The sequence below is a fragment of the Alosa pseudoharengus genome, unplaced genomic scaffold (assembly GCF_046254945.1).
Source record: "Alosa pseudoharengus isolate Yale_2024_CS ecotype anadromous, Long Island Sound unplaced genomic scaffold, YU_APseudo_1.1 YU_APseudo_1.1_scf_1, whole genome shotgun sequence".
Classification (NCBI taxonomy): Eukaryota; Metazoa; Chordata; class Actinopteri; order Clupeiformes; family Clupeidae; genus Alosa; species Alosa pseudoharengus.
Window position 1 is genome coordinate 13,017,751 of NW_027468564.1, and position 72,089 is coordinate 13,089,839.

At 39.9% G+C, this 72,089-nt stretch overlaps 1 protein-coding gene and 3 long non-coding RNA genes across 4 annotated transcripts; 3 read left to right on the top strand and 1 right to left on the bottom strand.

Moving 5' to 3' along the window:
- The first annotated feature begins 9,520 nt into the window (after positions 1–9,520).
- LOC143117052 (cytolytic toxin-alpha-like) lies at positions 9,521–29,873 on the top strand. The gene is made up of 6 exons (XM_076278515.1): positions 9,521–9,595; positions 9,837–10,031; positions 10,401–10,679; positions 20,244–20,256; positions 20,873–22,300; positions 29,830–29,873. The coding sequence occupies exons 1-6, from the start codon at positions 9,521–9,523 to the stop codon at positions 29,871–29,873; spliced, it is 2,034 nt and encodes a 677-aa protein (XP_076134630.1).
- Positions 29,874–38,221: 8,348 nt separating this feature from the next.
- LOC143137770 (uncharacterized) lies at positions 38,222–40,013 on the top strand. The gene is made up of 3 exons (XR_012990092.1): positions 38,222–38,519; positions 39,734–39,771; positions 39,977–40,013. It is a non-coding gene; the product is annotated as an uncharacterized LOC143137770 (long non-coding RNA).
- Positions 40,014–40,629: 616 nt separating this feature from the next.
- Positions 40,630–41,312, top strand: LOC143137765 (uncharacterized). Its single transcript, XR_012990091.1, has 3 exons — positions 40,630–40,695; positions 40,792–41,072; positions 41,236–41,312. It is a non-coding gene; the product is annotated as an uncharacterized LOC143137765 (long non-coding RNA).
- A 5,447-nt stretch (positions 41,313–46,759) lies between these two features.
- On the bottom strand, positions 46,760–48,761 carry LOC143137753 (uncharacterized). Its single transcript, XR_012990083.1, has 3 exons — positions 48,017–48,761; positions 47,824–47,915; positions 46,760–46,842 (listed from the first exon to the last, which is right to left on the bottom strand). It is a non-coding gene; the product is annotated as an uncharacterized LOC143137753 (long non-coding RNA).
- Positions 48,762–72,089: the final 23,328 nt, after the last annotated feature.

Below are 72,089 nucleotides of genomic sequence, written 5' to 3' on the forward strand. Positions count from 1 at the left end.
GTAGGAGTCATAGTTGATGACAAGTAACAGTTACAATGGCTAAACAGTTAAAAAGTTCAGTTGTTTAAAGGGTTAAATTGTTTAACAGTGAAATATTGTAGTGAAGACTTTTATTTTGAAACAGTTTTTGGCAGAGGAAGCAGTTGAAGCGGATGTGTAGTCTTAATAGGGCCAGTTTGTATGCTTAAAGCCTGAGACTGGCAGTTGAGATCCAGGTGGCCTGAACACCTGCCATAGGATTCAAATGGTTAAATTATTTGCTAGGTAGATGAGGTTTAATATAGTTGGAATGACAACTAGGTAGATGAGGTTTAATATAGTTGGAATGACTGAACTAGGTAGATGAGGTTTAATATAGTTGGAATGACTGAACGGTTAAATAGGTGGATAGTGTAAAATGTTAAATTATTAGCTAGGTAGATGAGGTTTAATATAGTTGGAATGACTGAACTAGGTAGATGAGGTTTAATATAGTTGGACTGACTGAACAGTCAAATAGGTGGATAGTGTAAAAGGTTAGCCTGAGAAACTGATCGGGTGCAGGTGGCCCGGCCACCTCGCCTAGGATTCTAATTGCTTAACGACAGTCTTAATAGAGCCATATTGTATGCTTAAAGCCTGAGACAGAGTATATAGTTTAAAAGTTAAATGTAGATAGTGTAATGGATGTTGATAGACAGAAAGTTGAATGGATGTTGATAGGCAGACTGTTTAATGGATGTTGATGGATAGTTTAATGGGTGGATGAGTGAATGGTTTGAAGAGCATGAATGGATAGAAAGTTGGATGAAATGTGTCTTATATCCTTGTAGAATGTAGAGACAGAGAGAGTTGGTCTAGTTCAGTAGAAAGCAGTTGATACAGGTGCAATCAGTTGAACTGATTCTTTGATGGGGCCTAGATGAGCAGCTGGAAGAAGATACAGGTGCAAATCAAGTTAATTAGTCCATTGTGATGTCATCAGCCCATGTTAAGTCTATGGGGAAATTTTGATTAGTTTTTAATTAATAGTTTAAAAAGTATAAAAGTTACAAAGATGAAAAATACAAAGCCCACATGTCATAAATAAGACCTACGCAACGCAGTTTGAATGAAGTTTCTACGTTAAACGGTTGAAGCTGCATTAACTGCGTTAGAAGAAGAAAAATAATAAGAACTAGAAAAGCATTTCCTGAAGGAAATACAGTGCATGAAAATGCAAAAAATATGATGTAAAATATCATACAGAGTAAAAACAAACTATATTGGTTGCTAGGTAGATGAGGTTTAATATAGTTGGAGTGACTGAACAGTTAAATAGGTGGATAGTTTATATGGTTAAATGATTTGCTTAGTAGATAAGGTTTAATATAGTTGGAATGATTGAACGGTTAAATAGGTGGATAATACTTAACTTAGTTAACTTAGCTAATGTTTTCATTTTTAGTAGTTATGCTAACTAGCATGTTAACAATGCTAACATGCTAACTATGTTAACCATGTGACTTAGCTAACCTAGCTAATCATTTTTAGCAGTTTTGCTAAAAATGTTAACTAGTATGCTAGCATGCTAACTATGCTAACCATGTGACTTAGCTAACTTAGCTAATCATTTTTAGTAGTTTTGCTAAAAATGCTAACTAGCATGCTAACTATGCTAACCATGTGACTTAGCTAACTTAGCTAATCATTTTTAGCAGTTTTGCTAAAATGCTAACTAGCATGCTAACATGCTAATTATGCTAACCACATGACTTAGCTAACTTAGCTAATCGTTTTTAGCAGTTTTGCTAAAAATGCTAACTAGCATGCTAACATGCTAGCATGCTAACTATGCTAACCATGCTAACTAGCTACAGTGGGTAAGAGTCATAGTTGATGACAAGTAACAGTTACAATGGCTGAACAGTTAAAAAGTTCAGTAGTTTAAAGGGTTAAATTGTTTAACAGTGAAATATTGTAGTGAGGACTTTTATTTTGAAACAGTTTATGGCAGAGGAAGCAGTTGGACAGGATGTGTAGTCTTAATAGGGCCAGTTTGTATGCTTAAAGCCTGAGACTGGCAGTTGATGCAGCTGGCCCGAACACCTGCCATGGGATTCTAATTGCTTAACGGCAGTCTTAATAGAGCCATATTGTATGCTTAAAGCCTGAGACAGAATATATAGTTTAAAAGTTAAATGTAGATAGTGTAATGGATGTTGATAGACAGAAAGTTGAATGGATGTTGATAGGCAGATTGTTTAATGGATGTTGATGGATAGTTTAATGGGTGGATGAGTGAATGGTTTGAAGAGGATGAATGGATAGAAAGTTGGAGGAAATGTGTCTTATATCCTTGTAGAATGGAGAGACAGAGAGAGTTGGTCTAGTTCAGTAGAAAGCAGTTGATACAGGTGCAATCAGTTGAACTGATTCTTTGATGGGGCCTAGATGAGCAGCTGGAAGATGATACCAGGTGCAAATCAAGTTAATTAGTCCATTGTGATGTCATCAGCCCATGTTAAGTCTATGGGGAAATTTTGAGTAGTTTTTAATTAATAGTTTAAAAAGTATAAAAGTTACAAAGATGAAAAATACAAAGCCCACATGTCATAAGTAAGACCTACGCAACGCAGTTTGAATGAAGTTTCTACGTTAAACGGTTGAAGCTGCATTAACTGCGTTAGAAGAAGAAAAATAATAAGAACTAGAAAAGCATTTCCTGAAGGAAATACAGTGCATGAAAATGCAAAAAATATGATGTAAAATATCATACAGAGTAAAAACAAACTATTGGTTGCTAGGTAGATGAGGTTTAATATAGTTGGAGTGACTGAACAGTTAAATAGGTGGATAGTTTATATGGTTAAATGATTTGCTTGGTAGATAAGGTTTAATATAGTTGGAATGATTGAACGGTTAAATAGGTGGATAATACTTAACTTAGTTAACTTAGCTAATGTTTTCATTTTTAGTAGTTATGCTAACTAGCATGTTAGCAATGCTAACATGCTAACTATGTTAACCATGTTACTTAGCTAACTTAGCTAATCATTTTTAACAGTTTTGCTAAAAATGCTAACTAACATGCTAACGTGTTAGCATGCTAACTATGCTAACCATGTGACTTAGCTAATCATTTTTAGCAGTTTTGCTAAAAAATGCTAACTAGCATGCTAACATGCTAGCATGCTAACTATGCTAACCACGTGACTTAGCTAACTTAGCTAATCATTTTTAGCAGTTTTGCTAAAAATGCTAACTAACATGTTAACTATGCTAACCATGTGACTTAGCTAACTTAGCTAATCATTTTTTAGTAGTTTTGTTAAAAATGCTAACTAGCATGCTAGCATGCTAACTATGCTAACCATGTGACTTAGCTAACTTAGCTAATCATTTTTAGTAGTTTTGTTAAAAATGCTAACTAGCATGCTAACATGCTAGCATGCTAACTATGCTAACCATGTGACTTAGCTAACTTAGCTAATCATTTTTAGCAGTTTTGCTAAAAATGCTAACTAGCATGCTAACTAGCATGCTAACATTCTAGCATGCTAGCTATGCTAACCAAGTTACTTAGCTAACTTAGCTAACTAGCTACAGTGGGTAGGAGTCATAGTTGATGACAAGTAACAGTTACAATGGCTGAACAGTTAAAAAGTTCAGTAGTTTAAAGGGTTAAATTGTTTAACAGTGAAGTATTGTAGTGAGGACTTTTATTTTGAAACAGTTTTTGGCAGAGGAAGCAGTTGAACAGGATGTGTAGTCTTAATAGGGCCAGTTTGTATGCTTAAAGCCTGAGAATGGCAGTTGATGCAGGTGGCCCGAACACCTGCCATAGGATTCTAATTGCTTAACGGCCGTATTGTGATGTCATAATCTAATGTTAAGTCAATGGGGAAATTTTGATAGTTTTTAATTAATAGTTTAAAAAGTATAAAAGTTACAAAGATGAAAAATACAAAGCCCACATGTCCTAATTAAGACCTACGCGGCAATGTTTGAATGAAGTTTCTACGTTAAACGGTTGAAGCTGCATTAACTGCGTTAGAAGAAGAAGAATAATCAGAAGAACTAGAAAAGCATTTCCTGAAGGAAATACAGTGCATGAAAATGCAAAAATATGATGAGTTCATATGGTTAAATTATTTGCTTGGTAGATAAGGTTTAATATAGTTGGAATGACTAAACAGTTAAATAGGTTGATAATTGAAATGGTTAAATTATTTAGGCAGATAGTTGACGATAACTAACAGTTGGAATGGCTCCAATGTTTGCTAGTAGTTATGCTAACTATGTTAAAGATAATAATGGTAACCAAGTAACTATGCTAACTAGCATGCTAACAATATTAAAATGTTAACTATGCTAACCATATGACTTAGCTAACCTAGCTAATAATTTTTATTAGTTATGATAACTATGCTAATTAACATGCTAACATGCTAATTATGTTAACCATGTGACTTAGCTAACTTCGCTTATCATTTTTAACAGTAATGCTAACTAGCATGCTAACATGCTAACATGCTAACCATGTGACTTAGCTAACTTAGCTAATCATTTTTAGCAGTTTTGCAAAAAATGCTAACTAGCATGCTAACATGTTAGCATGCTAACTATGCTAACCATGTGACTTAGCTAACTTAGCTAATCGTTTTTAACAGTTTTGCTAAAAATGCTAACTAGCATGCTAACTAGCATGCTAACATGCTAGCATGCTAACTATGTTAACCAAGTTACTTAGCTATCTTAGCTAACTAGCTACAGTGGGTAGGAGTCATAGTTGATGACAAGTAACAGTTACAATGGCTGAACAGATAAAAGTTCAGTAGTTTAAAGGGTTAAATTGTTTAACAGTGAAATATTGTAGTGAGGACTTTTATTTTGAAACAGTTTTTGGCAGAGGAAGCAGTTGAACAGGATGTGTAGTCTTAATAGGGCCAGTTTGTATGCTTAAAGCCTGAGACTGGCAGTTGATGCAGCTGGCCCGAACACCTGCCATAGGATTCTAATTGCTTAACGGCTCTATTGTGATGTCATCAGCCCATGTTAAGTCTATGGGGAAATTTTGAACAGTTTTTAATTAATAGTTTAAAAAGTATAAAAGTTACAAAGCTGAAAAATACAAAGCACCCATGTCCTAAGTAAGACCTACGTAACATAGTTTGAATGAAGTTTCTACGTTAAGCGGTTGAAGCTGCATTAATTGCGTTAGAAGAAGAAGAATAAGAAGCCTAGGAAGAACAGTACAGTGCATTTTCATGCACTGTAATAAGAAGAAGCCTAGGAAGAACAGTACAGTGCATTTTCATGCACTGTAATAAGAAGAAGCCTTGGAATAACAGTATAGTGCATTTTCATGCACTATAATAAGAAGCCTAGGAAGAACAGTATAGTGCATTTTCATGCACTATAATAAGAAGAAAAAGCCTTGGAATAACAGTACAGTGCATTTTCATGCACTGTAATAAGAAGAAGAAGAAGAAGAAGAAGCCTAGGAAGAACAGTACAGTGCATTTTCATGCACTGTAATAAGAAGCCTAGGAAGAACAGTATAGTGCATTTTCATGCACTATAATAAGAAGCCTAGGAAGAACAGTATAGTGCATTTTCATGCACTATAATAAGAAGCCTAGGAAGAACAGTATAGTGCATTTTCATGCACTATAACTAGAAAAGCATTTCCTGAAGGAAATACAGTGCATGAAAATGCAAAAAATATGATGTAAAATATCATACAGAGTAAAAACAAACTATACTGGTTGCTAAGTAGATGAGGTTTAATATAGTTGGAATGACTGAACAGTTAAATAGGTGGATAGTTTAAATGGTTAAATTATTTAGGTAGATAGTTGACGATAACTGACAGTTGGAATGGCTCTAATGTTTGCTAGTAGTTATGCTAACTATGTTATCAAAGATAATAATGTTAACCAAGTTACTATGCTAACTAGCATGCTAACAATATTAAAATGCTAATTATGTTAACCATGTGACTTAGCTAACCTAGCTAATAATTTTTAGTAGTTATGCTAACTATGCTAACTAGCATGTTAGCATGCTAACTATGCTAACCATTTTACTTAGCTAACTTAGCTAATCATTTTTAATAGTTTTGCTAAAAATGCTAACTAGCATGTTAGCATGCTAACTATGCTAACCATGTTACTTAGCTAACTTAGCTAATCAATTTTAGCAGTTTTGCTAAAAATGCTAACTAGCATGCTAACAAGCTAGTATGCTAACATGCTAACTATGCTAACCATGCTAACTAGCTACAGTGGGTAAGAGTCATAGTTGATGACAAGTAACAGTTACAATGGCTGAACAGTTAAAAAGTTCAATAGTTTAAAGGGTTAAATTGTTTAACAATGAAATATTGTAGTGAGGACTTTTATTTTGAAACAGTTTTTGGCAGAGGAAGCAGTTGGACAGGATGTGTAGTCTTAATAGGGCCAGTTTGTATGCTTAAAGCCTGAGACTGGCAGTTGAGATCCAGGTGGCCCGAACACCTGCCATAGGATTCTAATTGCTTAACGGTTCTATTGTGATGTCATCAGCCCATGTTAAGTCTATGGGGAAATTTTGAACAGTTTTTAATTAATAGTTTAAAAAGTATAAAAGTTACAAAGATGAAAAATACAAAGCCCACATGTCGTAAGTAAGACCTACGCAACGCAGTTTGAATGAAGTTTCTACGTTAAACGGTTGAAGCTGCATTAACTGCGTTAGAAGAAGAAGAAGAAGCCTAGGAAGAACAGTACAGTGCATTTTCATGCACTGTAATAATAAGAAGAAGAAGCCTAGGAAGAACAGTAGAGTGCATTTTCATGCACTCTAATAAGAAGACTTGGAAGAACAATATAGTGCATTTTCATGCACTATAATAATCGTAAGAACTAGAAAAGCATTTCCTGAAGGAAATACAGTGCATGAGTATGGAAGCCCGTTCCCGCCACTTGAAGAAAAGAAACTGCCAGATACGAAGTCAAAATTATGAGATTTAAAGTCATAATTATGAGATTTTAAGTCATAATTATGAGATACAAAGTCAAAATTTTGAGATTAAAAGTCATAATTATGAGATATAAAGTCGTAATTATGAGATTTAAAGTCATAATAATGAGATTTAAAGTCGTAATTATGAGATTTAAAGTCATAATTATGAGATTGAAAGTCATAATAATGAGAAATAAAGTCGTAATTTTGAGATTGAAAGTCGTAATTATGAGATTGAAAGTCATAATAATGAGATATAAAGTCGTAATTATGAGATTTAAAGTCATAATAATGAGATTTAAAGTCGTAATTATGAGATTTAAAGTCATAATTATGAGATTGAAAGTCATAATAATGAGAAATAAAGTCGTAATTTTGAGATTGAAAGTCGTAATTACGACTTTATAAATCTACCTGACCTCGCGAGTCGCATCACTTCCTTCCAGTTCGAAACGTTGGACCTCGTCGTCAGAATTGGACCTGCAAGTGGCATGTACACCGTCTCATCTCAGTCCCTCTCCTAATCCAGCAAGGTAAGCGAATTTGTAGAGCATAGTGTTGCTAGTGTGTAATACCTACAATTCATCTTTTCATCCAGTTCATGTTTTGCTGGAAAATGCACTGCGTGGCTATGTAGCAGCTAGTTGTAGTAGCGTTTGGGTGTAAGTTAGCAGCTAACGTTAACGTTAGTACTGGACTAGGCTTGATATTTGACTAGCTAACGTTAGACTATCTTCTATAATTCTAGTTTACTAGGCAAGTGAACTTTGATGGAGACCTCGGGCTCTCATAATATGCTGTCTGTTGGTCAGTGAATACTCAGTCAGTTCACAACATTTCACCAGAGTGCATTTAATCGTGTATTAGAAAATGTGCGTGAAGCTGACATGCATTTATTTGCTAACTGTTGGGACACTGCTAACGTTAGCAGTGTTTTAGGTTCGAGCCTCGAGCAACCGTTAGGCAACTTGACATGGCTTTAACATTGATATTGTTCTAACATTCCCTGTTGTCCTAATGCACATTACGGGAGCCTAATGAACGTTTATGAATAATTAATGTCATTAATACTATTTTAAATGTCAAGATATGCTCTAGACACGCTGTTATATGGCCAACGAAAGTTGTACAACAAGCTTAACTAGTGGGCTTCTTTTTAAACTGAACCGCGTGTTTCCTTCGCTTGCTATAAAGGCATGGCTTTATCGTTACAGTGGCAACCGGGTGATAAGCGGGTTAACGGCCTTCGAGGTGTGTCAAGTTATAGTGCTACGGAATTAATGGACTCCGCTACGTCGGGGAGTTATTTGCCCCTCGCCTTCGTCCATTAATTCCGTATAACAGGACACCTCGGTGGCCGTTATCCCTTAGATCTACCTGCTAGCTGCTTCTCACCATGACACGATTTTGAAAAATCGCATCGGTCAGTCATAGGCTACTCTGTAAACTCCGCTAGCAACTTTCCATGCATTCAGTGTAGTTAAGCAGTTTAGCTTAGTGTGCATGGAAAGTGCAATTCAGTCTAGCAGGAAATGAATGTACATTTAGTTTAGCATTATGTTTATGCATTACCTCCGTATGATCTACTCTGTGAGTGTTTAGTGAGTCTCAGAATATTAATAAACTGTCGTTCTGTGCACCTGAACATTCCATGTCTCCCTTGCTAGTAGGGCTGACAGTGATGGTATAGGAATGATGCATGTAATATAGCCCATTCAACTACTTGTTGTTTTGTTTTAACTTTTCCTAAAAGAATAAATGTGATAAGCCAGTTTTGGTCTCAGTCCCTTCACCGTCTGACTATAGTTATATATTACTAATATATTAATAAAGCTTAACCAACTTTATTATAAGGGTCCCCTATACTGATAGTTATATATTACTAATATATTAATTAAGCTTAACCAACTTTATTATAAGGGGCTCCACACTGATAGCTATATACTACTAATATATTAATTAAGCTTAGCCAACTTTATTGCAAGCGGTCCCGGCGCTGACAACAGTGGCAACATGTCAAGGTAGCTCCATGTTTTTTTCTTGAATTTCCCCTTGGGGATCAATAAAGTATCTATCTATCTATTGTAAGGGTCTTATGGAGAGTGGTTCATATTGGGATAGGCAGAAGCACAGTTTAATAACAATTAGTTAAATAATAATATGTCATTAACTTTTCTATTAACATATACAGTAGTTTGCAAATAAACATTAAACATTTAAATGATGTAAGATATAACTGTTAATTAGTAATCACATCTTAATGCAATATTAGTTAATAGATTTGCTAAAGCATTAACATACAGTTTTTATGCAAACAACTAATATTTAATTAATGATGAAAAACTATTAACTTGTACCAAATAGATATGTTAGTAACAATTAACAAAGGGTTAGGTAATTACTAGTTAGCTATTTATTATGGCACCTTATTATGGAGTGTTACCCAAAATGGATTATAGAATGTGCAGAGGGTAGTGCATTGTTGTTCTAAATGTATCACAATGTTGTTGGCCTTTCGTCCTTTCATTATATATTTGTGTTGGCCTGTCACAGGATGGATGGGCTGTGTGACTTCTTGAGGTTGCGGAATGTACCGGAGGAAACCATACAGCAACTGGAAAAGGATAAGGTAACTAGTCTGTTAAACGGCAAAGTTGCTCAATTTCAGTTTTGGGTAGTTAAAATACAATTGCCTTGTTTTGAAGAGATGCCAACCAAAACAACCTCACTGCAATTTGATTGATATGAATGCACAAAGAAATCGATTAAGTCATCAGACATAAACATTGCAAAAGAAAAGCAAAATGCTATGTTATCTATTGCTAAATAGTTGATTGGTTTAATGTGTGTTTTCTTTTTTGTTTTTGTAGATTGATCCCAATGTCCTACTTGTCATGACAGATGCCCAGTTAACTACGTATCTACCATCCTATGGGGACCGACTGGCTGTCCTTGGATATTGCAGACGGAAGGGAAATTGTCCTGTTGCCCGCAAATCTAAACTTTTTGAGCGACTGAAAGCCAAGATATCAAGAAGTGGGGATCGTGAACATTTGTCTGAGAAGGTACCAAGTCAAAATGCTCAGAAGAGTGAAAGGAAAATAGAATTGGGATGGCTGAATTTCCGTAAAGAGCAGTTTTTTCAAGTTAGGGCCAAAAAAGGAGGGGGTACAAGAAAAATATGTGTGTTCAAGGATTGTAGGAAAGATGAGTTGATTGAAAAAGCCATAAACTTGTTTTTTCCTGATCAAAAAAATTCAGAGGGAAATGTTACAGATTTTCACATTGATCTTACAGATTTTCAAGAGCACCCATTAGATAACCAGACTACAGTTGGAGAACTGTACGAAAAAACAAAGCTGCCCATTTTACGGTTTTATTTAACCACAAAGAAGAAGGCTAGTTGCCTTGATAACAGTGGCACGCTTACACAGGAAGGGGAAGACATGCAGAATACAGCCTCCTCCAATCCCCCTAGGCCTAGTACACTTCTAGGTGAAGGTGAAGAGACAAACCCCAGCGATGTCATATATGTTAGAAGCAGCAATGTCCTGTCCGACACAAACAGTGATCGTGTCCCCTTAGATTACTCCACTATTGACATGTCAGATTTGCCTAGTGTGAGTGAACTTGATGCAGCCATTGCTGTAGATGTCTTAGAGGATAGTGGCACAGTTACCTTCTTCCAAGGACACCTACATGATGTGGACAGTGTCAGTCTTGATGATACCTTACAAATCTCTCCTCAAGCAATAAGTTCACCTATTCCAATCCTAGATATCACCAATGTGCCTATTATTCAGAGTGAAAGAATGAAGAAAATCCTTGTTGTTCATCGTGGGCAGATCCTGAGAGAACTCATTTCACATTTTTGTGATGAGAGTATCATGCTAGATGACGTTTACATCCAAGTGGTTTTTCCCAATGGAAGGTTGGAAAAGGCAGTTGATGAAGGCGGTGTTTTAAGGGATGTGCTGACTGAATTTTGGCAGGACTTTTATGAGCAATGTACATTAGGCAATGCTTTCAAGGTGCCTTTTTTACGCCATGATTTTGGTAGGCAACAGTGGGAAAGCATTGGCAGAATCATTGTACTTGGTTGGCGAAAAGAGAAGTACCTGCCTATAAAAATGGCCCCAATAGTTTTGGAGCAAGCTGCCTTGGGCTGTGTTAAAAGTGGTCTTGTTGACATCTTCCTCAGGTATGTTACAGAGTCAGAGCGAATGGTCCTTGATTCTTGCCGTTCAGACTTTGAAAGTGTGGATCAGGAAGAATTGCTAGAAATAATGGATCTCCATAGCTGTCGAAGAGTGCCAACTGCTGATAATATTGAACAGCTCTTGGAGGAGCTTGCCCACCAAAAGCTGATTCAAGAACCTGCCTTTGTAATCGAGCAGTGGAGCAATGTGATGGCACCCTTTAGGTCAGAGTTAGAGGGAATTTCAGTAGCCTATGAAAATCTTCACCCTACATTGAGAAAGGTGATGAGGTCTCTCTCATACCCTACTACTGTGAATAATCAGCAAAAGCAAATTGGCAAGTATCTTGGCACATACCTTAGAGAATCCGACACACAGCACTTGTCTCTTTTCCTTCGGTTTTGCACAGGCTCTGATTTGTTTCTTGGTAAGAGCATTAGTGTGACCTTCACGCAGTTGCAAGGTCTGCAGAGACGGCCCATTGCCCACACATGTGGCTGCTACTTGGAATTGCCAATTGAGTATGACAATTACCCTGATTTTAGATATGAATTCAACAAAGTATTAGAGAGTGGGATGTGGGAAATGGACATAGTTTAGCTGATGTAATTCCCACCAGTAGCTTCATGTCAAGCTGACTTAATTTACAGCTTTTTAAATGCTGGATTGTAATGGAGTTTTTGAGAATTTGTTTTTCTCCCAGTGTGCCTGAGATTTTTTAAGCTACTTTTTGTGCACTTCATGAAGTGATTTCAAATGGATGTTTAAGACATGAAGAACACATTGTTTACAGTTTAATTTTCACCCTGGTACACTATTTTGAAAGTTTAATCACTATTAAAGGTTATTGGCTTATTGTGTCATATTGATAAAAATGTTTCCTTTTGTGTGTTTGCACGCATGTACGTGTGTGTGTGTGTGTGTGTGTGTGTGGGGGGGGGTGCTGTCACATCATTGTTATGTTGAATGACTGGTCCTGTTCTGTGTATTTCACTGGACCTGTCCTGATACACGTTCTGTGCATTCTCAGGTATGTTAGATAGACCTGTCCTTATTTACATTTTCTGTGAATACCACTAAGGTATTCTAGATAGGCCTGTCCTCCTGATATGTATGTTCCATGAACTCTGGTATGTTAGAAAGGCCTGTTCAGTCCTAAATGAAGTAATACACACCAATGGTTATGTGGTGTTTAAATGTGACACATAATGAATGCATTGCTTTATGTCATATTGATAAAACATGTTTTCTTTTTGTTTTTTGGTTTTGTCTTTGTGAGGGAGAGACATTTCAGTGTTACACTGACGAACATGTGCTGTCAATTCATTGTTATTATATGTTAATTGACCGGTCCTGATCTGTGAATTTTTAGTGGTCAATGTCTTTATTTATGTGTTCTGTGAATACCACTGAGGTATTTTAGATAGGTCTGTCCTGATACGTATGTTCCATTAATTCTGGTATGTAAGAAAGGCCTGTTCAGTCTTAATAAAGTAGTGCTTATGTTGTGTTTTAATGCTGTTTTAGAAGAACATAATAAAACCATTCAACTCATTTCTGAAAAACTGTGTTTTGTTGGATCCCAATAATAAATATGATACATCATTAAGTATAACTACATTTGTATATAATTTGTATATAATTTTTACAGTACAAATGTCAACCTAATGAAACTGCTGCAATGGGGTAACAACCTTTAAGAAAATGGCCAAAGACATGTTTTGTTAGGCTTGTATTGTTGTGAATTAGGCCTACTGCCGCTCATGTAGCACAAACACAGGTAGGAAACACAGGTACTCCTAAGATATTACTCATGCTTTTAAGGCTGTGACAATTCATTGTTAATCTTAAAATGTTCTGTGCTGTGAGGTACTGCATAACATACTGGGAATGTTTTTGCAATGGATACAATGCAGTTTTATTATGAAATAAATATAACGGAGTGTCTATTCGTACCCTTGGCCTTGGGCTATTCACACCCTGTTACATAACAACAAAAACATGTTGCTCGCGTGCCCAAAAAAACATGGCCAACATTCGTTTTTTCGTCAGCAGAAAGTGAAGAATTCTGAACGGTTTCAGCACTAATATCTGTTCAAATTAAAGTTGAAATGGAAAAGTTGTGTTTTATTTTCATAATCTTTGTTCAGTGAACACATACAACCGTCAGTTTGTTAGCTAACAGAAATTTTGTGATATAAGTTTATATATTTACGTAAGTTTACCTGCACATTTCAATTTGTTGACGAAGCAGATAGTGCAGTTGTCATAGGCAACGGCTGCCACGCGGGAGACCGGGGTTCGATTCCCGTTTGATGCGTTTTGGCGGAGTGAGTGTGCATGTGTACCAACGTCTCTGGAGAGAAGGTGCGCAATTTTGAACAAGAAATCGGTTTTGATTGCAATGATTAGCTAGTTCATGTTCAATTATACCAGGGGTGCAAATAGCCTTACCCTAAATATAAACAGTATTCAGTGAAGTCAAAAAGAAATCTGTCATAAAATAGATTTGAACATGGGTTTTAATATGAATTTAAAATTGCCAACAGTACATTTGCTCAACATTAAATATTTAGCACACTGGAGCTTAGTAATAGACAATTATTTTAAGGGACAGCGTTTAGCTGGCAGAACACCTCAATACCCCCCTCCCCTCCACTACCCACCAACATTTTATAAGTTTATGCTTGTGCTTTGTGCTTGTGTGTTTTTATGTAGGCCTAGTTATGCATTTTGTGTAATGCATATTTAGGTAAACAGTATCACAGCCTTTATTTCAGCACCATGATGATCGATTTTAAGAACATATTTATTCCCCTAGCCCATCTCGAACTAATTCCCGAAGTTTCAGGTAAAGGTCAGTGATTTGATAGATGTCAGTGGACATCAGGAGGTTGTGTTCTGTCATCAGTTCAGTGCTAATGTGATAGACATCCTCATCACAAGGATAGTCTTTAAATGAACAGTCCTCCAGACAAAGGTCAATCCTGGCGTTATCAACTTGCTGACCAAAGTTTTGTGCCCCGTAGAGGTTGGGAACCGCATATAGCATGGATGGGCGACCACTTGGGGCCCTCGGATTGTGAGATGCCCTTATGCGGTGGTCATTCCAGATAGCAGCAACTTCATTAAGCTCCTCCTGTTAGATACAGTAAGTGAAGAAACATGAGTACATCAATTTGATGTGTAGGGGAAAAAATATTATAGCCTAGCTTTTCCCATCCACTGTAGGGGAGCGCGGGGCACAAAGTAACACTTTTTGGTTATGGCTAAATAATTCTAAAATCATTTGAGTTTCACTATACCTACTTTTTAACAAGCAACATACATATCTCTGTTACACATATGCACTGAAAGTTTGTTTGTAGGAGCTACTGTTCTTTTACAATTCCACCGAGAGTGGCGATAGGTGAAATGTTACAACCTGCCCCATATGCGGGGTTAGTTGTAACACTCATTCAAAAGGCTGTTTTTAATTAAATGAATTCAATAAATCCCATTAACTGCTCGACAATAGGCTATTTACAATTTTTCTTTAAAATTTCTAAACACGTTGTCAAAATCAACTTTAATGTACGCACCTTTTGTTTGAGCAGGAGAGGGAATACTAGCCTAACAAACGTAGGCTACGCAGCAATTACAGAAGTTGTGGGTGACTTCCCTGCTGGAAAAACCAGCCTGACCAGCTAAAGGTGGTTTGCTGGTTGACCAGCTTGTTAACCAGCATGTTAGACCACCCTATGATGGTTGATCTGCTAAACCAGCAAAACTCTTGCGAAAACATACCGATCAGCTGGTTTTCCCAGCTTATGATAATTCAGCTGGTTTTGCTTGTCGTAGCCTACCACCTCAAGCTGGTCATTTTAGCTGGTGTTGCTGGTCTATAGTGCTGGTTTAACTGGCCATGCACGAACGAAACCGGGAAACGGACAAATATTATTAAGCCTCTCAATGTTTTGTTGCGCGCGGAGGGGTTGATGCGCTTACCATTCATTCCTGCTGGCGCGCCTGTGTGACTGCTGTTGTCGCGGCAAGCTTAGGCCTATGCTCCTGTCTTTAAATAGGCACAGTGTAGACTATACCTACATGTACATGCTATGTCGCTGATTTTCTGTACTAAATGCAGCCTGTACAGGCTACTTCGGCAAACCCAGACCGGTTGTGGCATCAGTTTCGCTTTTAAAACGCAACAGTGTAGCGAGAGGGAGAGTCGGGGCTATTTCATCTGCAGCATGACAGACAAACTCCCATTGTGAGCGCACTCAACGGACCAGTGGCATCTTTAGTAGGCCTAACCCCTCCCAGCAGTCGCTCAGTTTACTTGGCCGCGCGCATAGGTCGATACCATAATGACACTTAGCGAAGATATGCAGGCGGAGCCAGGCTAAATGTAGTTGTCTTCGCTATGTAAATCAAGTTATAAGTAGCCTAGACTAACTACTTTCGTTGCTTTGGGAAGCAATGATCTGTTTCTGTTACTGATCTGTTACTGGGTTGACACATTAGAAGTTGGGGAAGCCTATGGTGACCACTCCGACACTTGCGCGCCACTCCGCGCTGCGCAGAAGGGGGGTGGGCCTAGTCCCTAAACGTTCTCAGCAGTATTTTAGGCCCCATTACCTGTATCACCTCCTGGAAGCAAAACTGGATTAAGGACTTGTCGATGAAGCTGTCATCATAGAGACCGTCAGCCTTTAACTGGTCGAAATGGTCCATCCAGAACTGAGCACACTCACTCCGCAAAGTACACCACCAGCGTTCAATACGTTGGTTCCCCGTGCTTGGACCTAGAGTGACACAGTCTGGGGAAATGCTGTTTTCACTGCCATGCAGAAAACTTTGCATTGCGGCAATGTGTGTGTTCTCCGTCCCGTGATCCAATCTCACTTTCAATGGGCGACCATGCTCCATTACTGCATCAATGAAATACCCCGCTATAAGACGTGGGTCGCTGTTAGTTGAGTGGGTGTGTAGCCAGATCATCTTTCGCGAGAACCCATCAATACAACCACTGATGCATATCCCATACGGCTTTAATTTGTCATATCCATCTATGTGCCACACATAATTAGGGCCACGACTGACATAGACTCTACGTCTCAGACGGTGCCGCGCACGCAGATCCAGGCCACCACCATCCATTTGACGCAGCAAGAGACGAACGGTCTCTCTGTCCGTGATGATCCCTGCCATCCAACACTTTTGTTGCATCCACCTGTAGCCATGTTGTTGGCCAGAGGACTGTAATTGGCGATGGATGAAATCAGCTACTTCTCTGACGTCTGCCTTATTGCGTCTTCGCCACAGCTGATTCCTCTGAAGTGCTCTTTCTAGAGTTCTTTTACTAATATTAATGTTGTGCTCCTGAGATAAACGATACAAAATCTCATCATTTGTATACTTACGTCTGAAATAATCTTCAATAATCGAGTCCATCGCTTAGCTATCAATAGATATCAATAGATAAAGGCTACAATTAGGCTACAATGACTGGTCTGGGATATACTGACATGTCTATCTAGCGTTCCTTTTGAGTCTGACACAACATGACCTATTCCGGGTAGGCTAATAATCTCGAAATTACGATTCAATCTCATAATTATGACTTTAAATCTCATAATTACGACTTTAAATCTCATTATTATGACTTTAAATCTCATAATTACGACTTTATATCTCATTATTATGACTTTATATCTCATAATTATGACCTTTAATCTCAAAATTTTGACTTTGTATCTCATAATTATGACTTAAAATCTCATAATTATGACTTTAAATCTCATAATTTTGACTTCGTATCTGGCAGTTTCTTTTCTTCAAGTGGCGGGAACGGGCTTCCATACATGAAAATGCAAAAAATATGATGTAAAATATCATACAGAGTAAAAACAAACTATATTGGTTGCTAGGTAGATGAGGTTTAATATAGTTGGAATGACTGAGCAGTTAAATAGGTGGATAGATTATATAGTTAAATTATTTGCTAGGTAGATAAGGTTTAATATACTTGAAATGATTGAACGGTTAAATAGGTGGATAATTTAAATGGTTAAATTATTTAGATACATAATTGACGATAACTGACAGTTGGAATTGCTCTAATGTTTGCTAGCAGTTATGCTAACTATGTTATCAAATATAATAATGTTAACCAAGTTACTTAATTTAGTTAACTTAGCTAGTTATGCTAACTAGCATGTTAGCAAAGGTAACATGCTAACTATGTTAACCATGTGACTTAGCTTACCTAGCTAATCATTTTTAGTAGGTATGCTAACTATGCTAACTAGCATGCTAATATGTTAGCATGCTAACTATGGTAACCATGCTACTTAGCTAATCATTTTTAGCAGTTTTGCTAAAAATGCTAACTACCATGTTAACTATGCTAACCATGTGACTTAGCTAACTTAGCATTTTTAACAAAACTATTAAAAATGATTAGCTAACTAGCATGCTAACATGTTAGCATGCTAACTATGTTAACCATGTTACTTAGCTAACTTAGCTAATCATTTTTAGCAATTTTGCTAAAAATGCTAACTAGCATGCTAACATGTTAGCATGCTAACATGGTAACTATGCTAACCATGCTAACTAGCTACAGTGGATAGGAGTCATAGTTGATGACAAGTAACAGTTACAATGGCTGAACAGTTAAAATGTTCAGTAGTTTAAAGGAACACGCCACCCAATGTCAGTAGTAATATATGTTCTTACCTTAACTTTCACGAGTTGAGTCATACCCCTCCCGTGTCCGTACGTGCACTCAAACGCTCTGTTGCGCGGCTGGACTGTGTTAGCATGTTGCTATGCTAGCGGGCTTTGACGGCAAGTAAGCGTAGAAGTAATAAAAAACATCCACGTTTTCCCGACTTAAATACAGTTGCACGAGTAGTTGATAGAAATGCTACGGCCACGCAACATGAAACGTGGCGATTTTCCAAGCGATTAAACAGGAGAACTACAATGTGTGGCGCAATAGCACTGGAGTACTTCGACCTAGCTTAGTAGTATTGTTAACACCTAATTGTAGATCCTATCCACCACAGAGTTTAGAATCCATGCTGGATCGACCCTCAGCCTCTCCCTCCCCTCTGAGAGAGGCACACACACTAGAGATGCGCTGATAGGCTATTATTTCAACCATAACTGCATAGCAAAACTTATCATCCATCAGCCATCCATCAGCACCAAAGTTTTTTGACCAATTTTCGAAACGGCACCCGCCCACCATCCGCTGGTTGTTTTATAATGTAGGCTATATGGGTGATGCAGCGCTGCTGACGTGAGGCTAGAAAGCCCTTGCCTGTTCTAGAAAGACTGATCCAATGCAGCAAATATATTAAAAGGCTAAAGTCGTACATTGGCTATGTTGTAGCCTATCCCCAGAATATCAGCAGCAAACTCAGTCTGTCTCGCAAAACAGTCTCCAAATAAAACGCACATCGGCCTGTTGCCTATTGCCAGCTTGTGACAATATATCGTCCAAAATGCTTGATTGCATTGCATTCTCCACGTTTTTAGGTAGCTAAATTTTCATGTACCACATCAGCATTTTTGTTCAGTGAATCTTTTGTAAATTGCTTTAAAATGAATTGCGCTGTCTGTCTGAAAAAGACGCGCTCGTGCAGTCAAAATGAATGGGAGTCTTCAGAACAGGCTTGTCAGTCACCCTGACATAACAGTGTGTAAAGTAGCCTATAATGTGAATGACTTGTTATTTTATCAAGGATTTCTTTCTTTTTGCAAAAAATAAAGTACAATAGGCATTAATTAGTAGGCCAGGAGCATGTTGAAATTATGTGGCAAATTGCGTTTTTTATTACAATGATACAATTGTAAAAGGACGTGACCGAAGCTGAGGCAAGCCAGGCAATAGGCCTATAGGCCCGACGGTAATTTTAAAGCATGTAAAGCAATGAAAAATTAGCTAAAAATGTGGAGAATGCAATGCAATCAAGCATTTTGGACGATATAATTGTCACAAGCTGGCAGAATAGGCAACATGCCGATGTGCGTTTTATTTGGAGACTGTTTTGCGCGACAGAGACTGAGTTTGCTGCTGATGTTCTAGGGATAGGCCTAGCCAATGTACGACTTTAGCCTTTTAATATATTTGCTGCATTAGTTCAGTCTTTCTAGAACAGGCAAGGGCTTTCTAGCCTCACGTCAGCAGCGCTGCATCACCCATATAGCCTACATTAAAACAACCAACGGATGGTGGGCGGGCGCGGTTTTGAAAATGGGTCAACAAACTTTGGTGCTGATGGATGGCTGATGGATGATAAGTTTTGCTATGCAGTTATGGTTGAAATAATAGCCCATCAGCGCATCTCTAGTGTGTGTGCCTCTCTCTCGCTCAGAGGGGAGGGAGAGGCTGAGGGTCGATCCAGCATGGATTCTAAACTCTGTGGTGGATAGGATCTACAATTAGGTGTTAATAATATTACCACGCTAGGTCGAAGTACTCCCAAGTGCTATTGCGCCACACATTGTAGTTCTCCTGTTTATTCGCCTGGAAAATCGTCACGTTTCATGTTGTGTGCCCTAACATTTTTCATCAACTACTCGTGCAACTGTATTTAAGTAGGTAAAACGTGGAGGTGTTTGAATACTGCTATGTGCCTCTCTCTATGGCCACGGCAGAGCCCGCTAGCATAGCAACATGCTAACACATTCGCGCCGCGCGACAGAGCGTTTGAGTGCACCTACCGACTCGGGAGAGTTACGACTCAACTCGTGAAAGTTACGGTAAGAACATATATCACTACTGATTTTGGGTGGCGTGTTCCTTTAACACATCACATAAACTGTTATTGAGTGTTGTTGATACACTGAACTTGTGTCCTCGGAACCAAATCAGATAGCAAGCAGCTTTGGAGTTTTGGAAGTAGGCTGCAGGCAGGCAGTTGGTGGATACATAACTGGCATGCGTAAGGTAATGGTAAGGTAAAAGCAACGACTGAAATGCAGTGTTGAAACATGTGTATGAAACGATATTAGCCTACATATGCAAACACAGATCAGGAAAAAAAAAGTATGGTGTATTGTAGTGTGAATGTGCCCCTGCAGACACATAATGCAAGTAAGCATTGAGTGACAACACCAAGGGGGCAGATCAATGCTAATTGAGAAAGTAATCAATTTTGCATTGCACCCAAGAAGAAGTATGTGTGCTCTCTGAAATTTCCATATATTTGCTCATCAGTTGTTCTATGTCATACACATCCAAAAAAGCCACAATAAAGAGTAATGAGAAAAAAAATAAACATTAACAAGACAGTAACATTTTAACATTTACCCGTAATCCGTAATTGATGGTATAACTCAAAATTTCAAAAACCTGAGTTGGCAGAACTCAAAAATCTTTGTAAAGTAAGGAAAAAAAATGCATCACTTGCCTTGAAAATATGAGTTCATCCTCTATTTTCATTAAAGGTGAAGATGACATTACAAAAGAAGTTGAGATAAATAACTGTAGAAAAAAACTTTTTTCTAGTTTACCATGTCTTTCTGATTATTTGAGTTATACTTACTTAGAAATCTTATTTGTCAGAACAAAAGGCAAATTCTGTTTTTTACAGTGATGTTCTACTGGCTGCCTCCTATAGGCCTGAGGTTCTTACTAAATTTTTCAAATATTAAACTGGCACTCAGAGCCAGTGTTGGTCATACAGCTGATATCCTTCCTCTCATTTTAGGAATCAGCCTCTGGAAGTGGGAAGACATCCAAAGCAAAACACATGTCAGTCCTCAGCCCGAAACAAGTTTCCAGGTGTCAGCGTCGGAGTCCCTCAGTGAGAAGACCAAACTGCTGGACGTGAGCGCCTCAGTGAAGCTCAGCTTCCTCGGTGGGCTGATAACGGCTGGTGGTTCTGCCAAGTACCTCAACGAGAAAACCTCCTCCACTCTCCAGTGCAGTGTCACACTAAACTACCACGAGACCACAGAGGTCAGAGAGCTCATGTTAACTGAACTGGGTGCTCCAAATCCTGAGGTCCTCAACAAGACAGATGCTACTCATGTTGTGAGTCAGGTGATCTATGGGGCTGATGCACTCATGGAATTCCAGCAAACAGCCAGCGATGATTCAAGCAAGCAGGATATCCAGGGAAATCTAAATCTTATGATCAACATACTCCCAGGAATTGAGATCAGTGGTGATGGAAGCCTGGATATGAAGGATGAAGACAAGGAGAAGGTGAAGAACTTCAGCTGCAGGTTCTATGGTGACTTTCGCCTGCAAGAGCTCCCCTCTACATTTGAGGATGCTGTGAAGGTGTACAAAGAGCTGCCCAGCCTGCTGGGGGAGAGAGGAGAGCAGGCCGTGCCTGTGCAGGTCTGGTTGTATCCACTGAGCAAGCTTGGTGACACTGAGTCCAAGTTGAAGAAAATGATCTCAGATGTACTGGTGTCAGCAGTAGAGAAGGTGATAGATGATTTCTACCAGGCTGAGATAAGAACCAATGACCTGCTGGAGAGGAGCGGACAGATCAAGGCTGAAGACATCGTCCACAAACTGGAGCAGTTCCAAAGCAGCCTGAGGGTTTTCACCGTTGAGTTCCTGCGGAAAATGGGAGACCTGATCCCAGCCATCAGAGGAGGCACCATGGAGGAAAATGCCCTGGGAGACCTCCTGAAGTCCCAGGATGCATCTGGCTTCAGTAGGGAGGATGTGGAGCAGTGGCTGGATGGAAAGGAGACTGAGATCAATGTTGTCACAATGAACATAAATCAACTGAAGTCTGAGATTAAACTTCCTGGCCCTGAGCTCGACTCTTTCCTGATGGACCCAAATGTGACTGATGCCTTCGTGTTCTGCTTCACCTCACTGAAGTACGAGGAACCGTACCTGAACAAAATCTCACAGGCAGCTGAGAACTTCAGGATTGGTTCCACCACCTGCAGCACACCTGAACTGGGCCCAAGAGAGGAAGAGGATGTTCCCTGGTACAGGAGACCAGGAGTGAAGGAGGCCCTACATTCTGCATGTGATGTCTTTAATCAAGCAGCCCTCAAGAACAAAGTCATCAGTTTCATATCTGACCCAGAGTACCCAGGAGCATCTGTCCGGCGCTATCATGAGGCATGCTTGAAAGATCCTCATGTAACAAACCCAATTAAAGCATGTAAGTATGTCTCATTCTTTATAACACTTAATATACAATTCCCACCATTCAAAGGGCTTTTATTTATGGTTATGGTTATGGTTATGGATTTAGCAGACGCCTTTGTCCAAAGCGACATATAAATACAAACAACATAATAATATTAAAAAAATGAACAGGGAACAGATTAAAATCTAGGTCAAATATAGTAAGGAGAATAGTTGTAGTACACAATAATATCAATTCAATCAATAGCCTAATAAAAAAGCAATGTAAAAAAGGGGAAAGGCAATAATAAAACAATAATGTCAATTCAATCAATAGTATAAAAACAATAACATGCTAAGACTACATTAAGGAGAATATCAATAATAAACAATAATGTCAAATTAATTAACAGCCCAATTAAAATAAAACAACATTATATAAACCATAACACATAAGCGCTTAAACAACTAAGTATATGTTGAATAGGAATGTCTTTAGACCCCTCTTAAACGACCCAAAACTACCACAGGAACGGAGACCACTGGGCAGTTCATTCCACCAACATGGAACCACTGAAGAAAAGAGTCTGGAATTAGACCCAGTTTTTATGACTGGTCGACACAACATACGCTCACCAGAAGACCGCAGTGGGTGGTTGGGGATGTAAGGCTTGATTATTGAATTAAAATAACTAGGAGCAGATCTAGTTAGTGTCCTATAGGCCAAAGTGAGAGATTTAAATTTAATTCTGGCTACTATAGGGAGCCAATGGAGAGTAACTAGGAGAGGAGTTACATGTGTCCTCTTTGGCTGATTGAAGACCAGGCGTGCTCCAGCATTTTGAATCAGCTGTAATGATCTTGTTACACAAGCGGGTAAGCCAGCTAACAGTGAATTACAATAGTCCAGCTTAGAGATGACCATGGTCTGAACAAGAAGTTGTGTGGAATCTTGTGTCAGATAAGGTCTGATCTTCCTAATGTTGTAAAGCATAAACCGGCATGATTTTGCAATAGAAGCTATATGCTCAGAGAAGTTAAGTCGGTCATCAATTACAACGCCCAAGTTTCGTGCCGATCTAGTTGGGGTCAGTGAAGTTGAGTCAAGCTGGATGTTAATCTGTTGGGGAATAGCTGTTTTAGCTGGAAACACCAAAAACTCTGTTTTTGAGAGATTAAGCTGAAGGTGCCGATCTTTCATCCAGGCTGAAATATCCTTAAGGCATGCAGAAATCCGGTGGGAAACACTAGAGTCATCAGGTGGGAAAGACAGGTAAAGTTGAGTGTCGTCTGCATAACAGTGATAGTCAAATCCATGGGAGCGAATGGTATCACCTAAGGAAGTGGTGTAAATAGAGAAAAGCAAGGGTCCTAATACTGATCCCTGAGGCACACCTGTGGTGAGGGCATGAGACTTAGATACTTGTCCCTGCCAAGACACGTTGAAAGAACGCCCTTTAAGGTAAGATTCAAACCAGTCAAGAGCTTTTCCAGAAATTCCCAGTTCAGATAGTATAGATAGGAGAATGTCATGGTTAACAGTATCAAAGGCTGCAGATAAATCTAGTAGAATTAATACTGATGACTGAGCAGAGGACTTAGCTACTCTCAATGCTTCAGTCACAGACAGAAGAGCAGTTTCAGTAGAATGACCACTCTTGAAACCAGACTGCATAGGGTATAGTAGATTATTCTGATGAAGAAAGTCACAAACTTGCTTGAAGACCACTTTCAGGGTTCCTACACATTTTCCATTTCAAAATTCCATACTTTTTCCATACTCAAATTTCCAAACTTCTCGGTAGATTTTTCTGACCATATTCTCGACATTGCGGCCACTTCCGGTTTGGGATAACTCGGTGAAAACAAAGGTATGGACAAATGACACTTAATATTCGACCATTTAGCTTGGTCATTTTTAGTTGTATCTTAGTTGTATCTTGACGATGGGGACTGACAGTTAAGCTACACAACAGTAGGAATGGTTCATTATGACCTGAGTGAAGTGATTAGTACTGCAAATGCAAGTCTGGAAACACAGATATTTCTCCATACCCTTGTTTCTTTTTTCCATACTTATCCAGACCTGGAAATTACTAAAATCAAATTCCATACTTTTCCAGGTTTTCCATACTGCGTAGGAACCCTGCACTTTCTCCAAAACCTTTGACAAGAAAGGAAGAAGGGAGACAGGTCTGTAGTTCTTCACCTCAGTTGGATTAAGTGTACTTTTCTTTAGCAGAGGTGTAACCCTAGCCTGTTTAAAAGAATAAGGAACTATTCCAGAACTGAGTGAAGCATTAAATACATGTGTGACTGCTGGTAGAACAGCGGGTGAGATAGACTGTAGAAGAGTGGACGGGACAGGATCTAATGGGCATGTTGTTGGACGACATCGCTGAAGCAATTGAGAGACTGCTTCCTCATCAAGAGGAGAGAAAGAGTCAAATGATGGGGTCATACTAACACAAGGCAAAGCCCTCTTTATAGGAGCATCAAACTGAGCACTTATTTTAGCAACTTTTTCAGTGAAAAATGTTGCAAAGTCATTTGCTGACAGTGAAGTAGTTGATGGTGGTGGTGGAGGATTGAGGAGAGATTTGAAAGTAGAAAAAAGTTGTCTACTGTCAGTGGCGCTCTCAATCTTGCCCTGATAGAATGCCTATAGTTGTAAGATCCACATTGACAACCATCCTAGTACAACTATGTAAGTTTCTATGATATTATTCTGTAGTGCAATGAATGTGCTATTTTCTTTACTATTCTTAGTCTTTGTACTGGTCTTAATGTTCATTTCTGCTGTCAGACTACTTGAAATGGGCACTTGTAGTGTGAAAAAACACACAAACGCACATTAGGGTGCATCAAATTTGAATGGGATATTTAATTTCAAAATATCAATTTGGCATTGCATTTTGTTCCAATTAACATAAAAATTACTTTTGCACAGTTTTGAGTAATTCCATTGAGATTTATGGGTGCCACCTAACACATGAACTTTGGCGAAATTTCGAAAAATGTGCAATTTTTAGTCTAATTGCCAAAAGTTGACCTGGAAATGTTGAGTACAGTGAACTTTTATACAGTAACATGTTCTATAGGGTTATCAAAGTAAAAGTTGTTTGTTTGCCCTTTGGGCAACTTGGGCATTTCTCAGAATTCAACTTTCAAGATTCTCCATTCATTTGTCCTATAGACAAAATGAATGGAGGTCAATGGGATTCACATGGCCTTACCCTGAATTCTGTGCAGCAGTGATGGATGTGATGGACAAACACACACACACACACACACACACAGACACACACACACACACACACACACACACAGAGACATACACACACACACACACACACAGACATACACACACACACAGACATACACACACACACACACACACAGACAGACATACACACACAAACATACACACACACACACACAGAGAAACACACACACACACAGAGACACACACACACAGAAACACACACACACAGAAACACACACACACACACACAAACACACACACACACACAGACACACACAAACATACACATACACACACACACACAGACACACACACACACACACAGAAACACACACACACAGACACACACACACACACACAGACACACACACAGACATACACACACACACACACACATGTTCTCCACAGCCAAAGAGATAAATAGAGAGAGAGAGAGAATAAGGGATACAAAGGAGAGAAGAAAGACACCCAGAGAAAGCGGATGAAAAAAGGAGAGACAGGGCCAGATGTATGTTTTTGTGCCCACGTCAGGCATATTTCATTTGGAGAGACAGGGCCAGATGTATGTTTTTGTGCCCACGTCAGGCATATTTCATTTGGAGAGACAGGGCCAGATGTATGTTTTTGTGCCCACGTCAGGCATATTTCATTCGCAAAGTGCACGTAAAAACATGGCAAGGTATGTACAAACAGGCCGCACTGAGACTGCCAGTCATGGGAGCTGCAAATGGCTATTTGTGCTTTTCCGTGTCATGCATATGCATTCATAGGAGGGTCAGGGGAAAGTGGGAGTATCGCGCAAACACAGGAGACGACAAGTGCTAATAGCATTGATTAGGTATTCCGCCATATGTATGAAAACAGCGCATGTCTGTTTTGCGGTTAAAAACTTGCGCCTGTTAAAAGCAAATCAAAATCGCGGTTGAATGCGTCAATTAGAGAAACTTTTAGAGACAGCTGAATAAATATTCAGAGCATCAGTTTTCTTCATTGTGCAATAAATAGTTCAAGTATTTTTAAGTAGATTAGTAGAACTACTAGGCCTGCTCTGTATGTCACTGCTCGTTGACATCTTATTATCATGTATGTTTCTTTTTAATGTCTCAATTGGTTAACTATTCAACTGCGCTTGTGGTTCAGCTGTGGGCACGCAATTAGCTTTGCAGAGGGGGAGGGGAAACAACTACAGATATGATAGTAATATGTAATAACACATCCAACACAGATCAAGATCACCTCAAACAGAAAGATCACCTCAGTTTTCTTGAGCTGTAGTATTGTTTACCTCAGATCTCCATGGCGACCATTGAGCACTGTTAACCACTTTATCCAACAAAAACAGATGTGCGGTGGCACCCCTAAATCATAATGTCCTGGAAAAATATTTTGCATGTGTTGTTTCTACATATATTGGAACACTTTTAGCACCCAGCCATATAAAAATTCAAGAATTGTGTTTTTTGATGCACCCTAACGCACATACGCACACACACAGACATTTCTCACCCAAAGTATCCAGGAGATTCGCTCAGCTGGTATCACAAGCTAGGGTGAGAAAACAACACACACACACACACAAACACGTGCACACACACACGCACACAAACACACACACACAGACGCACAGACACATACAAGCACACACACACACGCACACAAACATGCGCACCCACACACACACACACAAACATGCGCACACAAACACGCGCACACACAAACACACACTCACACAAACATGCGCACACACACACATTTCTCACCCAAAGTATCCAGGAGATTCGCTCAGCTGGTATCACAAGCTAGGGTGAGAAAACAACACACACACACACACAAACACGCGCAAACACACGCACACACACATACGGACACACGCGCACACACATGCACACACACACGCATAATTCATACTTGGTCTTACACACACTATCATAATCTTGCACATACACCACTATACTCATGCACACTCACTATTATAGTCATTTTACATGTATGTATGAGAGGGTATAGTTGTGTATGTGAGAGAGTATAGTAGTGTATGTGAAGGAGTATAGTAGTGAATGTGAGAGAGTATAGTAGTGTATGTGAAGGAGTATAGTAGTGAATGTGAGAGAGTATAGTAGTATATGTGAGAGAGTAAAGAGTATAGTAGTGTATGTGAGAGAAAATAGTGGTGTATGTGAGAGAGTTTAGTAGTATATGTTAGAGAATATAGTAGTGCATGTGAGAGACTATAATAATGTATGTGAGAGTATAGTCGTATATGTGAGAGACTATAGTAGTGTATGTGAGAGAGTTTAGTAGTGTATGTGAGAGAGTATAGTAGTGTATGTGAGAGAGTATAGTAGTGTATGTGAGAGAGAGTTTAGTAGTGTATGCGAGAGAGTATAGTAGGGTCATTCCACGTCAATTCAACCAGGGCCCACGCACTTAGGTCTCAAAAAATTCTGAAAAAATTACCAGTAGGCCCTGGTTGAATTGACGTGGAATGACCCAGTGTATGCAAGAGAGTATAGTAGTGTATGCGAGAGAGTTTAGTAGTGTATGCGAGAGAGTATAGTGGTGTATGTGTGAGAGTTTGCATGAAACGGAAGGAGAGTTTGCATGAAACGAAAGGAGTTTGATTTCCCAGTATACTCTTAGACAAATTCAGCTTGTAACCTGCCAATCCTGCCAAACACTTTCAAAACAGACATAATATTAGGAATGGATTTGAGAGGGTCCTGAATATATAAGAGCAGATCATCTGCATACAAAGAGACTTTATGTTCCCTCCCTCCTCTGACTATTCCCTGATAGTCACTGAGTGACCTTAGAGCAACAGCCAAGGGCTCAATGGAAAGTGCAAATAATAGAGGAGAGAGGACACCCCTGCCTTGTGCCACGTCGTAAGGGAAAATATTTTGACCTATAGGCATTAGTCTGGACCGAAGCCAATGGGGAAACATAAAGAAGACTGACCCAAGAAATGAATTTACTGCCGAGAGAACAGACAGAAAAAAGAAAATCCCATTAAATTCGGTCAAACGCTTTTTCAGCGTCTAGCGAAAGGAGCACCTCTGGGCAGCAGGGGGTATTGGGCTGGGAGTCTAAATAATATTATAGAGTCTACAGAGGTTTGAAAATAAAAGTCTATTCCTAATAAAGCCTGTTTGATCCTGTGAAATAATTGTGGGAAGGACTTTGTCTAATCGCCTATTGGTGTTGTGGCGTGGCTATGTTGTAAGAATGAGAAATTGATATAACGAGTCTTTTGCGCAATAGGCGAAAAAGAGCAGAGATAAAATAAACAACAATGCGCTTTTACTGTAGTGGAGCTTACGAGATGGAAACGAAAGGGAAAAGGCTTTTAAGATGCCCATTTAAATTGTAGCCTAATGCACTCGTGTGTGTTTTAGCATAAATACGAAATAAGGAGGAATGTGAGGAGGCTCCTATTAACTGTAAAGAATGGATCTGCAATCTAAACATGTACACAATCGCTGGAAACACAGCTAATGTCGGGAGACGTTAGATCAGAAGCAGCAAATGTGCATCTGTCATCTTGTCTGCAGTCGTTCATTCAGGATCAAACGCAAATAACGAACTCTTTGAAATTTCAGTAATTGTAATTGCGTTACTTGATTTACAAAAATACTTTGTTACATGCTTGTTATCACTAAAAGTAGTGGAATTACAGTAACGCGTTACTTTGTAATGCATTACTTCCAACACTAGACGTAACATGAGCTAGCGGGATAGTTGGCAAGGAGCTCTCTCCAGATGTAAAAGTTTGCGATGGTTGCGTAGTATATTTGCGTAAGCGCAAAGTGGTTCTCTGTGTGTGTGTGTCTGCACGAGGCTATGTTCAATTCAACTCGGTAGCTTATCCGTCTGGTCAATAGCCTCGCATTCACGCCACTTTTTACATCAAATTATGGTGCCAGTTAACCTCCATACTCCATGGGAACATGAAAGTAAGACCTGTATAGTTGAAAGCCCACTCACCACATCAAGGTGGGGTGTTAGTAGGACAAGACACCTGTCTCTGCCGGGAGTAATGCGGAGTGAATGCTGAAGGTGGTCTTTTTCGTTGAGGGCTGACGGACAACAAAGAACAACAAAGGACAAAAAAAGTTAGGACAATCATTGACAAGGACATACATAGAAAAGCATGACCACTGCTGTGTATAACATACATCGAACTAGAACAGGAAGTTTTCATGTGCTAATGTTTATGATTAAAATGTATTCGCGGACACTTTTGGTCCTTGGTTAAAACATAATTCTCATAAATCTCTGTTTCAATTGGTTTCACCTAGCTCGAGTTACCAGGCAGCCACAGCGCTACAGTCTTGGGGCATGAACATGGGCAGTAAGTGTAACGGCTGTAGCTGCCTAGTAAAGAGGTCTATGCGAAAATCACAGGAATTCCCCTTTACTATTTTGGAAAATCATAGTGTTAATAATAGGGAAAAAATAAAAACAATATGCAGGTTACAAGGCAGCCACAGCGCTACAGTCTTGGGGGCATGAACATGGGGGCTCATTAGCATGCCCCCAAGAGTGTGGTGCTGTGGCTTCCTGGTACAGAGGTCTATGCGAAAATCGAGTATTAATATTAGAAAGAAAAGAAATATATAGAAAACAAACTCTGAAGATATTGGTTATACTTACAACATAGCACACACACTCATGGTGGGTTCTCTATCACCGACACAACACCAGGCGGCTTAGTGATAGTTCGCATGTCGCACTTAGGATCCGTAAAGGCCCTCCTGCAAGCGCAACAACAACGATTTCATAGGTCTACAACTGTAAGATTGACTCGATCGAGTGATGGCCACAGGAAAACCCATTTATAAGTCCTAATAGCTTGCCGCTTTACGCGCAAATGGTTGACCACAAACCAGAGGCTACTAATGAACTGTGGCGCTTAGCTATAAACTGAGGAAAAGGTTAATAAACACACACACATTATTTAAAAAAAACAACGGTTTCATAGGTCTACAACTGTAAGATTGACTCTGACTAAGAGTTGGAAAATCTATTCATAAATGTACGTTATGCACAGACACTGTTAGACTTACATTTCTTCTCCCGAAACAAGTGCGCTAGGGTAACATTACTTAAAGACCAAAGGACTGATTAACGTTGTTTTCATGAGGGGAAGTGACAGTTGTGTAACTTCAAAATGTTATCAAGCAATTGTTACGGTAAATTCAAGTAATTCATGTACTTACCTTGATCGGTGGAGAGTTGTTGTTAACTGGAGGGTGGTGATCTGCTGTTTCCCATGACAAATATTCAAGGTGATATCCAAGAGTCGTCTTTCAGAAAATATAGCTTTTGGCTGAGGGTTGCTTTTGACAATGCAAGTAGTGCTGCCACTAACGACTAATTTTCTAACGATTAATCTTTCAACTAATTTTTCGATTAGTCGACTAATCTAAACGACTATTTTTTTTTACAAAAATCAAGTGTTTGTTATTTCGTTGTGTCCACAACTGAAGGGAAAACATAAAGTATCGATCACCCTACTTTTGTTAGAAGCTTCTTAAATGAACAATTAAAAAACATTATGTGTAAAAAAAAAAATATATATATATATTAAAATGCTACCATCAGATCTAATGTCAAACCTTTGATATACTTTACATGCCAGTGTTGCCATGGACATAGACAATTTTCAATATTTGTCAAACTTCTTTGACCTGAGGGCCGATCATGGCACCTACATGAATCCACCCCCTCATCAAATTATCATTATATCACATCACAATTATTATTATGCTATATTGTTATACACTTCAAAGCAGCCAATGTTTAAAGTGCTAACCCAGACAGAAAAATATATTTGGGCCAGATTTGGTCCAGATCTTCATTAGCATTTGGCGCAGATCCTCTAAACGGGCCAATACCGGAACAGGTTGGAATTACTGATCAGAGACAGATCTGGGCCAGTACAGTTATTATTGCCATGGCATTTGGTGCGGATCTGGCCCAGACTCATATTCTACATCTGGGGCTCATCTGGCCCTGGTCTGTGATTCATATTTAAGCTATCAGACAATTAAGACCCACACAATTCGTAATTTTCAAAATAGTTTTTTATTTTAAAAAGGCAAAAGAGAACACTGTGTCCGCTAGCCTAAGCTTAGGCCTAGGCCTACAACATAACACAAACCAATATGTGAAATATAAGGCTTATGTTGATAAACAAACTCCGCTAAACGCACTGAAAGAAAATGTCATGTTAACATAGTCCGTTGCATCTAACCTGCTGATGTCCCGATGATGATGACGACGGCGCTCAGCTGTGTCGGAGGAAGATTACTGGCAGTCTGGGGAGCACTGAAAGCACAGAACAGTTGGGCGATCCTGCAGATCTGCAGCTCGGTTGACTTTGACAGCGACAGTTTGTTGTTTCGTGAGTTCTTCGACGTTAGCTAGGCTAGATAGATAGATAGATAGATAGATACTTTATTGATCCCCAGGGGAAATTCAAGAGCTACTCAATCTAGACTGCAGGGCAGGCTGCTATCATGGCAGCTCACAGGTCAGCAGCAGTTCCTTGGTCACAGCAGCGGCAGATCTCTCGTAGAGTAGGCTACAGTGGGCAGTGCTTCGACTTGGCCAGCTTCACTCGTGGTCCGCGCGTGGGATCACGCGGTATCACGCGACTTTAATTTGTATTTTCCCAGTGAGACGCTGCAACAACCCAAACAACCGGTAGATGGCTCAAGTGAGCAGGGTGTCTCGTAAAAAGAAATGGAGCCTGGAAAACCCTACACAGACTTCACAACAGACTTTAGCAGACTGGTTTAGAAATAATTTAATAGCCAGAAATATGCCTGCCCTGCCCTAATAAAGAAATAGTTGGTTAACTGCGAGTGAATCCCATTTGCAGCTGTAGAAGAAACGCAGGACAAATTAAACATTCTGGTTTTCTCCGAGTGCAACGATGATAGACAGACATCATTTGGACAAAATATAGAGCATATTAACCTCCGTTGCTCAGCCAAATGCCTTCCTGTTACGTCCTGTTATCATGGAGTTACAGGCGATAAACGATTTTTGATGGTCACAAGTTTACTTCATTAGCGGTTTATTTTTTTGATTAGGGCTTAAAGAGTGTTTTTCATTTAAAGGTTTGACTTTGTGCTTATTCAGTAGAGCATTTAGTGCTCTTCCCAATCCCAGACGTTCACATTGCATGTTAATTTGTAATGGATGCAACCGCAAGATAGGCTACGCGTTTGACGGCAATGCGTTGTTAACAGACATGAACCAAGACATAGCCCAGCAGCAATCTAGTTGCAAGTTGCATGACCCTCCCTTGCCTGCTAGAAATTGTTCAATGACCCTCCGACAGAATTGTTAAAAAAAGACATGACCCTCCCCTTGCCAATTGTCGCATTTCTTCCGCCCGCGCTGCTTTGCGCCACAGCCACACACTGTGATAACGTTCTTAAATCAATCTTTTGTGAGCTTGCATGCTACCAGTACTCCCTTTTCAAATGTGTTGCGCCTGTTTGCACAATTTCACAAATAATCATATGTGATTAATAATAGGCTATGACAAATAATCCCTGTGCATGGGGACCGAAACAATGCATGCCAACTTTTTCCGTGTTTATCACGTATTTTAACTTTCCCCCGCTGTCTTGCCGTAAAATAGGCTATCCCATATTTTAATACTCTCAACAACCCTGCCATCGGGCCTGTCTCTGTGTTGCCCTGTTGCTACGCATAGGCTACTTGGAACATAACACATTTTACAAAGGACAGATGTATCGTAACACCCCAATTATCACCACTTTTGTTCAGAAATTCTAAAACAACGATGTTTTTTAACACTTCAAAATAACATTTGCTAAATTAACCTTACATTTTTCAGTAGCCATATGTGTGTGGATTTGAATAAAATCTGGTTTGGTTCTTAACAGGAGCATTTACTGCCTGGAATATCCAATTTTGTTTACCACGCTCAGAGTTATAGTGCTGGCCTGATGGGTCGCCTATTTACACCGTTTCAACGGCACATGGACGGTTAGACCGAGAATTCTCGTCGTGAAATTAAAATTCCACTGGAGCTCCAAGCGGTTGTGTACACACAGCCTTACAACACTGTTTACAGCTCTTTGAGTCACGGTAAAATGTAATTTTTGGTACATAGCTAATTTAGATACACCTATGGTGTGGATGGTTGCGTCTCTTCAGGAGTCCGCCATCTTGGTTTGTATAGAAATGGATATTAAGTGACACGCAAGACAGTGGAAATACGGGACCGACGGTAATAGGGGGAGTTCCGATATGTTGCTAGTGACAAAATATTAACTTTCAGTGTTTTACTATGTCTTTGTCATGGGGAAGTGTTTATTCTAGGCTACTGTCAGTGACTGCCGTGAGAGAAGCGGGTTCTGTGTTTCGTTCATGTCAGTGACTGACGCGAGAGAAGCGGTGTCTGTGTTGTGTTGCGTTGCATTAATTTATTTTCATTGGGCATGCCGTGCCGTGCCGTCCACAGCTCTTCAGTTCTGACAAAGCCGAAATTACTCCTTTTGAAACAATGAGTGCAGGAAGCGTGTTTGTATGGTTATATTGCTTGACGGGGGGGATCCCATGAAGCTTTCAGCCATAAGGCTACTTTGAGAACATTTCAATTCACCCGACACTAATATTCAAAATGTTGAAAACTATTTCGGCATAGCCTATAAAGCAGTTTAATTAAATGGAATGTTAGTTGTAAACAAACAAGCTACTTGGTGAGGCTTGGCCTCACAGATGCGCTCGTGCCTTAGATGGCAGGAAAAATCTTCAGCCTATTAAGACCCCGTTTACACGAGCATGTGCATTTTTATAAACGAAGACATTTCCCTACGTTTGAGCCTTTCATTTAGACGCAAACGGAGAATTCGCCCCGTAAAACGGTTATCCAAAAAAACTCCGGCCAAAGTGTTTTTTTTTGAAAACTCCGTTTATGTGTTTGGTTCTAAACTGTGGTAAACGGAGTTTTGGGCAGCCAACGTCACAGTATGCGACATAAGTACACCAAATGTGCGACCAATGTTTACATTTACATGTTCTCACGTGCGACTTTTCAGGGTTCTGATCGGTTAATGTGAGCTTGAGCTTATCAGACTGCCACTGTGGTTTGGCGTGCTCATGACAGCATGTATGTACACGGGTTCGTGTAAACACATTTTAAAAATAAATCGGTCTCGTGTACATGCAGTTTTATTTGCAAACGTAGATGGCAAGATATTCGTTTAGGAAAATACCCTGCTTCGTGTAAACGTAGTCTAACTGACCACCCGATTCACGTTGGCTGGGGGGGAAGGGGGGCCATCAGACATTTGTGGTCCTGCCCCCAACAAATCACACCTTCCCACCTCTGACAGCTTAAAAGAACTCACAGACCTATTCACAAACCTGCGGCATTTTGCCGTGTTTTGAAATAGGCTACTATGCGGCAACAGGAGCTTCCAATTGCGAGGGAACAATTTTGCATTCATAAAAGGAATGCAATAACGCCCCAACAACAACCAAAACTACTCATTGTTAACATGTAAATTAAATGTAACATTTCATCGTGAATCAAATTAAAATGTTCTCCTCTTTGCAAACGTAGCCTAGGCATATGGTGACAGAGTAATTTAATAATGTTGCAAAGGTAGCCTACTGCATCAATCCATAGGCCTATGTTTCATTAGGCTACTAGGCTATTTGTTTTGCCTTACTCTTTATTCATTTAGGCTAGGCCTTTTTATTCAGTTATTAATCATCTTCCGTCCTTCTCACTACTTGTGTAGCACACACATTCTCCGACCTGTCACTTGTCACTCATCATCGGAAGGGAGGTGTTTGGAATCATTCCCGCATTACAATCGTCAGCCAATCAAGGTGGTCACTTCAGTCAAGCTCGTGCATGAGTAATGACTTCATCTATAGCAACGAAGACTCACTCCTAGTTTAGGAGTTGTCTGAAAGGCTTTGTGAATAACTTTTAAGAGAAAACTCCAAGCTAAAATCTTTTAGTGCGATTTAGGAGTAGCCTACTCCTAGTGGTAAGATAAAAGCCTTTCTGAATAGCCTATACGGCCCCAGTTATTCATCATCTTCAATCCTTGTGTAGCGCACGCATTCTGAGACCTGTCACTCATCATCGTAAGGGAGGTGTTTGGAATCATGCCCTCGTTACAATCATCAGCCAATCAAGGTGGTCATGCTTGCCCATTTACACAAATTAATGGTCGAATATTACTGATGATCATTGTTATTTAAGAACATGCACACTGAAAAAAATGGGCTGTTAAATTAACATTAAAAAACTTGTACATCGGTTGCATCAATTAAATCATGTCCACGAAGTCCAATTAATTCATGTTAAAAGTGGCAAATTGTATTCTGTTAAATTAACAGAAATTTAAATTAACAGTTAAATTTCATGTGTATGTGAAGAAATTGTTTCTTATCAGTCAAACATAATTTTTTTTGCATTTATCAACAATTTTTACATGTGAAACTGATGTATAATATTATTGTCAGTCAAACAGGGTTTATTTTGCTTTGATGAACATAATTTTTACATTTGCCACTGATATATAAGATTGTCATAAGTCCAACATGATTTTTTTGATGCAACCGATGTACAAGTTTTTTCATGTCATATTTGCATGTCAAATTAACATGTTATTTTAAAAAGCCTCTTCAATAACCTCAAGCAATCAACCACAACTAGAATTTGAGTACACATTTACAACATTTATTTCACATTTCCAGACATTGCAGACAAATTAAATCAAGGTCAAAGACAGTGGTCAAAGACAGTGCAGTGCCTTTAGATGTTGAACAACGCAAACAATGGAAAAGACTTAGAAAGGCTGCAGCTTCTGTAGTTTCCCCCAAATCTGAACAAAAATACAAAAAAATCATGACAGCAGCAGCTACATGAACACACTGACCCTTTATTCAGATTATATTATATAATTGTGTGCCGTGCACTCTACTCTGGTGAGCAATAAGAGCGTTCCATGTTTTAAAAGTACAGGGACAATCTGTATATGTGCAGGGGTAGTTTGTGGTGCGGCCAAAGTGGGGATGGTGGAGTTTGTAATGAGCAAGTAGATCAGACCTACTTTGAACCACTGATTCACATCCCTTGCACTGCCACATTTACTGTGAAAGAGAACACAGAAAGGGAGGTTGATATACCAATACAGAATATGAATACAGACACACAACATTATGATCACAACACACATTTAAAAATGTATAACACTTGGTAATCACATTTACCATGTATTGTCCTGTGTCCAGCTTTACAAACTCAGCATTACTCGTCTTAAAAAAGTACAAAAGCACATTAAGTGCACCAAGATTTATGACCATGTAGCATTGAACAGTTAGAAAAGGTTCAGTTTGATGGAGAAGAAAGAGAGGGAAGTACAACACAATAACAAAAAGAAGGAGGGAGAGAGAAAGTGGAAGAGTTAGAAAAAAAGTAAGAAACCGAAGAAAAGAAAAGAAGAGGGAAGTAGGAATACAATGTATAGAAAGTATGAGGGAACGAGACAAAACAAAGGATGGACCTAGAGAACAGGGCTGTGTGTGTGTGTGTGTGTGTAAAAAATCATCAATTGCTGTAACATACCTGGCACATGCACCAAATGTTCCAATTTCAGTAATGCTGTAGCAAGCTCCTTCTGAAGTGTATTTGGAACTGGACTGTAAGGGGCCGTTTGCTCTAGCCTACAGGTGGTAAATCCTCTTCTACACGCTCTGCAACACCCAAATCACATGATACAAACTCAGCATTACTCGTCTTAAAAAGTACAAAAGCACATTAAGTGCACCAAGATTTATGACCATGTAGCATTGAACAGTGAAAGGTTCAGTTATCTAAATGTATTGTCCATATGCAATGCTAACCAGTGACTGCCAGATAAACAAAATGCTCCTTTGGCTGTTTGAAGCAGGATTTCACAAGACCGTTTTTCAAATATCATCATCAAAAAGCTTCAGCATTTATTCACCAGTTGTCGATGGGTTTCAATGCACGCACGCGTTACCCTCCAGTCATGCCTTGGTGCCATCAAAACCCAGCTAGCTTAGCTTGATGTACACTTTCTAGGTTCTAAATCAGCACAGCAATTGACGTACAGCAGTAACCGCAACAGGTTCCCGAAAATTAAATGAACTTGCTATGGAACATATGTCGACATAGTAAAACACACACCACTTGAATACGACGAAAACGCCACAACAATAATCCCATTCTCGACCGTTATATTGGGCTGACACCACAACAGTAACCCATAGCTGGTATGATTAGATGTAAGAAGTTAGTGCAACTATCTGTTTGTAAAACGCAATAGCTTGGCAAAACATTCGGAAAAGCTACCGAAGATTAAGAATCAATTGATATTTACCTCACATTGTAGATCTTGCATGCCGCTCGTAATGTCTTCAGAGCAAGCAATTGGTGTGGAAAACCCAAGTTGATTCCTCCCTCCCGCTTAGACTCAGGTCTATGGAGTGTAATATGTGACAAAATGTTCAAACAATACTTTTCAAATTCAAACAAAAATCAATGAATCAAAATATCGAATACAAAATTAAAACAAAAAAAATAAAGTCAAAGAAAAAAATAAAAACTCGCAAACAAATTATTTGTGTAGTTGCAAAATAAAATTGTCTTTAACTGTTTGAATAACTTCTCTTTTGGTGACAACATTCGTTTGTTTGCTGGCTTTACAGTTGCGATTCTGTCTCTCGCGTTTGCGCTGCCTGTCTTTTCGTTTGCGATTCTGGCACAAAGTTCAAAGTTCACATGTGGGTTGGTTTCTCTGGGGTGCATTCCTATTGGCTGATGCGTTTTGACTGACAGCTGAACTACAACTTGCCTCGAGACTGCTCTTGTTTTGGCGGTTTTGATGTCGCATCAGTACAGTGCTCTGGTGGACTCGTGAAGTGAGCGGTAACTTAAGAACAACGAACTCAAAAAAGTGTAAGTATTGGCCGTATTTGTTGTCTAGACCTTTTGCTGATTTGTTGTGTTAATGGAAAAGTAAGACTCAGCTCTGCTAGTAGCTACGTAAGTTTATCTTTTACCTCATAAACAGACTGTAACGTTATAAAACGCTTACTAGTAGCTAACTTGTTAACGTTATCCATCTAGCACTTGCTAACAAACATATTTTCACATTATTTATATCTGCGTCACTCTATTAGCCTAACTTACATGTACGACGGAGTATTAGGACCACACACGAAGGGGGTATTTTTTTTTTGCCATGATTAGAGATTAAACTCGACTGTAATCTCCAAAGTTAGCTGCCACCGAATCCGGACAGTCAGACTCTAGTGCTAGCTGCTAGGTGCTAGATGCTAACGTTAAATTAGAAGCTGCTAACGTTGGATGACAAATCAACAAAATTCCTTGTGTACTAGTAACATTAGCCGGGTGAAATTGTTACTTGAGAATTGGGTTTAACAACAACTAGGTTAGTGCTATACTAAATAGTTTTGAATGTCAAGAATAAGAAAGACAAAATGTCGAGATTAAATTTCGACTGCAGAGTGGACATGGCAAAAATATTTATTTCATATGTGGCCCTAAAGTTAACGTTAATACCAAAGATTCTAGAGCGCTACGCTCCGCTTTAGAATCTTTGGTTAATACTCCTTCGTAGCTATGGGTATGTGTGTGTGTGTGTGTGTGTGTGCGTGCGCGTGCGTTTGAGAACCATGGACACCAAAGATTCTTGATGGACACTGCCAGCTTGGGGCAGAGAACTTAAGTGTGTGCGTGCACGCGCCTGTGTGAGAGCGGGAGAGACAGACTTTCTCTAGCAGGAACTTGTTAGCTTGAAGAACAAGACGAACTCATGAAATAATAATGGTAACGTTAAAGTAAGATTCCGCTATGCTAGTAGATACATAAGTTTAGCTTTTACCCCATAAACAGACTGTATAAACGCGTACTAGTAGCCAACTTGCTACCATCTAGCTAGCAAAGGTATTTTTACGTTATCCATATCTGTGTCACTCTGTTAACAGGCTAACTTGCAGGGCTATGGGTATGTGTGCTGTAGATTACAGTTTTTTTTTTTCATGAACCATGGACATTTGTCATTTGGAATCGGGAGGCTCACTGGCATGCCAGAACATTTTTGATAAACTGACTAACATTACTTATGCTAATTATCATATTCTTTACAGGGAGTACCTCAACAGGACCCTTAGTGATGCAGTCCCAGGTAAGGCTTGGTCTACCAAAGCATCATCAAAACATAGCTAATGTAACACATTTTTTTTTAACGTTTAGGCCTTTATAGGCACTTTTAAAACGTTTCTGTTGCATGAGGCAGGTAGTGGCGCCTGTAAATAAGTCAATAAATTAAGTTTACTGTTGTGTCTGTGTAATGTAAACATGGTTGTTACACATCCAACTTAACCTTTTAGCAGGATTCTACCCCTGCTGATGCCACTGCTACAGCAGCTATACAAAACATCATAGCAATACTGAACACATCATTGGGAAAACCTCAGACAGACAGCAGTCAGGGTCAGGGTCAGTGTTCAGGCCAGCGCCCTGGCCAGCGCCCAAGCCAGCGACAGTTGAGCAGGTGCAACATTTGTAATCTTGTTTGACTAAAACTATTGACTTGACTTCTGTGTATAAAACTGTATTATTGTAATATTTCCAAAACATCACATCTGTGTTCTTACTGATTTGCAGTAAAGAATAAATACAGTAAAATAGAATATTATTTATTTACTCAACATTGTTTACAGGTCTTTCCCAGGATTTTTCAAACGGAGACCTAACCGCGCTGTCATGGCATTCACAAAGTCACCAAAGGTGGCCAAAGTCTGGAGGCCTTTTAACTTTTCTGTATTTCTTTTACGCAAAAACTCTGACATGACCCCCTCAGCCGAGCAAGACCTACAACATATGCAGGCAGGTCTTGGTAAAAGAACACTCTTAATGGGTGATGACATGGCTCACTCAGAGGTAAGATTTTTATTTCTACGAAAGTCCCTCATCAGGAAATGGACCTTGTCTATCGCAATTCAATCCATAATGTACGCTCCTATTTTTTAGGTCTCCACCTTATTTGAAAGTGCCTTTCCTAAATTGAAAACAATCACAGGAGGCTGGCTCTTGTACAAAGCAGCTGGTATGAATATCAGTTAATAGAAACTCAAACATGTTTTGATGTAAAATTACTTTGAAATTGTTGTGGAAAATTTCTCATAGCATCATTCTTGAACAGGTGGAAATGGACGAAGGCATCTATCTGTAGTAACCCCTGAATCTGAGGGATACACAGGAAGTACCATCAGAAGCGCGTCTGGAGGGGGGAAAACCATGTTGTACATTGTCCCGTTACAGGAGGAATTTGATCTAGTACCTCTTGCCTGTGATGCCCAGGAGTTTTCCCTCATGCCCAAAGCTGAATGCAAGACTTGCTTTAAAGTTATGCCACTGCAGCTTCTTGCTCTCCATGTAAAACAATGCGATGTCCTGGAATGTGACTCAGATTCAGAACCAGAGGTAAAGCAATATTGACACTTAATGTGTAACTGCTTCCTAGAAACAACATATGAGTACCTTCCTCAAAATGTAACTCTAAGGACAGAATAGGAGAAATCCCCCCAAGAATTAACCCATGCAATTACACAATGTAGCTTAAGTATTCATTTTTGTGTTCTCCTAGCCAACACAAGGACAGTGCCCTGTATGCCAAATGGAATATCCAGTTGTGGAATTGGAACAACATGCAAGTTCCTGTGGGGAGCTGGAAATTAACTCGAGAAGGTATTGTTAAGTATAATATTTTCACGAGACATTCATACTCTGATGAAATTGCACTTATTGGTGCTCTAAGCGATGTCATACGTTTCTTAGGCTAAAACATTTTTTGTCACTTAAAGCAAACATCACCTCACCATCCGCTAGCTGCCTGTGTCCTGAATACACTGTAAAAAACACAATCTCTGTGGACAATCCAGGCTCCAAAAACAGCCACAAAACAATTTGGGCAAACCTTGCCCATAAAAACATAACAAACAGTTCCAGCAAATCACTGACTAGATGCGTGTTTAGGAGACTTTAAATTGTAGGGGAGGAAGTAGCGAGCTAGCTTTATATTTTGTTTGAACGTCAACAGAAGTGATGTTACCCAGCATTGTTTAGAGCGCCTTTAATACAAATGTTTGATTTCGGAACCAAAGTTCTGGCGTGTGGCTTCTCTCCGTGTAAAGATTATTTTTTGTCTTTGCAGAGCTGCAGACCATGATGGCAATTGCAACATGTCAAGTGAAGCAATGCATTCTTTTCAAAGGTAAGACCTCCTCTCTTAAGCTGTTCTCAAGACTGCATAATCTGTATTGCTTACTGGAAAAAAAAAACAGTTAACCCAGTAATTATCAGGTTCCGTTTTTAAACGGAATTCCGTTGTTGTTTTTTCGATCTGAAAATGAGACCCACACAATTCGTACAGATCCGAGTTTTTCAGAGTCGGTCAGAGGTCACAGACCATTGTTATGTAGGCTATAACAGGCCGCTGACAATGACGACAGGTTTTATGCTTCACATCTTTCCAAATATCACGCCGCAAGTAGCCTAGTCCGTTTACTAGTGGATTTTCCTCAAAGGTATCAGTAAAGCATTATCTAATTGTTATCTAATTGTTTGTAAATAAAAGTTCAGAGGATGTCTTGGACTGGATCAGTTACCAGGTGGATGAAGGCAGCACATTTCCCCTTTGTGTGTCGAGAAGTGACCTCTTTAATAGAGGAATGCAACAGTGGCAACGGCAAAAAAAATCTTCCCCTAAAGGCAGACTGAAGGTTACTTTTTTGGGGGAATCCGGCATTGACACAGGTGCCCTGAGTAAAGAATTTCTAACAGGTACAGTTGTACAATATACATGGATTTCTATGGAACGTCACGAAAACATGCGTGCGCAACCAAGAGGCAGAAAGCACCATAGAACAGCATAGAGCAATGCAAAAGAGCAAAAGAATAAAATTAGTTTTTGTGCTGAAAACTGCATCAATTCGAAATCACGATGGTTAGAGAATGTTAAATATGTTCAATAATATATGCATGTCTTCGCCAAAAATGACAAAATACGATGTTATATTAATAATCCAAATGAACGTCAAACTTTGAAATATAGTCTAAAATGAGATGTTATTATCATTGAGACAACAGGGGTATACAAAAAAATCCGATTGTATCTTACAGCAGCATACTATTTAGGTTAAGTTTATAACGTTGTGGACGGCCACCAAGCGTCTTCTGCCTCACGGCTGCGCACGTATCTAGTTTTGTTGGTAAACGGGAAACCCGTGTCACTGCAATTTTGGACATTATTAAAAAAAATCTAATAACAGATAATCAGTTTTTTGTTTGTTTGTTTTTCAGAGATGGTTGCAGGGATTGAAAAAAAACTTTTCACGGACAGCTCTGACAATAAGGGGAAAAATCCCCTTTACTGTCTTAACAGCCTGGATAACAACTACTTCAGGTACATAGTTTAGTCCTTGTGTACTGTAAATAATTGCATTCATGAAAAGTTACTTTGATTGAAATACAGTATTGTTATTCTCTTGATATTAGGACTGCAGGAGAAGTTATGGCGGCTAGCATGGCACAAGGTGGACCTCTCCCCAACTGTATGCGTGAATGGTGCTATCGATACCTCTGCTCTGGTGATTCAGACAGCATACAGGTGTCAACCAGTGATGTCACAGATTTGGAATTGTCACAGCTTATAACTGAGGTAATGTAAATTAAGTGTATGAACTCTGATTCACCTTATTCACACTTATTTTAAATATTGGGATGACTGCAGTTAAATGCTGGTGTTAAAATGTGGCCTTTTCTGCATGGATGATTGTATTAAACTGCTACTATAACAACAAGATGGGGTTGGGATGGATTGAATAACTTGGCAGTCACTACTTTTTTATTGATCTAATTGATTTTGCTTTATGCTGTTTGTGCTTTTAGATTAACAGAGCAACTGAGGAGAATATTTATGAGCTTATTGATGGCATTGTAAGCTGTGGATACACTGGAAAAGTGTCAGTGGATAAAAAAGACCTGATAATCAGGTAGTGTAGTCAGATGTATAGTGATGGTTATAAAACTAGTAAGTAAGCAGAATGTGCCTTTGTAACATTGGATGCATAGTTGCTGATAATGTAGATAATGCATTAAAGATCAGCCATTTCTTTCTACAACAGTTGAGAACCCTTTTGCAGTTATGTAAGCACATAATGTAATCTGCTGCCTTGATTAAAAAACAATGCAATGATCTCAGCTAGTATTCTGTCTTTAACGGAGTGGAATGGACATTTTTAAGTGTCTCCAAACTTTTGACTAGTAGTGTACACCTTTTAGGATTGGTTAATTTTTCTTTTAAAAGGTTTATCCAACTAACAAATGTGCACTACTTATTTAAAAAAAAAAATGCATGTGGAGTATTACTTAAAAACCTTTTGTGTTTTAGGGCTGTTGTACTGCACTCAACCATACGAGTTCTCCCCATGCTTGACCAGATGAGAAAAGGCCTGCAGCTGTATGGCCTACTGGAGGTTTTAAAGACACACCCGGACCTTTGTATGCCTCTGTTTGTGCCAGGGGAAGATGATAGGGTATACTTGTCTTTATTCCACTGCTTTGTTGAATTTCCCATTGTCCTACGTAATTTAGAACGACCATTGACCGTATGTTATTTGCACACCTATGAAGAAGATCCATTTTGTGGGCCGTATGACACTTGTATATTAATTCGCCGAACTCGTGAAGTTTAAATGAACTGTCACGTTGCATCTGAGCTGTAAAATGCAGACGTTCAGAACATGGCAACATTGTAGCATATGACGGAGGTGGCTTTTAGGTAGATGGATGACAGCAGGCTAAGTAAAATAGCGATGTTTCCAAGCTAAAGTTCATCAGAATCTTGGGATACGCCCTTAATGCACTTATGAGGTTTAAACGGCCCTCCGCTTCGCGTCGGGGCCGTTTTACAACCTCGACCGTGCATTAACTTCTGTGAACAGACCACCGTGTCGTCCATCATCCCTTACTTGTTAGTTCGTACCTATTAAAGTTTAGTGCTAGAAATATAGTGTTGTAAATATGCATCCTCTGTGCTTTGTTTTTGTAGGTTGATGCCGCTTTTATCCTGGAAAAGAGCCAGCCTGATTTCAGTGTGAAGGGCTCTCTGAAATACAGTAGAGAAGTCAACATTATGAACTTTCTTCAAGACTTCCTACAAGAAACAGAGGATTGTGGTATGTTTGTGTAGCGCCTTTTTTTTTTTCAACCATTGTCCCGGGGCACACTAGTGTGCTGCGAGAGATCATCAGGTGTGCCACAGAAAATTAACGGAATAAAGCTCTTAAATTTACAACAAAGGCCTGATTTGAATGACAGCTAGCTAAACCAATAAGACAACATAATTACCATTAGAATTAACTTAGCTTGGCTGTGGGCTAGGTGCAGAGAATAAATCCCCATGGCAACTTATGTGCCATCTCTTTTGTGAAACAAAGTCAACGCTAAATTCATTCAGGATAACCAAAAAAATCCCAGTTTAAAATACCTTATCCAGGTTTTGTGAAATCCCCCTCTGGAACTTGCAATCTACTTCCTCGCTGGAGCTCTGGTGAATACAGGCCAACTAGTGTGAAACTGACTAGTGAACTGACTTGCGACTTTTTGTAAAAATATTATATTCTTGTACAAATTTCCTTCTTTAGTCAATTATATTGCACTGACTATATTGATTGTACACTGATCTGTTAGTGTGAACTACAAAAAAGAAAAACTAACACTACACTTTTATTTTAGAACTAGATGGCCAGAGTGATGAGGTTCCACAGCATCTGACTGTTGGCAAAATCATGCAGTGGATGACTGGACAAGCGCATAAGCCCCTTCTGCCAAGCGAGAAGAAGGACTTCAACATATATGTGAAATTCCACCATGATTGTGACGAGAGTCATACAATTTGTTTTCCAACTGTTAGTGCCTGTAGCCGCACAATAACATTTCCAGTTGCTCACCTGACAACATTTGATGAGTTTAAAAACGTAATGAAACTTGCTCTATCCCATGGGCAATCCTTCTACAGAGTGTGAGCCATTTCACTGTTCATGAAAACATAAAAATGGCTCTGGGTGATGTGGAAGTATACTTTGTCAGTCTGTTTGTCTGTGTTATATACAGTGTGTGTTGTTTTTCGGTGTCAACTTTTAAAGTAAATGAGCTGTAAACATTTTTGTTTTCATAAAATGTTATGAATAGTGCAGTGGAGTCCTTTATCATTAATCACCATCACAATGAAAGTAGTAAACCATTAACATATATGCTCTTTAATTTTATTTGGACGGTAAGAGGATTTATGTATCTCACAGCTTCCATAGCAGCTGGAGACAGCTCATTTTTAGGGACTTCAGTCTCCAAACTACATTCAGATTTAATTTAATTCAATTCAATCTCTGTACAAGATCAAAAGTCTGTATGTACAAATCCTTATGACATAGTGTGGAATGTAAGGGATTAATTGTTTCCTCAAGAACTGCAAAGTTCGTATCTGACAGGGGGCAGGGAATCTCGGTCACCACCACTCCATCTTCAAGGTCACCAGTGCAGTCAGGAATAGGCTCTGTTGGCTGAAAAACAGCAAGTAACTACACGCACGGAGATGAGAAGGGTATGTATCAACTAACTGGAGAATACAGCAAAAGTCAGCGCGTTCCATTAAATGGAGTGTTTTGCGAATCAAGTTAAACGTACCTCTACATCTGGTTCAACCACAGGTGTTTGTAGCATCCCAATGTGCCACAGCTGGTCTGGAGATAGGTTTCCCTCTGTTCTAAGAGGATGCTTGTCCCAGCCACTCGAGAAGCACTTCAGATCAGATCTCAATCGTGGGAGAATCACATAATGTACACAAAAGAGGTGCATCTCATCTGATAGGTCGACCAGCCCCTCTTCTTCCATTGAATGTAGCACTTCATAGTAGTTGCAAGTGACAGCTGACCACACATCACGCCAGAGTCTCTCTATTCTACAGCATCAGAATATATTGTGAAAAGAACAATAGTAAACCCTCATAGCACAAGTATGCAAATACGGTAAAAGAAAGACACGTATAACATGTACTGCTTTGACTGATGACAGTAACTCTTACCTTTGATTGTGGACACTTTTGCCAGCAATGAAGCTCCCACGTCCAGTTCCTCGCACTGAGAACATGCATCGGGCAATGTCAACATTTTCGACTCCTTGGTCACCACGTACTCTACAAAACAATTATACCAGTCATCATGCAATGAGTTCTGGTGTGGCCTAAGATCCGCAAATAGTAAAGCTCTCCAGAGCCTTGATTCCATACCTGTCAACATTTAGCTTTCCAAAAACAGGAGATATTTTTTTTTTGTGGGGGGGGTGGGGGCGCAGCAGTGTTTGCATATTTAACATGTTTCATACACGCGTTTTCAACACTGTATTTCAGTTGTTGCTTTCACCTTACCGAAAGCCTATGCATGCAAGAATGTATCCACCAGCTGCCTGCCTGCAGCCTTCTTCCAAAACTCCAAAGCTGCTTACTGTCAGATTCGGTTCCGAGGACACAAGTTGCCAATTGTGTATCAACAACACTCAATAACAGTTTATGTGATGTGTTAATCACTTAAATTGCCAATAATTTGACAACAGCTAGTTCTGGAGTAGGCTATTCAACAAGCTCGCTTGCTTGCGAGACTCAGGCTGCGCAGCAGACACCCGCTTTCTTATTTTTTAGCCTATGACAAAATGGGTGAAATTGAAAGTAAGTGATTGTGTAGGGTGTAGTTCATACACAATCTGGCAACCTGGGAGAATGGATCAATGATTTTAAAATGAAGTTTGATGGCCATGCAAATTACGGGAGTTTTCCGGAAGGAATATCAAAACGGGACGGTGCTGGCAGATGACCTTGAAATACGGGAGAACCCAGGAAAAGGCAGTGTTGACAGGTATGCTTGGTTCCCAAGTGTGGGGCAGGTCCCACTGGGGTATAGAGATATGGTACATAGAATAGAACATTCTATAGAATCAGAGGAGAAGTGAGGGAGGATATAGGGGACTAGTAGAAAACATTAAGTTAAATAAGTGTAAAAATAATCATGTAGTGTTAACATTTTTAGGGTAATGGATGACAAGGGGGGCTTGAAAACCCCTAACAAAGTATTTGAGAACCACTGCACTAATTAGTAATACTGTCCAAGACAGTATTTCCTACCTTGACGGCCATCCGTGTTTGCGGACACCATCCAAGAAAAAAGAGAAAGCAGTTGAGGCTTTGTTGTTTGCAGCAGCATCAAGATAGAAGATCTATGTAGAAACAGGATTGAACAAACAAAAATATATTTCATGCCATGTAATCACTGTGACCTTTGTTTGTTTGTGTATTTTGTGAAGTTCTTTCTACATACCTTCCTTGAGAAGCCATCAATTCCACCAAATATAACGATATTATATCTGAGAAGTACAACATTTTCAGATATTTTTGCTACTTGACAAAACTGTACACAGCATATATAGTAAGTGACTGTGTGTGTGTGTGAGAAAGTCAAGGGCGAGCCTACAACACACTGACCTGATTAATTTATGGTTAGTGTCTACATGAACCAAAGACAGTGGTGCAGGGACGCTATAGGTTCTGCGCGCTACAAATCCAACTTGTATCATCCTGGCCAAAACTCCAGCTCCATCCACACGCTGTACACTACTCCTAACTCTACGCCACTGCAAACGGTAGCCTCTGGCTAATAGCTCACCCTTAACCAATCTATACCCAGCATGCGGCATTCTTGATTTTATGGACCTCACAACACAATCAAGTTCATCGTCAGATATGTCGGAATAACATCCACGAACAGAGAGACCATTTTCCTTCATTCGCCTGTACATTGTTCTTCTTGAAACACCATACAAGTTTGCTAGAAGACCTATAGGTAGTGCATTTGAAAGGAGGCCTTCAATAGCATCTGCAGCTATGCTTAAGCGAGGCCGTCCCAGCTCTCCCACAGTCAAAGTTACAACATCTGATACATTAACTGATGCTTGTTGAGCAGATCTAGCTGGCAAGCTAAGGATGTCAATCAGCTGCTGTAGGCTGTTGATGAGTTCTAGTGGGATATTTAATTGGCGTAATGCCATTGTTGCCAAGGAGAGCTCCTGCTGAGCCACATCCAAAAGGTAATCTAGATCTAACGTTTCATTTCTAAGAATTAAGCTGAATCTTGCATGAATTCTCTGTAAAATTTCATCTCGTACTTGCTCCTGCACACACAGACAACATCCAACATCAGTCAAAATGACCTTTTTGCATATACAACTGAACTCATGTCATCACATCATAACACCAGTGCATGTAGAATTGCAGTACTGACAAGATGAGCCCAGTTGGACACTTCCAAAGTATAGTGACATTGAGATGCATAAAACACAGATGGGCCATGAACTGCTTGTAATTGAATAGACTATGCACTAGCTTACCTGGGACTGCATTGGAGCATTGGATCCTGCTGAAGTCCCACAACAAATCTATACAGAGAAATAGCAACAGATAAACCATCCTGAGCAGTATGACCAAAAAGGTCTAACACCTTTTTTTCCCCATTTTGAAGTGTTCACAGTAAATCTCAGACTTTCTTTACATTATCCCTTTTGTATACGAGTATGGTGTCAGAGAGGCTAGTTAGTAACAATTGGTCAGGATACAAGGAAATGCATTATTTCACTGAATAAATAATGTAAAAATTAGGGCTGTCAAAATAATAACTCGTTAAATTTAACACTAATTAATCACATTTCATAGTGACGTTTGCCCCAGTGTAGTCTGGCTACAGTGACTGAAGGAGGCAGACGAGAAAGCACTGCTTTGAATAAAACGTTTAGCCTAGGCCTAAGTTTCAAAAAGAACGCCCAGACCTGTTGACAGTAGCATCAATCTACTATTTCTGCAGTAAGGAATTTCCTTTGCCTACCATAGGAGTTCGTCAAGTTTGAAGTAGCACCTCAATGCAAAACAATCCGAAGTTAGGCCTACGAGTTATCAAACCTCTTGATGATAATAATGCTGACTACATTTGTTGCACACTTCAAACCAAATGTATTCAAAAGTATGTGGAAGGTGGTTACATTTATTTCCATTCCAATGACTTCACACATTACATTTCCGTTTGCACTTGTAGGCTATGCTGCTTTAATTTCTTTGTTCCTACTATTTTGTTTATTTTCCTGAACTGCTATTTCTTATCCTGGACTGCCACCTACTGGATAGAAAAGGCAACAACCTAGTAATTATGTGAATAAAAATCTACATGTTTGAATGGACAAAAAAAGGATAAATCATAGATGGTATTCCACACATTACCTTGGCGTTAGGGTAGCATACTATGTACATGTCATTGACGTTAACTTTAGGGCCAAATATGAAAGAAATATTTTTGCCATGACGAGATTAAACCCTACATGTCCACTTTGAAGTCGAAATTTAATCTCAACATTTTGTCTTTGTTATTCTTGACATTCAAAACTAGTTAGTATAGCACTAACCTAGTTGTTGTTAAACCCAATTCTCAAGTACCCTACTGTTACTACACAAGGCATTTTGTTGAGTCGTCATCCAAAGGTTAATATAGAGTCTGACTGTCCGGATTCGGTGGCAGCTAGTGCTAACTTTGGAGCGGTCGAGATTACAGTCGAGTTTAATCTCTAATCATGGCAAAAAAAAAAAAAAAACCTTCGTGTGTGGTCCTAATACTCCGTCGTACATGCAAGTTAGGCTAATAGAGTGACGCAGATATAAATAATGTGAAAATATGTTTGTTAGCAAGTGCTAGATGGATAACGTTAACAAGTTAGCTACTAGTAAGCGTTTTATACAGTCTGTTTATGAGGTAGCATTAAAAGCTAAATTTACGTAGCTACTAGCAGAGCTGAGTCTGGCTTTGCCATTAACACAACAAATCAGCAAAAGGTCTAGACAACAAATACGGCCAATACTTACACTTTTTTGAGTTCGTCTTGTTCCTCAAGCTATCACCACCAGAGAATGCTAGAAGCTACCGCTCACTTCACCGTCGACACTCCAGTCCAGAGCAGTTTGTGTCATCATCCGAGGCAAGTTGTAGTTCAGCTGTCAGTCAAAACGCATCAGCCAATAGGAATGCACCCCAGAGAAACCAACCCACATGTGAACTTTGAACTTTGTGCCAGAATCGCAAACGAAAAGACAGGCAGCGCAAACGCGAGAGACAGAATCGCAACTGTAAAGCCAGCAAACAAACGAATGTTGTCACCAAAAGAGAAGTTATTCAAACAGTTAAAGACAAATTTATTTTGCAACTACACAAATAATTTGTTTGCGAGTTTTTATTTTTTTCTTTGACTTTATTTTTTTTGTTTTAATTTTGTATTCGATATTTTGATTCATTGATTTTTGTTTGAATTTGAAAAGTATTGTTTGAACATTTTGTCACATATTACACTCCATACAGGTCAGGTGCACAAGCGTGGTCACGTCAAGTAGTAGTTCATAGCACAGGGTCGGTATCGACCCAAATCACTCGTTCAATCACTAATCTCAATGTAAAGTATATCGTAGCCGAGTCATTGTGCTAGCTACATAGTCATGGCATACACCATTGGAAAGCCATGAGCCTCAGGATTCATTTGAGATCCGTGTCGACTGAATGAAACCCATCCCGAACGGCTAAAACCTACAATTTGTATCACTAGTCACGTTTCCAAATGCCCCCACCACCACCGTGTCTCCTCACATTACAGCCTTTGTGTACATCCCGGGCTTCAGGCTACCCCAACATGCTTGGTGTCATACTGTTCACAAGAAGCACGAGAATCTGAATATCCACCGTGTTTTGTCGACATTACGTTTAGAAGATGCATAATTCCACCCAAACAGTACCGTTTAGTTTGTAAAAAAACAAACGATAACTTTTCTCTGACAGAAAACCACATAGTTCGTATGCTTATCCTATGTATCGCCGGGATTCACACCACTCAGCGTGTTCAGGAAGCTCTCCTGAGTACGTAGACACCAGTGACAACTTTGTGTGACGTACCGTTGTCGAGAAACACGTGTTAGAAGCAGGGGGTCAAGAGCGTGCAGATTAGCTTCGGCATGTTAGCATACGCCATTTTCAAATATGGCGCTGCATGGAGCATTTGGAACCAGCTCCATGCACGAAAATCCGTGTTGGGCACGAGCTCTCATGCGCGTACATGTTGGTGGGCGGGTACCTATCCGGCGGCTACAGCCAAACGTTATTCAGTGCGTATTTCTTGAGGATCCTATGAGAAGACGTGCATATTATGGTTGTTTATCCATCATATGACAAATAAACAAATAAAGAAAATTGTATTGATCTTGTTTCGTTGTTGTTTGTCCCGAACAAACATAGCCTAAACATGATTAAAGACAATAAATTGAACAACAGCGGCATAAAGACCTTGTCTCGTTACACCATGGGTCTCCAACACGTTGCTCTCAACCTATTGCCGCCCGAGCTTGCCAGAGGCTGAAGCACTAGGCTACTACATTTAAACACAATTATTGCCGCGAGGCATTCCAGCCTACGAATTTATTAAAAAGTAAACCATGCATAATTTAAAAAAAACTCAGTCTAGGCTACTTCGCTATGCAATTAGGTTTCCATTAGAGCACAGCGCACGTTCAATGAATGAAGGAAAGGCCTTGTCTCGCAATAAACAGCTGGAAATTCCAACACTTTTTCAACTACACAAAACTTTACAGTGATCATCAAATACCCTCTACATTTAAATGCACATCAGTCTCAACATTTAGCTATATAATTAAAGTCAAAAAGTAAATTAAATCCCATACCAAAACCGAAAATCGTCTGCGTTTGATAGCCTGGTATGCCGCTCCAAACAAAACGCATGTCTCACAATAACGTACAATGTAAGAAATAAAGGTCTGCCTCGAATAAGCCTACCTCAAATAAATACCTGTGCTTTGCAGCCTAAGTAAATAGCAGACCCTGGACATAATTTAGGATTTACGGAAAGTATGCAATCATACGATGTTGGACGCCTGGCGATGCTCTGGCCGTTTACTGTGCCTCTGACACCGCTGCCTCATTTGGATGGTAACTCCACAGGTGAGCGCGAAGATTGGATGTCGTGGATGCGTAAGTAAACTGTTTTTGCTGAGTCCGCAGACAACATTCTCTTTAACCGTTACTTTACCATCTGCGGTGTACAACTCAAAGTAAAGACACCACATTTTAGATGAGTTGGGGACGTAATTGTCCGCTCAGGCTGACCGTTCTGTGCGTTATCTTCAATACTATCTTCAATATTATTTTCAAAACAGGGTGGCTATTGAGGGCTCTGGCTCCAGTCATTATTGTGGCTACTGGCTTTTATTGGCTTGATTTGGTCATGGGCCAACGCTAAAATACGTTTAGAGCACCCGCTGAGATGGCAAACAATAAAATAAAAAACAAACTAATCATAGACTGTAAAAATGCGCTACACTTGGCACTAAAAACCGAATAGTTTATTTATAGTTCGACTACGGATATTTCACGTCATGTTCGAATGCACATTTGCAGCAGGACAGCAGGCAGACCCACTGATCTATAATAGATCAGTGAGGCAGACCGCTCTTAGTTAGAGCCGCTGTGTTATCCAATGAAATTAAGTTGCGCTTCAGGCCGACTCCACTCGGACTCCATGCGCGTTCCCGATCAACTTTTTCTTCTTCTTGTTATGAGGCAAGGACTTTATGTGCATTATCGCCACCCTCTTACTGGAGGACGACTCTCTTTTTACAGAATATCCAATAAAAATCGACGTTGGTCCATGCGTCATTTCCAGCTTTGTAACTTGGCGCATGGTCAGAGCCGACTGGCGCTGGATCCGAACCCCAGTGTTCAAGATGGCGTTGACTATGAATTGGCCGGATTTACTAGCCTAGCCTCCACCATTTATTTGTATGGAGGGCGGGACTTAGTCACTCTCTCCAGTTATATATAATACCTCCATGGTTAGAAGCATGATAGCCATGCGAGCTGGCTAATGGATAAGTTAGCTTTGATTGACAATAGCTCTGGCCTATGACAAGCTACGAGGATGGTTCAAAGATCGTCTTGTAGCCAACGAGTAGACCTTTCGAATGACGTATGGTACAACCACCTCCGGTGAGGGGAACTCTGGGAAATTGAGTCCACCTTCGTTGTACATAACGATAGCTTACTAGTACGACCGGCTCGTCAGAGGAATACAGTCGCAATTTTTACAGTTAGATAGATAGATAGATACTTTATTGATCCCCAAGGGTAAATTCAAGGATCATTTGGATCTTTTGAAGAAGAAGAAAGCAGAAAACATGCCGAAAAGACAGGCAAAGAAGAAGAACGTGGAGGTTGAACCAGCTGAGCATTTCCACACAAAAATGGCTCTAAAGGGGTCATACTTCATTGTACAAACATTTCCTTAGATATTTATCTTCACAACACCTGGGAGTGGGCCTCTGATGTGTTTCAGTGACCCTTTTAGGGACTTTCACATCTGAAATGTGGCCATTTCCAGGGATTTACATAACCGCCTGAAAGAAAAAGCAATATTCCAGCTACTGTAGCACCTTGATAGTACATAACAGAGTCATTCTGACAGTTTCTAAAAATTCTACAAGGTCTCAGCTTTCAGGGGATACCAGGCATTTGATGATAGGTCACAGTATGAGGACACAGGAGCTATTACAATAGACGCTGTGCAAAATCCCAAAAATAGGCCCATATGCATATCAGGTAACATCCATCATGACAAAATTATGTGAATTTGACATTCTCAAGGAATAGCTTAGGATCACATGATTTTTTTTTTAATTTCAGAAGGACCACTAATAAATCATGTGAGGTTCTTTCAATAAATTCATGCAATTTCAACAACCCCAAAGAGACCTTTTTTTCAGTGGTGTGCGTAGGGCACCAAAAACATCTTGCTCATCATACCGCACATTGTGGCTGGTCTGTTATTTACTGTAGGCTGCGCTTTTATCTTACCACTAGGAGTACTCCTAAATCTATGGAGTGGGATAGCTGTCAAAATATTCGTGTCCATAGATTTGATACACGTGCGTATTTGTCTGTAGTTGTGCATAAAATAAATATTTGTGAATTCTCGAATGAGTCCAGTCGTGCATAAAATATATTGTGTGTATTTTATCCATCAGAATACGGATGGAAAAAAAATATGAATTCAAAATGACAAGTACGAAATCAAACTTTACAGTTAGGCTTTCTTTGGTACGAGTACGACTTCGCACAAGTGACTCAACTGTCAAAATACGTCATCACCGCATTCACAGGCATTACTTGCGCATGCGCTGAGACGAATCCGGCGGGGGCAGTGCCATTACTGCGGGTTAGGCACGTCGGCGCTAACGTTTGTGATAGCTACCTGTGGAGTTGAACAAATCGTCTTTTCCCCCCTTCGTTTATTGTCTTACGATGTCGGGAAGAACCTGTTGTGTGTTCGGCTGTTACAACAGCAGTGGGAAAATACAGATATGGAACAAAAATATATAAGTTCCCCCGCCGTTATTACACAGCCTGCCCCTGTGTAACACCATACATAAGCACTACACAGATTCCCAGGGCGAGCCGAAGACCAAGCTGTTCGTCAGAAGTGGATTGTGAACATCAACCGAAAGGATTTTGTTCCGAACAAACATATCACGGTAAGTTTTGTTTAACAGTATTAATCTTAAATCTTGCCAGTTGCCACAATGACTAGCATGCTGTTGTCTAGTCTTGCATGGCGATACTTTAACGCTATCTATTGGTGTGTTAAGACATGGCACCAAATATTTGACGTAGAAGCAAAACTGTAAAGTAAGTGTGTGCTAGGAACTTCGGTAGTCGCCAGAATAATTATCTCCATCAACTAAATGGCACTATTGAAAAATTATTCGCTTTAACTACTAACGTTAGGGCAGCCATGGTGGCCATCAAATCAACATGATTGGCATTACAAACAGAAAACTGATGATGGAGTTCGGGGGCAGGCGACATTATGCTAGTTGCAAGATTGCTTTCCTTCTTTGGTAACGTTAACCATGAAAACATCAGTCATTTGGAAAGATCTTATTGCGTTTTCCTCCGATTCAGTATTGTAATAAACAGTTTTTGGGTAGCACTCACATTTAAAACTCACTTGGATATTTGATGTAGATGTTGTGCAAAATGTTCATGATTGTTTTTGGGTTAAATTTGTTGCTGTGCTGAGTTATAGTCTACATGTAAGTCAATGTCCTTTTCTATTTGTATTTTATCAGGGGTCAATGTCATCTCCCAAACCTCAATGGCACCTCCCAAAAGAAGATCGCATCCAGTGTCCAGATACTGCAGACCACAACTACAGTTTTAAGTCAACAAAAGACTGTGACACAAACTGATCAGTGTAGGCCTATGATTTGGATGACAAAGACTCAGAATTTACACAGGCTTGGGCATGGACAGTTTTTGGCAATTTTTGTACGCCATTATGGCTTTTCACTCACAACTAAGGACCATCAAGTTAGCTGTCCCTGAACAACTGTTGCTTGTTCTAATGAGGCTCCGTCCATACTTCCACATAGGGATTTGTTGATAAATCTATACTTACCTTTTGAATTACTACTGTTTAGTGTGTCTTTTTACCCATATTTCCACACAGGGATTTATTCATTAATCTATTCTTACCTTTTGAATAACTACTGTTTAGTGTCTTTTTCGCACATACTTCCACACAGGGATTTGTTGATTTATCTATGCCTACCTTTTGAACCACTACTTTTTAGTGTACCTTTTTGGCCCTTATATCCACACAGAGAATTATATTTATATTTGAATCATTACTTTAAATTTGAGCCATTACTGTTGATATCCTGTCTAAATATTTTCCACAGAGACTGACCTGGTCCAGTCTATTTGACCTCGGCCTAGTAGCATATTTGAACCTTTTTGTACATATGGCCGATACAAACTTTTCTCATCTGTCGTCCCTCGTTGGTGGAACGCACTACCTGTTCCTACTAGAGCAGGGACATCCCTCGACATCTTCAAAAATGTCTGAAAACCCAGGTCTTCAGAGATCATCTCCTCTCATAGCATTACTACAGACAATTGCACTCATTGATGCACTTATTGTGTTTTTTGTTGTTGTTAGAATTGCTCTTAAAAGCTTTAAATGTTTTTACCATGTTGCAAGTCGCTTTGGCTAAAAAGCGTCAGCCTAATGTATTGTAATTGTAGTAATAATAATATAACAACAATTGGTATGTGTGATACATGTATTGTATAAATTAAATGAAGTGTCAAGTTCAAATAAACTGTAATTAATACATCAACAACTGTTCTTTATTCCATTGTGCACAAGTTCCAAGCACATGTGTCCTCTTGTGAGGGCTGAAGACATCTTTTGGGAGGTGCTCTTCCAGATGACATTGACCCCTGATAAAATACAAATATAGAGAAAAGGACATTGACTTACATGTAGACTATAACTCAACACAACAACAAATTTAACCCAAAAACAAACATCTACATCAAATATCCAAGTGAGATTTAAATGTGAGTGCTACCCAAAAACTGTTTTACAATACTGAATCGGAGGAAAAAGCAATAAGATCTTTCCAAATGACTGATGTTTTCATGGTTAGCCTAACGTTACCAAAGAAGGAAAGCAATCTTGCAACTAGCATAGTGTCGCCTGCCCCCGAACTCCATACGTTTTCTGTTTGTAATGCCAAATCATGTTGATTTGATGGCCACCATGGCTGCCCTAACGTTAGTAGTTAAAGCGAATAATTTTTCAATAGTGCCATTTAGTTGATGGAGATAATTATTCTGGCGACTACCGAAGTTCCTAGCACACACTTACTTTACAGTTTTGCTTCTACGTCAAATATTTGGTGCCATGTCTTAACACACCAATAGATAGCGTTAAAGTATCACCATGCAAGACTAGACAACAGCATGCTAGTCATTGTGGCAACTGGCAAGATTTAAGATTAATACTGTTAAACAAAACTTACCGTGATATGTTTGTTCGGAACAAAATCCTTTCGGTTGATGTTCACAATCCACTTCTGACGAACAGCTTGGTCTTCGGCTCGCCCTGGGAATCTGTGTAGTGCTTATGTATGGTGTTACACAGGGGCAGGCTGTGTAATAACGGCGGGGGAACTTATATATTTTTGTTCCATATCTGTATTTTCCCACTGCTGTTGTAACAGCCGAACACACAACAGGTTCTTCCCGACATCGTAAGACAATAAACGAAGGGGGGAAAAGACGATTTGTTCAACTCCACAGGTAGCTAGCTATCACAAACGTTAGCGCCGACGTGCCTAACCCGCAGTAATGGCACTGCCCCCGCCGGATTCGTCTCAGCGTATGCGCAGTCTTGATCTCGATCTATGTTTCTTTTCTCAACAAGTAATGCCTGTGAATGCGGTGATGACGTATTTTGACAGTTGAGTCACTTGTGCGAAGTCGTACTCGTACCAAAGAAAGCTTAACTGTAAAGTTTGATTTCGTACTTGTAATTTTGAATTCATATTTTTTTCCCATCCGTATTCTGATGGATAAAATACACACAATATATTTTATGCACGACTGGACTCATTCGAGAATTCACAAATATTTATTTTATGCACAACTACAGACAAATACGCACGTGTATCAAATCTATGGACACGAATATTTTGACAGCTATCCCACTCCATATTAATCACACTAAAATATTTTAGCTAGGAGTTTTCTCTTAAAAGTTATTCACAACTTTTCAGACCTACTCTTAGTAAGGAAAAATGACAACTCCTAAACTAAGAGTGAGTCTTCGTTGCTATGGATGAAGTCATTACTCATGCACGAGCTTGACTGAAGTGACCACCTTGATTGGCTGATGATTGTAACGCGGGAATGATTCCAAACACCTCCCTTACGATGATGAGTGATAGCTGACAGGTCTGAGAATGTGTGTGCTACACAAGTAGTGCGAAGGACGGAAGATGATGAATAACTGAATAAAAAGGCCTAGCCTAAATGAATAGAGTAAGGCAAAACAAATAGCCTAGTAGCCTAATGAAACATAGACCTACGGATTGTTGCAGTATCTTTGCAACATTATTAAATTAATCTGTCACCATATGCCTACGTTTGCAAAGAGGAGAACATTTGATTCACAATGAAACGTTTCATTTAATTTACATGTTAACAATGAATAGTTTTGGTTGTTGTTGGTGGCGTTATTGCATCCCATTTATGAATGCAAAATTATTCCCTCGCGATTGGAAGCTCCTGTTGCCGCATAGGCTACGCATTTCAAAACATTGCAACGTGAAATGCCACAAAAAGCTGTTTGTGAATAGGTCTTAGTGAGTTAGGAGTCCTCTCGACTTCTTTTAAGATGTCCCAGACTTAGGTGCTACTTTTAGGTCTAAAATGCTTCGTGAATTACTTTTAGTGAAAAAAATGAGGAGTCCTAAAGTTAGGAGTGACACGCCCATTATTTTTAGGAGATGCTCCTAAATTCGCCACTTAGGAGCTACTTTTAGCCTTAAAATTATTTGTGAATATGGCCCCAGGGGCCGTATTCACAAAGCCTTTTATCTTACCACTAGGAGTACTCCTAAATCGCACTAAAAGATTTTAGCTAGGAGTTTTCTCTTAAAAGTTATTCACAAAGCCTTTCAGACCTACTCTTAGAAAGGAAAAATGACAACTCCTAAACTAAGAGTGAGTCTTCGTTGCTATGGATGACGTCATTACTCATGCACGAGCTTGACTGAAGTGACCACCTTGATTGGCTGATGATTGTAACGCGGGAATGATTCCAAACACCTCCCTTATGATGATGAGTGACAGGTGACAGGTCTGAGAATGTACACAAGTAGCTCGAAGGATGGAAGATGATGAATAACTGAATAAAAAGGCCTAGCCTAAATGAAAAAAGAGTAAGGCAAAACAAATAGCCTACAGTAGTAACCTAATGAAACATAGGCCTACGGACTGATGCAGTAGGCTATCTTTGTAACATTATTGAATTAATCTGTCACATATGCCTACGTTTGCAAAGAAGAGACCATTTTAATTTGATTCACAATGAAACGTTACATTTAATTTACATGTTAACAACGAGTAGTTTTGGGTGTTGTTGGTGGCGTTATTGCATCCCTTTTATGAATGCAAAATTGTTCCCTCACGATTGGAAGCTCCTGTTGCCGCATAGGCGACGCATTTCAAAACATCGCAACGTGAAATGCCACAAAAAGCTGTTTGTGAATAGGTTATAGTGAGTTAGGAGTCCTCTGAACTACTTTTAAGCTGTCCCAGACTTAAGTGCTACTTTTAGGTCTAAAATGCTTCCTGAATTACTTTTAGGGAAAAAAATTAGGAGTCCTAAAGTTAGGAGTGACACGCCCATTATTTTTAGGAGTTGCTCCTAAATTCGCCATTTAGGAGCTACTTTTAGCCTTAAAATTCTTTGTGAATACGGCCCCTGGACTGCAGGTAACTTGTTAAGCCAGTGGTTCTCAAACTTTTATTTAATTCCCCACTTTGATCAAGGGGCATGACTGATGATAGTGGAGATAACGTGTTATCCCGAGGCTGTTGCAAGTCAGCATCTTCGACGGTAGTCTATTAAAAATGTTATTAAACATTTTATTAAAAGTTTGAGAACCACTGGTTTAACAAGTTACCTGCAGTCCAGAATACACAGAATCTGTTGCAATATTCTGATGATCAGCAATGATATCGGCAAATGTTTGTTTTCCAAAGTAAGAATTTCACCTTCGACAATGAATAGCTCATTACACTTGTTACTGTTAAATGTAGGCCTACCTGGTATCATTACAAACATTATTCTGTGTCCTAAAAAAGGCATATTTTATGGCATTGTGTCATGTAAGTTTGTTGCAAAATCTAGAGAAATGTGAGGTGGTCAGCGGGAGACAATTCAGACACACATTGGATTGTGTTATTACTTGAACATTCCACACTATCCACAGCTGTGGTAGGCCTATCAGGGGCAGGAGGATTACTGTTAGCGCAGGCTTTATATACAATTCTTCAACAGAAGGCCTTGAATGTTGTCTTGTACGTGGAGCGCTTTGCTTCGCTTCTGTAATCTCGGCTTCATTGAAAATGAGGGCTTCCCTCAATGACCCTCCGAGAATAAATAAAGGTTGAATGAATGAATGAATGAATGCAGGCTTGCCCAAAATAGGCTAAAGGCCTGTGGTTTGCGCAGCCTACAGTAAATAACAGACCCGCCAGAATGTGCGTTATGATGCTTTTTTACGAGCAAGATGTTTTTGGTACCCTACGCACACTGCATGTTCTTAAATAACAATTATCAGTAATATTCAACCATTAATTTGGGTAAATGGGCAAGCGTGACCACCTTGATTGGCTGATTGTAACGCGGGCATGATTCCAAACACCTCCCTTACGATGATGAGTGACAGGTGACAGGTCTCAGAATGCGTGCGCTACACAAGGACGGAAGATGATGAATAACTGACATACAATGAGATCGAAATTACGTTTCCCACTATCCCACGGTGGAGACAAGACATTTTACCAATTAGGTCCACAGACAAAAACATAACATTCAATTAAACAATATAAAAAGTAAACTAGAAATGTAATTCCAAGGAATTACCAGTGCATGAAAATGCTAAAGTTGTGATGTAAAATATAATGTATAGTTAAAACAGATAATACAGAGATGATTACTACGGTGATGCTAGGATAGACATGGTGGTTGCATAGCTTAATAAAAGTTGATAGTTTAAAAGAAGACTGTTTAAAAGCTGAATGTAGATAGTTTAAAAGTTGTTGATAGACAGTAGATAGTTTAAAAGTTGTTGATAGACAGCTAGTTTAATAGATAGTTTAATGATAGTAGACCGTTTAAAAGTTGAAGGTAAATAGTTTAAAAGTTGTTGACAGACTGGAAGTTGAATGAATGTTGATATTCAAATAGTTTAATGGCTGTGTATAGGTAGATATTTGACGATAACTAAAAGTTGGAATGGCTCTAATGTTTGCTAGCAGTTATGCTAAGATATTTAACTATGCTAACCATGCTACTTAGCTAATGTTTTATATCAGTGCTAGCAATGCTAACATGCTAACCATGCTACTTAGCTAACTTAACTAACATTTTCTAGCAGTTTTGCTAAACATGCTAACTATATTAGCAATGCTAACATGCTAACTATATTAACCATGTGACTTAGTTAACCAAGCTTATCATTTTTAGTAGTTATGCTAACTATGCTAACTAGTATGCTAGCAATGCTAGCATGCTAACTATGTTAACCATGTTACTTAGCTAACTTAGCTAATCATTTTTAGTAGTTATGCTAACTATGCTAACTAGCATGCTAACCATGCTACTTAGCTAACCTAGCTAATCATTTTTAGCAGTTTTTCTAAAAATGCTAACTATCATGTATATAGTTTAAAAGTTTAAAAGTTGAATGTAGATAGTTTAAAAGTTGTTGATAGACAGCTAGTTTAATAGATAGATAGTTTAATGATAGTTTAAAAGTAGACCGTTTAAAAGTTGAATGTAAAAAGTTCAGTAGTTTAATGGGTTACATTGTTTAACAGTGGATTATTGTAGTGAGGACTTTTATTTTGAAACAGTTTTGGGCAGAGGAAACAGTTGAATAGGATGTGTAGTCTTAATTGACCCAGATTGTATGCTTAAAGCCTGAGGCTGCAGGTGGCCTGAACACCTGCCATAGGATTCAAATTGCTTAACGGCTGTATTATGATGTCACAATCGGCAATGTTAAGTCTATGGGGATTTTTAAAAAAAGTTTTTCTTTAATAGTTTAAAAAGTATAAAAGTTTCAAAGTTGAAAAGACATAGCAGCTTCATCCGTTTGAATACCTACGTTACAAAGTTTGAATGAAGTTTCTAAGTTAAACTGTTCAAGAGAAATAGCGTACGGAAAAAGTGGTAAGTGGAATAATAATAAGTTGTTGCCTAGGAAGAACAGTACAGTGCATTTTCATGCACTGTAATAAGAAGGCACATACAGTGAAGAAATAAGAGCAGCAAAAAAAATGGGTTGAAATTGTGCAATTGTGCATGCAGTAGACAGTCAATATAATAATAGTGCAAAAGTCAGGCTGAGGTAGTTCTGTTTGACCTAAGTATGCAAGTGGCATAGTGGTGCAAGTTATGTAAGAGCAGCAGAAGTGTGTTCAGAAGTGTTTTCAGGACACAGGACAACAACAACAAGTTGCAAAGTGTGCAAGTGGAGTAGTGCAAGTGGAGTAGTGCAAGGCAGCCATTGTGGGTCCAAAAGTCCAGGATGTTATGTGGCTGAGGGTGGAGGGGGGAGAGAGTTCAACATCCTAACAGCTTGGTGTATGAAGCTGTTGGTGAGCCTGGTGTCCTCTTGCCAGAGGGCAGTAGATCAAACAAATTGTGAGCGGGGTGACTTGCATTACTCACAATTGTGGTCGCCTTGCGGGTGAGGTGTAAATGTCCTTCAGGGAGGGGAGTAAAGAGCCAATAATCCTTCCAGCTGTGTTCACTATGCGCTGCAGGGCTTTCCTGTTGTATTCAGTGCAGCTTCCGCCCCACACAGCGATACAGCTGGAGAGGATGCGCTCAATGGTGCCTCGGTAGAATGTGGTCATGATGGCTGATGGAGCACTTGGTGGAGAAAACTTTGTGTTTGTGCAACCGTTGTGCAACCGTTTTTATTTTAAGGGACCCTTAAATCAGATTTTAAGGGAAAAACTTAACTCAAGGTGCTTTGTGCAACCGGCCACTGGCCACGAACAATGTAATGGCCCAATTTGAGGTGCGGCAACAAGCATGCATTTAAAAATCTCACTGTACGCAATTGGATAACACTAGACCATGTTTACTCTGAATGATTTCGGACATTGACGCAATCGGATAACACTACGACCAATGTGTACTGTCCTCCAACGTTGCAGCACTGTCTTCATCAGTTTAGCTGGTTCCCCGGGATGCAAGGGGAGAAAGTAACGTGCATCATTGCTCATTGCCAGAGTGTCTCGCAGAGACAATTCCATTGTGCCCTCGCGAGAACTTTGGATTTTCAGGGTACAACACCCAGGAGATCAACACTAACTTCCAAAGGGGGCAAAGCAAAAGAAAACAGCCCTAAATACCTCACTGTCTAAGGTCTTCAGTGGGTCCACTACCTAGCGTGCAGGCCTGTTCGCTCAACAATAGACTAGGCGTGGGTTGGACTAGCTCAGGCATGCGCAAGCATCCTCTTCACCTGTGCACAGGTATGTTTTATAGGCCCACAGCCAGATCTCAGGACGTGGGTTGGCCCAGAGATAATTAGCAGGGGCGCGCTCTGAATGAAGTTTGTGGCCATAGCTACCAACAGAGGGAGCCAAGCCAGAGTTACTATTGGGTGACCACCAAGTGCAGGGGATGCGGAACAGGAATGCATTACAGCTTTGTGTTCGGTAAGGTCTGCTTATTCTGATATACGGTTTGTCATATGGTATGTGTGTGTGAGTGAGTGAGTGTAAGGTATGTGTATGTTGTTCCATTGTGACGTGTGTTGTCTGCTGTGTGTTGTGTGTACAGTTGCCTGTGAGCTCACACTGGACCCAAAGTTTCTGGCATTTATATGCCTTGAATTGACACATCATATTATGACTTACACTTTGTTTCTTGAAATAGCTTCTGATGTCCTCCACCTTTCTGTTCTTGCACAACATCCTCAAATCGACAGCCAAGCAAAGATTATAGATCTTTGCAGCTAAGTGTGCCAAAAACTTTAAATCGACAGCATACAGAAAGCTAAGGCAATCAAAAAAGACGTATTTTGGGAGGCAGCACTGAAGTTTATTTGTGTGTGTGTTTTTTGTGAGTGTATAGTATATGTCTGTATGTTGTTGTTTGACTGTAATGTGTGGTGTTTGTTTGTGTGTGTGTGTGTGTGTGTGTGTGTGTGTATGTATGTGTGAGTGAGTGTAAGGTATGTGTGTTCTATATTGTTCCATAGTGTTTTGTGCTGTGTGTGTGTGTGTGTGTGTTGACATATGTTGTCTACTGTGTGTGTTTGTGTGTATGTGTGCGTGTGTGTGTTTGTGTGTGTGTGTGACATAGAGACAGGGAGAGCCTGTGTGTGTGTGAGGGGTGTGTGTGTGTGTGTGTGTGTGTGTGTGTTGTTCCATTGTCACATGTGTTGTATACTGTGTGTGTATGTATGTGTGTCTGTGTGTGTAACAGAGACAGGGAGAGTCTGTCTGTGTGTGAGGGGTGAGTGTGTGTGAAAATGTGTGTGTGTGTGTTTGTTATGTTTGTATTGTGAGGTTGAGTTTAGGGTGTGTGTGTATTTTGTCCTATTGTGATGTGTGTATGTTGTTCCATTGTGACATGTGTTGTCTACTGTGTGTGTGTGTGAGGTGTGTGCGTGTCAGTGTATGGTATGTGTGTATGTTGTTCCATTGTGACATGTGTTGTCTACTGGGTGTGTGTGTGTGTGAGGTGTGTGTGTGTGTGGTGTGTGTGTGTCAGTGTATGGTATGTGTGTATGTTGTTCCATTGTGACATGTGTTGTCTACTGTGTGTGTGTGTGTGTCATTGTATGGTATGTGTGTATGTTGTTCCATTGTGACATGTGCTGTCTACTGTGTGTGTGTGTGTCATTGTATGGTATGTTTGTATGTTGTTCCATTGTGACATGTGTTGTCTACTGTGTGTGTGTGAGGTGTGTGTGTGTGTGTGAGGTGTGTGTGTGTGTCAGTGTATAGTATGTGTGTATGTTGTTCCATTATGACATGTGTTGCCTACTGTGTGTGTCTGTGTGTGTGTGTGTGTCAGTGTAAGGTATGTGTGTATGTTGTTCCATTGTGACATGTGTTGTCTACTGTGTGTGTGTGTGTGTACTGCAGGACTGTGTCCTGTAACATCACTCTCAGGAGACACACACCTATACCTCCACACACACACACACCTATACCTCTACACACACACACACACACACACACACACACACACACACACACACCAATACCTCTATACACACAGACATTGACACACAAACACACACACACACCAATACCTCTATACACACACACACACACACACACACCAATACCTCCACACATTACAGTGGAGTGTGTGTGTGTGTGTAGTAGTAGTAGTATTAGGTGTGTGTGGTGTGTGTCTCCTGAGAGTGATGTTACAGGACACAGTGTGTGTGTATGGCAAGCCGATTGAGCATTTATTCAGATATCTTGATATCAGGCATAATTGTCATGTACATGCAAGCCATTTAACTACTGAGCCATTTCTGTGTGAACTAGTTAACTAGTGACAGCCAAAATGCTCACTAGTTAACTAGTAAGGCCCAAATTCTCTCTAGTTAACTAGTTCATATGTTTCATATCTTACTAGTTAACTAGTAATGCTCAGCATGTTCACTAGTTAACTAGTGGACACTGAAATGTGCACTAGTTAACTAGTTTAAAGACTTCTATATTTTACTAGTCAACTAGTAAGGTACAAAACTGTTTACTAGCTGACTACTGAATGTCAAATTCCCACTTGTTAACTTCTATGTAATTTGGCCAGCCGCTTGGGCATTTATTCTGATATCTTGATATCAGGCCAACGTGCAAGCCATTTTTGTCAACTAGTTAACTAGTGAGCCATGTTTGTGCACACTAGTTAAGTAGTGACAGCATAAATGCCCACTAGTTAACTAGTGAACACATATTAGCTTCACTAGTTAACTAGTGAGAGCCAGAAATGTCCACTAGTTAACTAGTAAAGGCCAAAATGCATACCAGTCAGCTAGTTGAAGGCTTTTGGGTCTCACTAGTTAACTAGTGACAGCCAAAAATGTGCACATGTTTACTAGTGAAGGCAAAACACCTCACTAGTTAACTAGTTGGAGTAGGTCAATGTCACTAGTTAACTAGTGAACCATAAATGGCTTACTAGCTAGCTAGGTGATGGCACCAGGCTCACTAGTTAACTAGTTGATGCATCCTTTGTCCAAACTAGTTACCTAGTGAGGTCATAAATGTATACTAGTAAACTAGTTGAAGCCACACAAATTCACACTAGTCAGCTAGTGGCGTAGAATTAAAATTAGGAGGCGAAGAACTCTGGAAATTGAAGCTTTCTATTGGCTCCCTATGTCCAAATAGAAGATGACAACCAATCACAGCGCAGAATTTCACAAAATCCCACCCACAACATTTGCATGTGGCACACAAGTTAATATGCTGGCCAAAGGAACTTTAACTAGTAAACTAGTGGCTTCAGTGTGACACTTACATGTAAACTAGTGAAGGCAGAACTGCTCACTAGTTAACTAGTGAAGACACAAATGCCCACTAGTTAACTAGTGAGGTCTAAAAAGTGTCACTAGTTTACTAGTGTGCACCAAAACACCCACTAGTGAACTAGTGATGGCAATTTCCATTCGACTAGTTAACTAGTGAGGTGCAAAAAGTGTCACTAGTTTACTAGTGTGCCCCAAAATGGCCACTAGTTAACTAGTGAAGGCCATTTCAGCCCCACTAGTTAACTAGTGAGATGCCAAAATGGTCATTTGTTAACATGTAAAGGCCAAAATACCCACTAGTTTACTAGTGAGGGTGTTGTGGGCCTTACTAGTTAACTAGTGGCATGGATATTTTGTTCACTAGTTAACTAGTTACACCTAAAAAGAGAAATAAGCTGACCGTTTTTGTCCACTAGTTAACTAGTGGAACAATTGAAGTCTCACTAGTTTCCATGTGTGGCAGTGAAGCAGTTGCCTTTTGGCTCCGACTAGTTAACTAGTGTGCATATTTTGGCCCTCACTAGTTAACTAGTTCACACAAACATGGCTCACTAGTTAACTAGTTGACAAAAATGGCTTACATGTACATGACAATTATGCCTGATATCAAGATATCAGAATAAATGCTCAATCGGCTTTCCGTATGTGTGTGTATTTGTGTGTAGTAGGTTTGTGTGTGTGTGTATATGGAGGTATTGGTGTGTGTGTGGAGGTATTGGGGTGTGTGTGTGTGTGTGTGGAGGTATTGGTGTGTGTGTGTGTGTGTGTGTGTGTATGTGTGTGTGTGTTTGGTGTGTGTATGTGTGAGTGAGTGTAAGGTATGTGTGTTCTATGTTGTTCCAAAGTGTTGTGTGTTTTGTGCTGTGTGTGTGTGTGTGTGTGTGTCAGTGTATGGTATGTGTGTATGTTGTTCCATTGTGACATGTGTTGTCTACTGTGTGTGTGTGTGTGTGTATGTGAGTGTAAGGTATGTGTGTATGTTGTTCCATTGTGACGTGTGTTGTCTGCTGTGTGTTGTGTGTGTGTGTGTGTGTGTGTGTGTCTGTGTGTGTGTGAGTGTAATGTATCTGTGTATGTTGTTCCATTGTGACGTGTGTTGTCTGCTGTGTGTTGTGTGTACAGTTGCCTGTGAGTTCACTCTGGACCTGAACACGGCAAACAGAAATCTCCTGCTGTCTGAGGGGAACAGGAAGGTGACGCGGGTGAGTGAGTTGCAGCCGTATCCTGACCACCCAGACAGATTTGATAACGGCTACAGTCAGGTGCTGAGCACAGAGCCTCTGCCTGGACTCTGCTACTGGGAGTGTGAGTGGAGTGGGATCTATGTTGAAGTGGGAGTGGCCTATAAGAGCATGAGCAGGAGTGAACATATCATATACTCTGCCAAGGCCTGGTGTCTGGCCTGTTACCCTTACAAATACCAAGCCTGGCACAAATATAATTACACTGACCTACCTGTCCCCCCTGCTGGCTCCATGAGAGTAGGGGTGCATCTGGACCGTGAAGCCGGCACTCTGTCCTTCTACAGGGTCTCCTCTGATACTCTCACACTCCTGTACACATTCAACATCACATTCACTGATGAGCCCCTACATGCAGCGTTTTGGGTTAATACTGATTCCTCAGTGTCTCTGCTCTAGATCACATGACCTCCTGCAGAATCACTCCCAGGGCACACACACCCACACACCACACACACACACACACACACACACACCCACACACTCACACACACACACCACACACACACACACACACACACACACACACACACACACACACACAAACACACACACCTCACACACACACACTCACCACAAACACACACACACACACACACACACACACACACACACCTATACCTCCATAACACACACACACACACGCACACTCACACACACTCACACACACACACACACACACACACTCACACACACACACACACACACACACCTCACACACACACCTCACACACACACACTCACCACAAACACACACACACACACACACACACACACACACACACACACACCTATACCTCCATAACACAGACACAGTGTGAGTGGAGTGGGGGCCAAGTTGAAGTGGGAGTGGCCTATAAGAGCATGAGGGAATACATCACACACTCTGCCACAGCCTGGTGTCTGGCGTGTTACGCTAACAAATACACAACCTGCCACAACCGTAAACAGACTGTCCTACCTGTCCCCCCTGCTGGCTCCAGGAGAGTAGGAGTGCATCTGGACCGTGAGGCCGGCACTCTGTCCTTCTACAGGGTCTACTCTGCCTCAGGGCTCCAGGAGAGTAGGAGTGCATCTGGACCGTGAGGCCGGCACTCTGTCCTTCTACAGTGTCTCCTTGGGCACTCGTACACACCTGCACACGTTCACCATCACATTCACTGATGAGCCCCTACATGCAGCGTTTTATGTTAGTGGAGACTCCTCAGTGTCTCTGGTCTAGATCACATGACCTCCTGCATCCTGCAGTACACACACACACACACACACCTGAGTCCACACACACACACCTATACCTCCACACACACACACACACACCTACTATTACCAATACTACTACTACACACAGATACACATACACACACACACACACGCACACACGCACACACACACACACACACCTATAACTCCACACACACACACACCTATATCTCCACATACACACACACACACACACACCTGAGTCGACACTCTATGCAGTGTTTTATGTTCTTACTGATTCCTCAGTGTCTCTGCTCTAGATCACTAGATCTAGATCTCTACACACCCAACCACCCTGAAAAGGTGGCACACTCACACATCCAACCACTCTGAAAAGGTGGCACACAAACACATCTAACCACCCTGAAAAGGTGGCACACTTACACATGCACACATCCAACTACCCTGAAAAGGTGGCACACTCACACACTTACACATCCAGCCACCCTGAAAAGGTGGCACACTTACACACTTACACATCCAACCACCCTGAAAAGGTGGCACACTTACACATGCACACACCCTATTGTCTCACCAATGTAGTAGAGGTGTGACTCATATTTACTCACATTTACTCATATTTTCTTTTATTTACTCTGCTGACTTACTTAATCCTGCATAAGAAACTTAAGTTTTAGGGGATTAGCCCCCACCTGCACAGCCATTCAGGATAACTGAATTGAACCGCTTGCACAAGAGTTGTTGGAGACAACTTTTATTTTTTGTTTTTGTATGTTTTCTGTACATTTCGGTGTTAGCCAATAGGGCATAGTAGTTTTGAAGGGTTTTTTTATATTTCGGTTTTAACCAATCATAGGCCAAGAAGTTTTGAAGGTTTTCTTTATATTTTGGTGTTAGCCAATAGGGCCTAGTAGTTTTGTTGCAGGTATTCTTAGTGTTTTTGTTAAGTGTCAACCTCCATTAGTGCTTAATGACGCTATATGCAAACTTTTCTGCAATATATATTAAGATATACCTGTAGACTTCGGTGCAATTCTTCCATCTACATTAAAAGCAGCCATAATGTTACAATATTGGACTTGATTCACATTTATTAAACAAAATCAAATCAAATAAACGGTGAATATGAGCTACTTGGTGTGCGGATCTTATTCTTTTTGTGTTGATACGAGATCAATCTTATTTTATGAGCCTTTGGGATGATGAACCTAGAGATCAATCTTATTTTCGTATGAGCCTTTGGGATGATGAACCTAGAGATCAATCTTATTATTCTATGAGCCTTTGGGATGATAAACCTAGAGATCGATCTTATTATTTGTATGAGCCTTTAGGATGATGGACCTAGAGATCGATCTTATTATTTGTGTGTGAGCCTTTGGGACGATGAACCAAGAGATCAATCTTCTTGGAGTCCCTTGAGTGAAAGAACATAAAACAGTGTTTGACAAAGCATATGTTTACTAAAATCAAACATGCACTGAATGACAATAAACTAGACTACAGAGAGACTCCTGAGGGGTATTTCATCAACGTAGCTAATGCAGGCGGCGTTTAACAGAAATAGCCTGGCTTGAACTGTAGACTTAACTGCATCTTGCCATCGTTTATTCAAGTGAGGTTTAAGTCAGCTTCATCTCTGCTCTTTCACAAGGGAAAAAAGTAGACCAAAATAGTACTAGATTGACAAAAAGAAGATATATATCGTAAAAGTATGGGAAAACTTGAGGAAAACATGTAGGCTATAAGCTTTGCGTGGGAAGCGATCCTAGGAACGAGCAAGGACGACTGCTCTGACATACTGTCGTGCTACTTATTGCACCACCATATACAGATAATATGAGTAGCAAGACTCTTAGAACCACACTCATGTCAAGTTAATATTTCTTTAGTTGTTTATTTTTCATACTCGACTCAGACCAGGGTCCTCCTGGGCACTTAGACCTGAGTGTGGTATGAGCACTATAGCAGAATCCTCCATAGAAATGTATGGGGTTAGTTCATATGTATCCAGAGACTTTCTAATGAGGAGACAGCACTCAAAGAAATCCTCCATAGGAATGTATGGGGTTAGTTCATATAACCAGAGACTTTCTAATGGGGAGACACAGCACTCAAATAATGCTCCGTAGAAATGTATGAGGTTAGCCTCCACCGACATGTAAGGGGCTAGATCATAACGCCAATAGAGCTACACATATCCCACTCCTTCCGACTGCCGCCAAAAGTATTGTGCCAAATGTGTGATTATACTGGTGCAAGCTTTTGCACACACACACACACACACACACACAAACACACACACACATACACTTACACACATACAAGTAGCGCAAGCTTTTGCACACACACACACACACACACACACAAGTAGCGCAAGCTTTTGCCACAGTGTGGATTGTTGCACACACACATACGCACACACACACACACACAAGTAGCGCAAGCTTTTGCACACACACACACACACACAAGTAGCGCAAGCTTTTGCCACAGTGTGGATTGTTGTGATCTCGCAGCTGGAGCTGTAAATGTGGTCGGTGTCGTGAGCCTTGCACATGCCCAGTTCTGCCCATCATAAATGCCCAATAACGACCCGAAACGAGCTACCAAGATGGCTAAATTCTAAAACTCTCTCTGCCTCTCATTCTAAACTCTTAATTCGTCTCATTCTAAAACTCTCTT

Excerpts from the sequence above, each read along its gene's own strand:
- LOC143117052 (XM_076278515.1), top strand. The coding sequence starts at position 9,521 with ATGGATGGGCTGTGTGACTTCTTGAGGTTGCGGAATGTACCGGAGGAA. Across the intron at positions 9,596-9,836 it reads AGCAACTGGAAAAGGATAAG|ATTGATCCCAATGTCCTACT; the intron begins GTAACTAGTCTG and ends TTGTTTTTGTAG. Across the intron at positions 22,301-29,829 it reads AACAAACCCAATTAAAGCAT|CTCGAGTTACCAGGCAGCCA; the intron begins GTAAGTATGTCT and ends GGTTTCACCTAG.